The sequence below is a fragment of the Catharus ustulatus genome, chromosome 4 (assembly GCF_009819885.2).
Source record: "Catharus ustulatus isolate bCatUst1 chromosome 4, bCatUst1.pri.v2, whole genome shotgun sequence".
Taxonomy (NCBI): Eukaryota; Metazoa; Chordata; class Aves; order Passeriformes; family Turdidae; genus Catharus; species Catharus ustulatus.
Genome location: NC_046224.1, coordinates 57,662,962 through 57,735,050, shown reverse-complemented (window position 1 = coordinate 57,735,050; position 72,089 = coordinate 57,662,962). Strand labels below are relative to the sequence as shown.

Sequence of the window (72,089 nt, the reverse complement as noted above, 5' to 3'; positions counted from 1 at the left end):
TAGGAATACATCTAAAGCACTATATTAAGGGGTTTTTTTAACTTACTATAAAAATTTTATAGATTAAAATGAATATTCAATAGCATTTCTCTTAATTTTCTCCTTTTATCCTCATACACCTGAGCAAATGATGTTGGAATAATACCATTAAATACTGCATTTTTGAATACATTTTGCTTTTTGGTTATTTTTTGGTGCTTCTTAAGGAATGGTACATATGCAATAGCATTGTTACATTTCCAGTACTCCATTTATTAAAGTGAATCACATTTTTAAAGAGCCTAGTGTGTTCCAGTTACATAAAATAATCAGAAAATTCAATCAAGGAGAAATACTTGTCAGAGTTTTTCATAAGTGTCATTAGAAATTTTTTTGTGTGTTTCATTGCAAGATTACTTAGACATTAAAATATAAAAAAAAAATACAAAAAAACCCCACAACACAACAAATAAACAAGATGGTACATCCCTTATATTGTTTCAATTCTTAACCACATATTTCAGCTTACATGAGCAAATTTCTGTGCATTTTATCTTAGATAAATAGGAGCAACCATAACATAAGCAAAGCACTTTCTTTCAGCAGGGATAGAATTTATCAATAATTGTAGACAATGGGTAATTTCATTACAGAAGGCTTGTAAAGAACTGGTTTAGCAATTTGAAATAAATAAACTACAGTGGATCTTGCTTTTGAAAGTTGATTAATTGCTTTCATCCCCAGGCCATTTGCTGTTTCTGAATAGGCTGGTTGTGTTCAGGTTTTCTTGGTTTATAGAACAAACACTCCCCTGGACAGTAAGTTCAGTTTCTAATCTCGGTGGCTCTGTTCCATTAATTTCATCACTGGTGCACAGTAGGCACTGGACAATTTATTCTTAAACTAGAGAATTACATCTTAATAAAGTAATCATACTGTGCATTTTGTTTCTCAGCCAGGATGAGTGGGAAATGTGCAAGGGGGGAGAATGGAGCCTCCACTCTGAGCTTCGCTGGGCTGCTCTCAAGCAGCTCATCCAACATTTCCTTCATTCTTTTCCTTTCCACCACAGCAATTTTATCAAAACACATCTCCATCTGCTGGGATGTCCGTCTTGTTCTGCAGGTTGAGGTTGATGTGTTAATTAGGAGCCCTTTTTGCGATTTTTCAGAGCTTTTAATTTCTATTTATTGCCTTTGATTGTAAGAAAATTTCTAGTTTATTGAACTAGAAAAATCTATTTTTGTCTTTCAGATAAAGGGCTGAACCCGGTTCATTTTGGCAAGTCACATCTTATTTTTAAATCATTAAGTCTTCTAGTGAAATAGACATAAACAAACTGTTGCATTTGTACAAGCACACCATTTCCTTACATGAAATATAATGAACCCATCCCCACTGATTTCCATCTTCTTGCAATTGCTAAATGTCCTTTTTTTTAAACTGGACAGATATTTCTCCATTTGCCTAGCATAAGCCAGCGGCACACATATATATTCATAGAATAACTATTCTAATGCTATTCAGAGAAAGGGCAGTAACTTAACTAAGTATATGTTTCTAACACAGCAATCTCCTCAGCTGAAATTTCATCTTTCCATGGTAAAGTGGCAAATTATCTCACTCTTGACCAAAATGACTCTTGAAAGTCTCAGTAATCACACACAACATAAATAATTTCATTTTAGAAACTGCAAGAAGATGAGCATCCACGTATTAAAATCCAATACTGGGAAATCAGATGCAGCTGTAAAATTAGAACTTAAGTAAATAATCTGCTCAGTGTAGCAGATCTGACTGCAAGCATAATTATTCCTCTTGTAATTAATTTTAATTAGATGAGAAGAAAATAGGTAGATCAGTTTAGCAAACAAATCTTAATAAACATAATTAAGAATGGCATTGCATCAAAATCTCCTGATAGCACTTTCTTTTCTGCTACTAGGTACTTACATTCATTTATTTTTCTTAAAGTACATATATTTAATTGAGTTTCTGCAAGAATAAAAGTGTTTGCAAAATGTGATTTGTGTTACAGACCTAACTTTTTTAAATTATTATTGCAATATGAATTTTCCCATGCCTTAAACAGGTGGATCAGAAATTAAATTACAGACTGGTTACATCTAGAAATCAGACAATATTATTTCAATTACATTTTGGAGTTTGACCTGGACAGTCTCATGGAATAGTTGAGATGGAAAGAGATCTTGGGAGGCCATCTAGTCCAAGCCCTTGCTCAGATCAACGTTAGCCAAAGCAGGTTGTTCAGGGCTATGTCAAGCCAAGTTTTGTGTATCCCCAAGGATGGACACCCCTCAAGACCTCTGGGCAACTTGTTCCAGTGGATGATCACCTTTTCCCCTTAAATTAGCCCATGTTCCCTTTCCTTTTCCCTTTAAATTAGCCCATGTTTTATTCATGGAGCAGATGATTATTTGTGCTCAAACAATAGATCACTCTTGGAAAATACAATCCATAGTGAAATAAGGGACAGGAATAGCTCACAAATTTGATGAAAGACCATATTCCAATGGGTCGACAAAAATCAAAGGCAGGCTTGATACAATGGCAGGAAAATGTCTGTCCAGACTGCACTCATTTACTCACAAATGAATGCTAAGCCAATTTGGAAGTTGCATTTTTGAGCCCTAGGGAGCTCTGCTTTACTTACTCAGGTGAGAAACATTTGAGAAAATGTATCAATCCTGGTATCAGCTAATACTTCTAGGCAACGTGAAGCTGGGTTTATCTGATCGTTGAAATTTTGTGATATTCATTTTTCCAGTTTTTCATGGCAGTGAGAAGTTTGGTTCCAAAGAAAAAAATGTAAATAGAACTGCAACGGTTCATTGTATTTTCCATGTCTGCTGAGCATGAAAGCAAAGGTCACTTAAAATGATTTGTGAAAATCATTGTTAATTGAAAATTGGCCTCTTGGCCTCACCTTATCTCACACAAACAGCCCAATAGAGAGTGATAAATTCCAGACCCTGGGAGTCATCCAGCATTGGGATTTTAACAGGGGTTATAAATTCCTTAAATTTTTGGCCCTAGACAGCTTTGATTTCCCCCTTCTTTTGCCTCATGACAGTCACCACAGCTTGGAGGATACATGAAATATCTCCAACTCTTGACTCAGCATCTAGAACAGCAAAAATTAAAGTCCTTTCCTCAGCCTTGGCCATCTCCTTGCTTTACCTCAGATGTAAGATGGAACATCTGGGGTGTCCTTTTTGGAAAATCTGTGGTAGTAGAGCTGTGACTGACTTTTGAGCCTCAAAAGTATCTATATCATCTTTTTTTACTCTACCCTTGGACAGCAAATGACTATTATTTCACCGGTCTTAAAACTGCCATGGAGGAAAATAAATATTTAAAAGGGTTGCACAGAGGAATCTTGACAACCATTTACCCCTTCCTCCAGAGCACCTTTTGTGTCACGTTCACCATATAGACTGGTATTGACTAAAAAAGCCGTTCTCCTTTGCTCAGGACTACATTGCTTGTTGGAGGTTTTTTTTACTACAGTTTTGTTGACAACCACAGCATTACATGTGTCAACCAAACTCTGTGACAGCTAATTGAGATTTTTTTATTAGCATGTTTTTGGATTGTATGCCTCAGCTCTTTTTTACTTGAAATTTATGAAGTTAATTAAATAACTGAACACAATTAAAAATTCTAACTTGGCAACCTATTAATTGATACCAGTTTATACATCCCATGTAATATTTGTAAAATGCCAATTTATTTGTCAACTGCATGGAAGTTAGAGTAATTTGTTTGTCAGATGATGGTTTAATAAACTTTGAGCATGAGAAAAATTGCTGCTTAAATCAGTCATGTTTTGGTTTGGTTTTTTAATGCAGTGCCATTTATCTTTCTCAACAAATGTTTTCCTGTGTAGGTTTGAAACACAAATCAATTTTAAAAAATAGTACAAAGACGGCTTCAGAAAGATGTAATTTAACCTAGGACTTGGGATTTAACTACACACATCCACACAAATAATATATGGTAGGAAAAGCCTATTTTTATAAGATACCTGTTTTTTCTGCCTTCTCAAGTTTCCTTATGTTCATCACTCAGGTATGTGCTTCAGCTCTGGGACAAAAAGTATTCCTTGCTTTACATCATAAAAGCTTTGGCAGAGTACACACCACTGCTCACACTCAAGGCAGTTGAGGAAGAGGAAGAGGAAGAGGGAGAGGGAGAGGGAGAGGAAGAGGAAGAGGAGAAAAGAGAGAGAAAGAGAGAAAAGAAAGAGAAAAAGAAAGAGAGAAAAAGAGAGAAAGAAAAAGAAAGAGAAAAAGAGAGAGAGAGAAAGAAAGAAAGAAAGAGAAAGAGAAAAATAAAAAGGAAAGAAAAAGAGAAAAAAATAAAAAGAAAAATAAAAAGAGAAAAAATATATGGCTGCAGCAATCTCTTAATTTTATCATTCATTCCCACAATGATTCTTATCAAAATTAAACTGAAAGAGAGATAATATATTTCTTTTGCTGTCTTTAAAAGACTAAAGGATTCAACTATCCTTCAAAACTATAGTGCATACTATTGGAAGAAGGAGAAAACAATCATTCATCTGATGTCAAAAGAAAGCCCTAAGTCATCAATGTTTTAAACACTATGAATGTTCTGGAATTAAAAAAAAAAAACAAAAAAAAAAAAAAAAAAAAAAACAAAAAAAAAACCCTGCATGTTTTTCAGCTGCAAATCAGAATATAAAGGCAGAGCTGACAATGGAAGAGTGGTTGAAGATAAGAAGTCTTATTTCAGCTAATATCACTATCCAACCAGACAAAAAAATGAAAGAGTTGTACTAAGAATGCTGCTTGCACGTATTGAGAAAGAAAGAATGTAGGTAAATTACCTCCTTTTAGCACTGCTCCTAGTAAATGTTACATACAATATTGACATTTTTGTGCACACTCTATAGAAACAGCTTCTTTAAGATTTCACACATATGGGAATACAGAATTGTATCTCCATTTTATATTTAATTCCCAAAACAATGATGTGGGACCCATAGGAATAATTTTGTGTTTTATACTTTCTAGTTGATGGCCAGGGCAGATACTGAGAAAAGCCCCTTGGGCAGTCTGTTACCTCCAGATGACATGGAAAATACACACAGACTGTTCATTCTCAGCATTTTTTGGCAAAGTCATTTAATTCTCCAATTTCAATTTTTTCATATTATAGTTTATTTTCTTTCTTTCTAGTTTCATTTGGGGAATAAAAATATGCTTGCAAGATCAATATCACAGCATTAAAATCTTATTTCCAAAAGAAACTGGAGTTTATTGCTAAAATTGGCGAATCCTTTATTTGAGTCATTTTGAAAATTCAGTTTAATGCAGCCAGGTTCATATAAAGTTCCTTCAGTGTATTTAATGATCAAATTCTAAAGTTCTTATCATATCAAAAGGCATTTAAACAACAGATGACTCATTTCCCATTTGTTTACTCTGACCCTTTCCACTGCAAACTTTCCTGTACATTATTTCTTGCCAGATTTGTGCTGACCAGGCTGCAACTGTACATATTCTATGAGTGTCTTAATTCTCACATTTCCTGAACTCAAAATCCTTTTCTTCATAACCTTGGTGTTCTCATCTTGAAGTTATCTTAATTAAAGCTGCAAGTTTTAATTTATATTGAGTGTGTCAGTGGTTTCAGAACTTTTATGCCAGGTACTCATTTCCAGGGAAAGAACCTCTCAGTGATGGCAACTGTGTTGTGTGATTGGATACAGAGATTTCAGGTCCTCTCTCCCCTGAAAGATTCACAGAAAAGTAAAATCCACTCGGTGTGATTATTCTTTTGTTGCTTCTTTTCCTTCAGCAGATGGCAAGTGCATGGCTAATAAACACCAGCACATGTGCCCAACCAGCCATTCCTCACAGTCCCATCGCTCTGTTCCTTGCTCTGATGCTTCACATCCTTGCTGGTCTTCCTCCAACAAAATAAAGCCACTGAAATCACTGCATCCTGGCCTTGTGGTTTGATACAGACCTTCAAGGATAGAAGAGCTGCATGCAAGCTATGCAATATTATTTTGAAATGCGCTGAACACACAAAGGAGAAAATATTCAATAGCCTGTAAGAACTTGCTTTCCTGCATTGCTTTTCTGGGAAGTTCAGGGGAATGTTATCCTCTTGTTGATTTTGGACAGACTGGAGAGGGGTAAAATCTGACAAAAGATAGCTGGTCAACAACTCCCAGGGAAGAAATTTTGGTTTTCATAAAGATCCAAGAGAGTGGAGAAAATCACTCAGGCACTGTGCAGCAGCACAGGAAGAACGAAGTGCACCAGAGCAGGAAGTCCTGGGGGACATCTGTGTACACAACACTACTACTCCAGATTTAAAATATTTAGCCTGTTTCTTCTTAAATGTGCTTGACAATAATGCAGTAGTTCCTCTGGTTTCCAAGGCAGGACTCTGAGCAACCAGATCAAGGTGAAGATGTCCCTGTTCATTGCAGGGAGGCAGGGAGGTTGGACTAGGTGCTCTTTAAAGGTCATTTCCAGCACAAATTCTATGATTATTTTTCAGGATTCCTTCAATTATCTGAAATGGGGTCTTCCATATTTCCCATCAATATCTCACAAAAGGCAGTACCTTCCAATCTTGAAAGATATAATTAACTTAGCTTAATTTAGGTTGCCTCTGGCACAGAACAGGTTATTTATGTGAAATGAAGCATCTCTGACAGATGAATGACCAAAGAGATCCTTTCATTTTTCTCTGTAGGAGATTTTTTAACTGCCAGTGATTATCACATCTTGAACGCATCTCATAGAGGCTAAATTTAAAGCTAAAAGCTCTCCTGATGGTCATAGTTAAAGTTCACACCTTTCAATACACAATTTTGTTTGACATGCAAGAAATGTCTTTATTTCAGACATTACTTATCAATGCTATTTCAATGTAAAATTAAAAGAAAAGAAAAACCAAAAAAAACCCAAATGTGATACTGTTGCTCAAAATAAGTCTTTCCAACTTCAGTGGCCTCTGGCCAACTTCAGCCATCGTATTTTACCCTTGTTTCTCCTAAAGTGTTTTGCTTGTGCAAATATCACTTTCTAGAGCTCTAAGGTGCTGGATGGGTTATAATATCTTTGAGTGTAATTGTCTTTTTTTAATCTCCATGTCATTTCAAAAAGACACTGCATTCTATCTATTCTTCAGGCCTCAACCCATAGTGTATCAACAGGTAAACTTGCAATTCCTTATGTACATCATGTCAGTTTGGTCCCAGCAGGAGAGAATATCCCACGATGTAGCCTTCACTTTCTGCAGAATAGAATATGATGTGTATGAAACATGCAGACTCATTAGTACTTTATGAATCCTCATTTCAGATTACAGTGTGATAAATTCAACCCACTCTTCCTTCTCTCTTACATAAAAAAACTTTCTTAAAACTTTTACTGGTCTGTGTGACCAAACAGAAATAGTCATTTTTTCTTTATTACTTGTCTCAGTAAAAAGTTTAGAAGTATAAATTAGAAAATAAATTACCCACATTTTTAATGAGGCATTTTACGATATTCCAACATATTTTGCTTTCAGAAAATTATTTTACATTTTCAGATGTATGTTTATTACAACAATTTAGTATATTTATAGTCTCATTACTATGCTTTTTGTAACATGTAACTCTCCTATATTTCCAATCTTTTATTATTTTCCATTAAAAAGACACTAACAATACAGAGACACAATTCAAAGTTCATTAAAGTTTGGAGCAGATTGATTCAACCCCAAGTTCAAATGCTTTCTTGCTGTTATTACTCAATTCATGAAGGCTCTATTTTCAGTGTGAATACATCTAACACCATCTCTTTTTATTATTCTTTCTTCATCATTTCCTACTTCTTTTGTCTTGATGAAAACAGACAATGTTGCTATTTCCCCATTTCTGTGCTGGAAGCAGATTTCTCCTTGCTCAAGGTAAGCCATAGATCCTATCTTTACATCCCTGTCTTTGCTTCTGTCTGGCAAACACTTCCTGCAAAGACCTTAATTTACACATGAAGAAAGCAAAGAGTTCAGTGAGTCTCACAAAACTTAATTGCAATGTTTTATGTGACTTTGAAGTCAAGTATTATATAAGCACATTTTCTTATAACTCCATCAAAATTGTCTTTAGCTATATTTCAAGTAACTTTTTACTAAGTTTGAAAAAGAAAAATAAACAACAATTTGAGCAATTACAACTTTAATTGGAAATTTAATTCGAAGACTAATCTCTATTCTTTTTAATTTATTTATCAGTAGGCTACAAGATTATATAATTTCTGAAAAGGAATAACACTGTGTAGGAAAAGTGGCAGACAAGTGCAGTCACACTCTTCTTCTACATACAATAACCAAGAAATAATGTCAGTAATTAAAACCAGCTTTTGAAAAAGAACACAGACAAGACCTTCAGTTTGACAAATATAGTTAAGTTTAAGCAAAACAGCCTGTGTTTGATACACAGATTTTTTTCTTAATTGAATCCCATAATAACATATAGCTGTCCTTTGTAAAATGAAATACAAATATAAAATTTGTCTTTTTGAGCACTTCTCCTTCTGGAAGAGATAAAAACAGGGATAGAAGAGTCTTAACTACCTGAACAGCATTATTATCATCTGATGATTAATTCAAGAGAAATGGCTCAAAGAACCATTAAATTCATAATTAGAACAAACAAATTGTCAGCAGAAGGGTCAAAGTCCTGGACTGGATCTCAGGATTCAAGACCTGTGTGACTTTAGGCAAAGTGAAGTAGGAGATCTCCTGGGGTTTTGTATTGTCTCCATTTTCCAACTGGTAAGCTCAGATTTGTCGTGCAGCTTTTTGCTGCCCTGTTAGCCCACAGTAACCCCACCTTTTTACTCTGCCTTATCACACCTTGACTTTCAAAGGAAAGAAGTGTGGCTACACGAAGCCAAACATATAGTGCAGCCACATTATTTTATGGCTAAATTCCCGTGAATACGATCAGGACACAAGGCAGAGGCCCAAGGCACTTTTGTCTCCCACTTCTATTGCTGACAACAACCCATGAAAAGATACAATGAGCTCTCTACTGACACAGCTTGGGGAATATGCTGATGAAAAAGGGTCAAACTTCTACTCTGGTTTGGACGAAACGTGCATTCCTTAGTCCCACATATAACCACTGAATTCATAGACCTCTTCATGTTGTAAGTTATTTGTTCTTTGGTTTTTTGTCCATGTGGAATTACAACTGATTAAAACCTCAACATCCCTAGAAAACAATTTGCAGTCCTATTGCATAGCTATGAGTAGGTGAGGAATCCAGAGTTTCTTCCTCTCCAGTGAGCTCCCCTGGATATAAGAATGAGAGCATTAGTCTGTGCTTGTCTGTGCATTCCTCTGTGTGCTCATACACAAAAAATGAAGAACCACATCACCCGTTACTAATAGACTGCCAAACCTCAGAGCAGAACACAGCCCAGCACTGAATAGGAGTTCAAAAAGCTCAGAGCAGCTTTCACAATGGGGTAGGAGAGGGAGCTGAGGAAAAATACAGTCCTAGAAAGCTGATACAACACAAGGAGATCTCTATTAACAGTGTTCAATTTTCTTGATTATAAGTATTGCCAAGGTGTTGTTTCAGAGCTGTGGCAGCATAGAAGACAGAGCCTTTTTTCAACCATGTGCCTATGATGGAGAAAAAAGGAGCTGAATTGCTCAGACCAGGAGGGAATAAACAAACTGATACTGATGAATCCCGGTAGTGAGAGGAAAGCTAATGGAAAGTAGCTCATGCATGTTTTCCAACTGACTGTAATTTCTACAACACAAATTTTCATGTTCTTTTCCATCTAAAATGCATAAAATTGAATGTATGTATTTTACATGTATGTTTGCCTATATATCTTTGATGAAACAACTTAATTTCCTTTCCATACAGTGGATTTTTATAATTGGCCTCTTGCAAGAGAACAAGGTCTGTCTCATCTGGGCCACTGCACTCTGAATTATACTGAACTCTTTGGAGAGAGGTAGAAGGGAGAAAAAGGCATAAAGCAGTGACAGGGGAGACACTCAAGAGAAGTGAGGGGCAGCCTGCAAGAGAGAACAGATCTGTTCCACTTGAGTCACCTGCCAGCTGCTGCCAGAAGATTTGGTACTGCTCCTTCACCTGCCAGTCTCACAGAAAGCCAACCCAATAAAACAGAAATTTCTAGTTTTGCAGCAGCTGCAGCTAGGCAAGCCTGGAACCTTACCCTGTGACCAAGTTGCTGCTACACCCACCACAAAGGAAAGAACAAAAGCACTTAATTGAAAGTGCCAAGGAAGAAGTGGAACCTATCATTTTGGCAGCAAACTATGTGAAAGTTGGCACTGCACAATACCCTGAGACAGGCACTTCTCTAGCAAACCAGAAGAGGCTGTAGGGGTCTCTGCAATGCCCTCTTGATGAGCAAGGAGAAACCAACAGATCTGCAAGGATCAGGTGGTCAGAGAGGAGATTTATTATAGTTCATCCATTTTAACTGTAAAAATGTCTTTAAAAACTGTGATGCCCAAATTGACTAGTTTATATTCTAAATGAAACAGTGATTTAACAACTGAAAGCCTTTGGTGCTCCTTCCATGTTACAAAAACAGGTTTTGGGGAAGAAATTCCAGTCTTTCTCTGCACATAATTACAGGTCTAATGGGGAAAACTTTCAGCAGGGCTTTCAGAAAGGCTGGAAAGGAGTCTTTCAGTAACAGAAGATATCCACAGTGATTTTCCAGTTAAATTATTGGCCACTGCACATTGAGCAGTCCCTTCTTCCAAATAAGATCTAGACAAAACAGAAATGTCCTTGTCAGCTTAGACTGCTTTTGGGTTGAATATTCCATTTTAAATTGCTTGTTGAGATATGGGGTTTTTTTCAGGAAATCAATTAGAATCAACAGCATGTCTAGAGATCAATTAATTTTCATCAATGTCAAAAAAAGTACAACTTGAACAAGATCAGCCAGACTGGATTCAGATTGTGGAGACACTGACATATTAATCTAAAAAAAATCTCAAGTGTGTTGCCAAAACCAAATGAAACAGATTCAGTGGAGGCCAAGACAATATTAATCCATGCTGTATCTGCATTACTGACGGTGGCTTCACATCAGGGACATATTTGGAAGCATTACTTCAGATTTTCAGGAAGCACTTTGTCCTATTCTCCCATTTGGAATTATTGCCTGGAGTTGCTGAAGCAGAGTGAAATACAGTATCTGCTGGCACAGAGAAGGAAATTCCTAGTCACAGTCTTCATGAATCTAAAAGTGGAACAGGATACTACAGAGACCACAAGGGGTCTGCACACATTTCCATAATTTATCTAGAAGACTCCACAAACTGGCAAAAAAGCAGCAGCATCCAAATCTCCTGCTGACAATAAAATGATAGTTGACTTCAGGAGACACAGCAGATAGCAACGAACAACTGACTGGCACAGAGAACATCCACTGTCCAGATTTAACATCTGGATTAACAGATGGCAGGTGCTGTGAAATGGATAAGTACACATAAATTTATTATGCAACAAGGGAGCAAAGGGTAGGCATGAGAGTATTTGAGTATATTGATCAAGCCACAGCTAGAGAATGCTCGTAAGAGCCCCTCCAAGGCTTCATCTCATTTTGCAGATGGTTGGAGGGCCCTAGGTGTCAAACTGTCTGTTTGGGTGATGCTGACAAGTTTGGTTCATGAATACAAGAGAAACATTTTGCAGTCTTTGGAACAAATAAAGCAATTTAAACTTGAGTTTTGTCCATTGTTTACTCTCTACAAGTTAGAAACGTGTTTCTAACAAATATTTTGGTTGACTCCTTTAGACCTTCACAGTTTTAAACTGTTTACACACCTGACTTTCATCATTAAAGATAATGTGTATTCTGAAGCCCCCCAGACATCTTGCAGGACCACCAAAACTACAGCAGTGGTTTGGTGACCAACTGCAAATCTCAAATCTCATACAGATGTGTCAGGCAAAATATTTAAAAGCAACTCTCAAAGCAAAATCTACACATTAGCACTAATCCAGGTCAAGATCAGGACAGTTAACCACAGCGTCAAACCAGGGAAAAATCCCTTTCAGAGACTCTGCCAGGACTGGAAATACCACAATAATAGTAGAATTTAATTACTGCTATGTAGATTCAAATGTCACTGTGGTATTTTTAGACACTCTACAGGAATGTTTCATGGATAAGCTAGTCAGGCAACTCAACGGGGAGTGTCTGGTTTTGACTCTCTTCCCAGTGGCATTTTTGGCTCATGTCACAAGGTTACTATCAAGGACTACCTCTGTAAAACCACTAAAATGTGTTTATATTCAACATTCTTCAAGGAATGTGAAGGTCAAAAAAATTCCTCTGCATTAGTGTTTGACTTCTGATGTCAGTTTAGAAGCAGACAAAAAATGCTAACTGAACATAAAGGAATTATTAGGCACAGAATAGGCAAGAAAAGAAAGGAAATAACGTGTAAGTCCAAGGTGTCTCGGTACCTAAAATACTGTGTGCATTTTTGGCATCCCATCTTAAAAATTGTGGAGTTGAGCAAGCAAAATGAAGGCTAATAAAGGTGACCTACAGTCTGAACGAATTTGCACAGAAAGGGAGATGAAAAGATTAGGACTGGAAAACCAATTTCAGAGAAACATAATAGTGAACTGTATAATCTGTAGCACAGAGAGGATGAATAAGAAATTCTTTTCTTTTCTTTTCTTTTTCATAATACCAAAAATAGATTACATCAAATGAAATTATCACCCAGTATTTTGGAACAACACAAAAGGGAATGTATCTTCTCATACCCTGTAATTAAGTTGTATAACCTATGACAAGGGGCAATAGTCATGCAAAAAGGCATCATTCAAATGGGGGAAAATCATTAAGACAATTAAACACAAAGGTACTGCCTCTGGCTGGAGATATGCCTGAACTGCACATTGCTGTAAGCTGCAGAAGGATATTCAGGGATTACAGTTCCACCTTTGCACTGTTTTTATACCAGACATCCACTGGCCACCATGGCAGCATGGTAGGCTACCTTAGGGCAGCCATGTTTCTTGTGCACTCCCTAAACCATGCTGGAAATGCCTAGAATATTATTTTTTTCATTGTATTGTACCCACCACTCTTTGTGCTAACAGCAAAACCTAAAAAGAGTTATAAACCTTAACAATTTTAGGAAACCAGGCAGCTTTTTACACTGCAAACCTGTTTGAATTTATTTTGAGCCAGGATCAGATTGGACTGTACTTTTCCTGACCTCACTTACAAAAAACGTGCCCATAAAATGCGAATCAACCTGACTGACCCAAAAGAAACCCACCCCCAAAAAAACCTCCCTAAACTGTTGGGAAATCATAGTGTTCATGGAGCAGCCCTCAACAGCAGTCCTAGCTGGCCAGCTGGACCTGCTGGATTTACACACAGATTGCTCATAAACCCTTCTGGCAAGTGGAGTCTGACTGAGACTTTCCTTCCCCAAGGAAAGCAGCCAGCCAGCTTTGTGACTGCTTTGTGCAGTTAAGAACTCCAAAATGAACATGCATATACACTTCAGTTTCCTTCCAGCTTCATCTCCTGTAAGTTTTAGCACATTCTGTCATTTTCTTATGGTGATGGGTAGGATGCATCACCTGGCCTTATGCATATGAGTCTCTAAGAGATCTTTCATGTATGCATCCTCAGGTTGTAGATAAACAGATTGATACAGAAATAGTCTCCCATCATGCATTGAATATATTAAAAGCAGATTAGGGAGATATCTGTGTGATTTTAGATACAGTTAATCCTGTTTTAAAGCAGAAAATTAGTAGATATACTCCTCAAGCCCCCTTATCACTGATTTCCATAACTTCACTAAATATAATAGGAAAATAAATTAGGATTTTTAAATGAAAATACGAATTTTCATTTTGTCTGAAAGACAGGTGTTGACAGTTCTTATTTTTAAAAAATGTAGTTTTATCTCAAAGTTTTATCATCTTATTGAGAGGGGAAATATGACCAATAGAAACTCTTCTGCTAACCCTATGGAAAAAAAGTGTTTTAAAATGTATTTTCCTCAACAACCATATCTCATATACTTCAAAATTAGGATCCAAAAAATAAGAGATGTTTTTCAAATTCTGGTATACCACATTTCTCCATCCCTGACTTGTACATAAAGATGAGACACCAGTCATTTGGATGATATTGTTTCCTTGTAGCACAAGGTGAAGTCAAGAAATGTCACACTTGCAGCCCTCAATGAAAGAGGACCTTGATAAAATTCAGAGCCTCTAGGTGCTAGTGCATGCAATAACAGCTCAAATAAACACAAATAAACTCCAGTGTCCTCACTTTCAGAATACTAATACCTCCACCTACATATACAGCACATTCTTTTACTACAGTGACCGAAACGTTGATGCCTGGGAAAGTATCCAGACCTGAGACAACAGAATAAGTGTGTTACCCAAAGCAGTGATTGTAGCTTCCTGAAATTAGCTCCACTTCATTCCTTTCATTCCAAACCTTGCAGACGAGTCACGTTGCATTGCTGCTCTTTATAGCACTGTATCTAGTGAGACCATTTGAATATGTCTTCCTAGATCTTTCCTGGCTGTCTTCCCTGCACCCGGATGACTCAAGAACTGTCAAGATACAGGGCTTAACCTTTGTTCTAAAAACTGCTTATGTGCATCTCTGAGACTGGAAAAGGAGAAAGAAAAAAAAAAAACACACACTTTTAAAATATTACACTTGATTGTCAAAGTGAGAGTCTAAAAATTATAGGATAAAACAGAGCACAGGGATTTGGAAAGAAAAGAAATGAGGACAAGAAAAGAAGACTTAGGCACAGACAATTGCTTGAGCCAGCAGGAAAACAGTCCAACACATGGACAGGGCCATGCTGTTACTTTATTGATGCTTAAATGCAGCATTACCAGCTTTGCCCATATTTCCCTGCTGCTCAGTTTTGTCTGCTTTGCCAGCAAGCCTTGAGCCTGCTGTGATAAACTGGGTAGGAAGAGCGCAGTCAGGGGAATGTTATCCACAAGATATTGAGTGACTGGGACAGAAGGGGTTTGCCACCTTCCCCCAGAACTTGCTGACCACCCCATTTCCAGTTCACAATATGCAGGTGATCCTGCCAAACACTGGGAGATGGAAAATTTAGATTAATGCTGTCTCCTCCATTCTTAATCTCTGAAAAATATCTTCCCAATGGGGCTGTGCAATCAGACTGTTCCCTACCCACAGCATAGAGAAGCCTACTCTCAAGTAAAACATTCCAGGATCTATCTGAGGATTCTCCACAGAAATTATTCACGGTCTGGTGTATTTAAAAACTTTATCTCAGTTCCCTCTGTTCCTGCTGTCTCCTTCACTGTGACAAAACCCTTTTACAGCATCACAGAGGACAGATGTCATTGTACACAGGGCAGCCACATCAACACATCCCCCTTTCTCTTGGACACTGCTCTGTTGTAGCAGAGTACAATCTAACCCCACAGCTTGTGCTGGGCACAGCTTTCAAAACCATCCCTTGGCTGAATGCATCCCTGCAAAGATGTCACACAGATCTCTGGCAGGATTGCCCCATTCCCATCACCTCAAGCACTGTGTGGCAGTGACACCACGCAAAACTGCCCCTCAGACTGCGGCTCAGGCAGAGATTTTACCTGAGGGATACAGCACTGGCCAGCATCAGCTGCCACCCTGCTCTAGCTGGTTAGACACCAACACAGCCAGCTGCAGGGAGAAACAAACTGAGGCCTGACTGATGAACAGGGCTTTGTTAACAAGGTCAGGATGCAGGCGAGTCCTGTCCTACTACACAATAAAATAAAAAGCCTGAGGAGCCACTGTTATCTGCAGTCCTTGACTCTCTTGAGACATAAGGCCAAGCCCACGGCCATACAGTAGCTTTGGTATGACATTGCTCAAGTCATTTAGTCAGCTCTAGGCTATGGCTTGGATTTTCCAGCAGTTCCACACTCACCCCATCAAAGTGAGTGAAGGTTTGTGACGTCTCAATGAGAATAATTTTCATCATGTGTAAGTGTGTGTGTGTGACTGTGGTTTTCCTTTCCTCAGGCAATTTGCTGCTCCCTTGAGCTCTGTCTAGATAAGGGAGAGAGTCTCAATCACAGCCCTCACTTTATTTATTGCAGTATCTCTTTTTGGCAGAGAACTGCTATCACACTCATTTTACCAACATAAAAAAGCACTATTCCTTTAGGCGTCTTAAAAAAAAAGTATTTACTTTAAATTATCCTAGAGGACCAAATAGAGAATCTCCTGCTTCTCTGTTTCCAAAAATGATAATAGAGTGAAAACAAAAAAGCAAACAAACAAACAAAAACAAACAAAAAATCAACCAATGGCAGGGAAAAAAGAAAAAAAAAAAAAAAAAACACCACCGAGCCAAACCAAACCAAAAAAGGCTACAATCAAATATGGATCTCAGGTTTTAAAGCACACAGTTAATCCTTTAGTATTGTTATAAGTGCATAACGTATTGTTAGCTTTTTGCAACTATTGAGATAAATGCTATATGTATAATGTTAAAATAGCTTTTCTGCATGAATATAGGGTTTTTTTTCTTTTGTTCTAATAATAAAAGTTAGACATAATTTTTGTAGAAATAATATGCTTAAACTACCCGCCTAATTAAAATAACAGTCCTTAAATGTGTGATGGGGGCCCTGCAACTAACACAAAAATTATCCACACTCGCTAACTACAAAAAGCCAAAACCACCACCCAAATTAAAATAAATAATAAATAGGAAAAGAAATAAAAATAAAATTAAAACCACAAACCATGCTTTAAAAAAGCAAACCCAAAAAGTAGCCATGCTAAATAATTCCCCAAAAAAATTTTACAATACAAAAAAACACCTAAAAATATACAACAAATTAATGTATTGTAAAGTGTATTTTGAAAAACGTTCCCGAAGCAACCGTGCCGCTCCGGCGAGGGGACACGCGGTGGCACTGCCGCCTCTCGCTCCTCCAAGGGCTTGTCCTGCCGGGGAGGAGCCGCTTCCCTTCCCCTCCGAGGGATCAAATCCAGCCAGAGGGAAGAGGACACGTGCAGGAAAAAAGTCCTGCTCTTCCTGCCTAGCCTGCACTTAGGTGTAACACCTTCACCCAGGGGATCTGAAACAAAAAGGGAGGGAAACCAAACCCTGAGTGAATGACACTTGGCTTTCTGTGTGCTCCTAGAGATTCACACACGTTGTTTCTGGGTGTGTTTAAGATGCTGCTTCACATTGAAACTGAACACATCAGTGTTCACACTTACACCAGTTCTTCCTGCAGCTGAAAATCACCTGTTTCCAGGGTACAAACCCAGCTGGTTCCTTAAGTCCTGACAGAGAGGGAGGGGGACTGGGAAGGGAAAAAAGAGTGAAACAACGAATCACCACAACTTTCATATAAAAAGTTTTGTGGTTTAGGCCAAGCACATCTGGTAAGAATAAGAAATACATAGTATTAAAAAAAAAAAAAAAAAAATGGTTTCCTGGTCTGCTTGACTGCATCAGACACTGGGCTGAAAGCAAATGTTTTTATATGTGATTCTACATCTCTTAATGTGCATATGATTTGTAATTAATTGTCTTTTTCAAAAATCTAATGAGCAAACACGTATCACAAGTTGCAATATTTTACAGATAACCCCAGCTATGTTGCTTTCCCTCTGCAAATGACACTGCTAAAGTATTTCACTCTCAAAAGACTTGGGGCTTTTTTTTTTACTCAGTTGAGGTGGGATATTAATCCAAAATAAACCATCTTCAAGGAATTGCTGTTGATGGGGCAATCAGTTACATGATACTTGTTTATTTTCTTCAGCTAAGAAGAAAACTTAATTCATTTCTATTTCAGATCTTGGTTAAGCATTTTCTGAATTGCTGTGCAGGCAAAATTCTTTCTTTCTCCTCTCTCCCCCCACCCCCAACTTTCCAGTCACCACTCCTAGTTACAAGGAGAGAAATCCATCTCAGAAATCCAATTAAAATTTTAAAGCCCAGAGCAAACTGCTATTTTTTGCCACAGATCTCACAAGCAAAAATAAGTGTACATGCTTGCTAAACAAAGTTAATAACAATTCAATAGTTCTTCGAACAGAGGCAGTGCCAATGTGCCAAGAACTTGTAAATCTCTGTGTGGTGTCAGTGACATCCAAGGACACCCTGCACAAGAGTATTTTCTAATTATTAAATCCATTTCAGGCACATTTTTTTGTGTTAAACCAAATTGGTTTTGACTATAAAAACTATCCAGAATTCGTGTTTGTGCTGGAGTTAGAGAATGGAGAAGAGGGCAGGGAAAAGGAGGAGGGGAGGAAATGTTTCACATTTTTTAGACTATTTCTAATCTCCTCACTCGTACTGCCTGAGAATGAAGTATCTATTGTTTACTGGAAATGCTTTTGTGACTGTCTGCATGTCAGAAAAAGGGTCTAACATAGCTTCTGACATAGTTTACATTCCTTTCTAGCTGTGATGTGTCTTCCCCATTGTTTTTCCTACCCTATCCTGTCCATTCTTTTTTTTTACCCTTGTACTTTTCTGTTACAATTATTTCCTGCCCATCCCAATTCTGCCAATATTCATGTGATTGACTGATGAGATGAACACAGCTTTATTAACAGGTCAGGGTGCAAATTAATCCTGTCCTACTGCACAACAACAACAAAAAAGCTGTATGCCAGAGGAATCACTGTTATCTGCAGTTCTGCCACATACCTCCAATTTCTTCCTCTCCACAAATTCCTGCTCCTCTTTCCCAGCTGGTTCCCCCCTACACCCCACCATCTGCAAACTTTCTGCTCCAATATTTAACTTTCTCCCATTTATAAGGACAGAAGGAGTGTGTCACTCATTTTCCCTCAACCAGTGAAACTATTCTCATGCACCACTCTCTTGTGGGTGCCACATTAGAACAAAGGGGACAGACTTTAGTCCAAGTGATGAGAAGGGCCAGAGCTCCCTCCCCGTATTAGTGAACAACCAGGAGAGAGACAAAGAGTAAAAAAAAGAGGGGTAAAAGGATTCTGGACTCATGCGGAGCCAGTTCTTCCTCCCCATCCTGAGTTTTGTGAGAAGGTGCCCAGTTTCTTACGTTACGGTGCACCCTAAGTCAAAAGCACCACCCCAGTTCCTCCCCAGCCATCTGTACCCTCACAGCTGTCTGAAACTTGGTTTTAAAAAAGTTTCAATGGCTTGTTTTGAGTCCCAGCATGTTTCTGAAATAGCAATATGTGAAGTTGAAAGCCACATTAGTTTTCATTCACTTTTAAGAATCAGCGGATTTTCTGTTGAAATACCTACATGTAGGTTGGTGAAATTTGGATTGCTTTTTAATTGTGCAACCCTGGATCACCTAGTTCTTTTTCTAAAACCCCCAACACACTGTATGTTCCCTTGTTCCTCCTCCTTTCAACCGTGAGCCGAGTGTTTGAACACTGACTCCAGGTTGTGTCCTGAGATCCTGGGAGAACTTCAGCCTTCTCCCAGCTGTGCTTCAGGGGACAAAACCCGCTCACGACGGCAAGGGCAGAGTCAGTCGGGGTTTTTCCAAGCTGTAATTGCGCAATTCCCTCATCACCTCTTTACCATTAAACGGAGAGAAGGCTGCTGCAACTCATCTCTCTGCAATCCCTTAGGGCAGCCTGGAAAAAAACCAGACAGCAGGAAAAGCTCCTAAACCAGCAGCCCTATAACCATCCCGCCTGGAAGTTTGTTCTTCCAAGCACCGCACTTAGAACGCCTTCTATTTCCAGGCTGAAACTTCCGTACAAAATGTGTAAACGTGTAAGAATACGAATTATCTTACATATACCGAGATGCAAAGCATCTATGAGGGACGGCACGTGAGGCCAGCGCGTGTTTGTATGTTTAAAACGGGTCCGTGTGTTTGTTCACGAGGGAGGACGCGTGCCAGGGGAAGCCGGTGTCCCGGCGGGGGCGGCACGAACACAAACAAATACAAACAAACACACAAACACAGTAACACTAGCACACACAAACACAAACGCACGATCGCGGCCCCGGGAGCCCAGCCCCGGCCGCCCCGGGACTGCCCCGGCGGAGGATGGGCACGGGCGGCGCTCCCGGAGGCGGCGGCCGCTCCCCGCTGGGCTGGGCTGGGCTGAGCTAAGCTGAACTGAGCTGAGCTGGGCTGGGCTGGGCCGGGCAGCCCCGCCGGACCCTCGCCTGCGGCGGGCAGGGCAGGGGAGCGGAATAGGGCCGAGGGCCCGAGCAGGGGAGGGAGGGCAGTGCCGTGGGCCGGGCCGGTGCCGTGGGCCGGGCCTGGCACCTGTGCGGCGGGCGGGGCGCGGCTCGGCCCCGGCGCTGGGGAAGCGGCGGAGGCGCAACAGGTCTGCGGAGCCGAGGTGAGCCCGGCCGTGCCCATGGCCGGCCGCGGGCCCGAGCAGGGCTACATCCGCACCGTGCTGGGCCAGCAGATCCTGGGCGAGCTGGACAGCTCCAGCCTGGCGCTGCCCTCCGAGGAGCGGCTCAAGCTGTCGGGAGATCGCGCCGGGGAGGAGAAAGCGCTGCGGATCCACCGGCAGGTCCAGCAGACGCTGGCCAGGAAGAGCCGGGGCTCGCTGTACAATGGTGAGTGCCCGCCCCTCCCCTCCCCGTGTGCTCTCCAGGAGGGGACCCGGGACACGGCTCCGGGCTGGGACCCGGCTGGCCCCGTGTCCGCGGCTTCCCGGCCCCTGTCGCCTCTCCTTTTACTCTTTCCCACCGCTGCCAGTCAGAAGTTCCTCGCTTGCAGCCTCCGCCGTGTCTCGGTGCGTGGCCGCTCCAGGCTCTCCGCTGCCCGGGAGGGGAACCGAGCCGAAATTCTCCAAATCCAGCAACCGCTTCGTGTGCTTATTTTAATGCCTTTAGCTTTACACACTGCTCCTGTTTGCCAAGTGAAATGAGAAGAATCGTAGGAAAAATTTTGCGTTGTTTAATCGTGAGATTTAAAAAAAAAAAAGCAACAAAAAACAAACTAAAAGTTTGGAAAAGTAACTCTAGGGAAAGGCATGAATGGGAAGCACACAGTAATGCTATCACGCGTTATTACTCAGTTCTTTGACGTGCGTGATACAAATTGACGTCTGTCATCGCTCGCTTCCAAGATCTTGTAGCCAGGAGGGCAGAGCCGTCAGGAAATCTGCAGCCACACCTTGTGCCCCAGGAAGAGCCCGAACGCAAGGTGACTGTGCCACAAGGTGACTGCCAGGTGCTGAGGGTTAAAGGCAAGGTGCTCGAGGGGTTTGGTCTTAACTATTCATGAAAACTTTATATACCATGAGACTTTAGTTTTGTTTTTTAATGGGAAGATAGGACTGACTTTCAGGCTACATGCCCTGTTGCTCCTTTGTCCTTGAAGAAGCTGTCACCTTTCATTTGCTAAAAGCTGTGACACAAAAATCTTTATAATCATGCTTCACTTATCTGTCTTAACAGTTAGGCAGACAAATATTTTCTTGTTCTTTGTCTGGCCTCTATTTAAAAAAAAACAACTCATGGCAAAAATGGACATATTCTGCTTGTAGAAATCAGTTGTACAAATCATATAACGGGTGTACAATGTGCAGATAAACATGCAAGTCCTTAGTTTGGCTACTGCCATTAAAATACGGTTTCTAAACTCTTTTAGAGTAGCGTAATTTCTTCTCTCAGCAGACAGCCTGCAAAAAGCTTTTTAAGCAGTAGCTTATAAATGATACGGTGTTATGAAGCTGAGCTCACGTCTCTAAACCATGCGTAAAACACTATGAAAACACAGTTCCCGTGCTGTCAAGTCATCCTGGCTTTTCTGGAATACATTAACAGATCTGATGTATTTGGGGATAGTTATCTTGGTTTGCTTTGTTTTTCTAAAGGTCAGGTATTTGATGCCCTTGCATTTCTGAGACCCAAAACTTTTAAACTTCAGGACGAGGGGTGGAAAATGACATGTCTTGTTCATGCAAAAAATGAACTTTTCTTCTTTGAAACATATTTCTATGGGCAAGTTGCTGTACAATTTTTAGTCCCACTGCAAAACTCAGAAAAAATTAATTAAAACTGAAATGCATTCCATGAATTTATACATGTGTATAATACATGTGTATCTGTCAAGTATATATAATGTGAATCATAGCCAATCTTGCACTTATCATGTTCACTTTCCTGCAAAATATGCGCATATTTGCATGTGTGTCCCCCTGTGGTTTCTGTATAGACTTGCTCAAAACTGGACCATAGTTTGAGAAACATTTAAATTCTGATGTGTAGGGAACTTTTAAAAATTATGCCCTCTTTTACATGCAAAAGCATCCCTTTCTGTGTACTATAGCCCTTTTCTGGCTACATTCATCAAGGTTCCTATATTGTTTGCAGTTGCAGGAGAGGGTTACAAAGATTTAGAGGGGGCAGGAGCAGTCCCCTGTGATATAAGTGTCCTGTCTATAGGAGTGTGTCAGGCTCTGCTCAGCAAGGTACTTAGTGCATACCTAACCACAGTGTTCACATGCATGCCTAAAATTAGCTAAGCTCATAACCACTGGGTATGAAAAATCAGTGCTAGGAAAGGTCTTGCCCAGTGTCATCGGTGCACACCCATTTTCTACTGGCTGTGCTGGAAATTTTGAAGCCACAAGAAGCAGTTTGTCAGCCACCATAATTTCTCCTTAGAGTTTCAAATTAGAGGTGTCTGCTTAGCCTTCAGCACTACTTTTATATGGAAAAACTTAGGTTTTTCCTCCTACCCCCATACTGTTTCCTGCCCTTTTCTCCCTTTTGGAAGGCATGTTTCTTTCTGATAGAAATTCAGTAAAGCTCAGATTTGAGGATTCCACCTGCTACCAAAAGATTGAACTTACATATGTCCTCAGCTCTTTTCAAGATGTTGTCAAGCTTTGTTAATAGCTTTTCAAGCAGTTCAACAACAGCTGCAACTTGTCCATTTTATTCATTGCCAAGCCTTTATAAATTAAAGACTGGGCTGCCCTTAAAAGTTTTGAACGACCAGTCATATCAAATTTCTGTATGCTATTTAAGGATGGAAATACAATGCTAGGTAGTTCTACCTTATCAAAGTAAAAGTGGCCTTTGGAATCACAGACTTTAATGACTGGTGTTTTGTCACACATGCTGTTTTTATTTTATGTACATTTTAGGAATTTTTTAAACTTCATTCTGTGTATGAGTCCACTTGCCTCTGATCTTGTTCCTTTTTGGAGTTTGATTGGCTTTTCAAGGCATCCTCATCAGATCCTCACTGTAAAATCAGGGGCAGAATTGAGTAATGTATCATACAAAATCAAATGGCCTAGTGAACTGCTGGCTGTGTACTTATTCTTTTTCTAACAAGTTCTATAAACACAGTGTGTTTAACAAAAACAAACCAACCAAACAACAAAAGAATAAAAGCAGAATTCAATCTTACGTGATTTCCAAATAAACAGCATCAGATGTAAGATGGTAGAAATCAGAGACTTATTTATTCCTCATATTTATTAATTTCTAAAATTATTGGTATTTTGTTTTTACAATTGCTTTTAGGAACTCAGGGCACTTTTCTATCCTTAGCTTTCTATTTTGCAGAATGCTGGCATGTTACTGTTGCATAGTAATTTTCTGTTTCTGTCTTTCTGAAATAAGGAAGTAGAAAAAATATCCGTGTTGGCTTTCGATTTTTGTTGGTTTTGTTACATTCCTTGCCTTTGCTTCCTGAGCTAGAAGAAATCTTTTTCTTAAATTTGAACCCTTTGTAAATGTCCTAACCAATACAAAATGTTAGAAAAACTCCTCTGGGACCAGGCATGTGCTGGCAGAGTGATGAAGGAGCACAATCAAAAGAAAGGCTCTTTGATCTTGAGATGAAGGGATTCAGTGATGGTTTTGATATGCCATTATTGAATGTCATCATCTCAGTCCATCCCAAGTGCTGGAGTATAGAAAAGGATGAAAGGGTGCCAGTCCAGGAGCGCTGAGGAGTCCCCATGGGGAGGTGACCACCCAGGGGCTCTGAGCAGGAGTGGACAGTAAGCATTGGGCAGGGGGGCACTGTGGGTATGTGACAGTCCCTCAGTTCCTGTTACACTGGTGTGTGCAGGCACAGCTGCACTGATGACTGCCCTGAGAGGTTCAAAGCCAAAATTTGGCTTTCATGGTATCTATTCAAATGCAAAAGCGCTGGAGAAGACTCAGAACAGAGTTACAACTGTACATTATTTAAGAAAGATTTGATACACCCAGCTCTTTAGCAGAGGTAAGTCTTTTTCATCTACCAAGTATCTTGGAGATGCCTCTTGTCATTGTTATTTTTGAAAGCAAAGCAAACATTAGGTTGGTCTGTCTGCAGCCATAGGCAGTGATTGCTGGGGAGAAATTTCCAAGCCTTGGGAGGTATCGGGCTTGTCACATCCAGGGGAGCAAAGGGGCCTTGAGAAGAGCCTCTGTGGAGACAGATGGGATTTCTGCTCAGTCATCTGTACAGCCTGCTGCTTTCTGATACTGTAGTTATTTTTTATGGTCTCAGAATTTTCTTGTATCTGTTGCAATATCAGGTGACTTGAGCACAGCTTTTATTTTAGGCTTGGAGAAGAGCGGAGGGGTTCCTTTTGCCTCCTTTGCTGACCACATCCAAGCTGTTCCTCAACTGTTTTAGTTCATATTGACAAGGGAGAGGGCACTGATAAGCAGTTGCCCACACATGGATGTCTGTGCTGTCTGAGATGCCTGAGTTGTCCAAAATACCCTTATGGGATGACAGACATGATGCAGGGCCTGCAGCAAACCCATTTTTTCCTGACTGGCTGCTGGAAATCAAGTGTGGTGTCCTATGGCCTCTCAAATAGTGTTTGTCCTCTGTGCATGAGTAACTGAATCATGTGCTTATTTCCTGAGCAGAGAGTTCTTGTGAGACTTTAAACACTGAGAATCACAGTGTGATTCTCCTAACAGTATTAGTCCTAATAGTAAATATTAGTACTAACAGTATTAGTCCTAGCAGTAAATGAGAACACATTATAAATTTAAAAAATAATAATTCATGGCTTTTTAAAATCAAACAACAAAACAGTGCACTGGGTGTGTAAAGTTTTTGTGGTACATTGAAAATAAACTGAAGGCAGCCTCGCTGGCACAGGCATGTTCTGATCAGGTCACCAATTCTGCATCTCATAACTGTTGGAAAGGCACAGCATTTCAGTTCCTACTTCTTCCTTTACCACGCTGACTTTTGGCACAAGTAACCAGCACACAGTAAAAAGACATGCCTTTTATGTCTACCTAATAAATCTACAGGTAAAAGGCCAACAAAATAATTTAGTGATGTGATAAGAGCAAGCAAGAGATAACTGCAAAGTGAAATTCCACAGGTTGACATATTCTGTGTTAGTCTCTGAAAGGGAAATTTTTACTGATGGATAATTTCATAGGGAGACTGAAGGTGAAAAAAGGGGACTGGTTAAAAGACAACTGCACAGTACAATTTTTGATTGACTGTATTTTCTTTTTGCAAGGAGGGAACTGTTAGGGTGTGTATTTTATCCTCAACCAGTTCATGGATGGCCTTGTTGTTTTTAACTTATCCTCTTTTCTGTATTTTTATTTTTGATAAAGGCAACCTTAGAGTTGCCTAAAATACACAAAAATTACTTGCTGAAAGGGCCTTTATGGCCTAAGTAGATAACTGAGAATACTTTCTCACTAAGTAAACAGGGAAAAAAAATACTAACCGTAAAGAAACAGAAATTTATGGGTATTTATATTTCAAGATTTATTTATTAAAGTCCTTTAATATGCAGCAATGAAGAAGGTGAATCTTACTGGGCATCTGAAATAGTATGTTGCTATGTGAATTACATGACACAAATGAGACATCCATATAGATTTGTAGATTTGGAATGATGGTGCACATTTCTGGGAATTTTTTGCAGTATAAGAGAACAATTTCCTCTTGCCTCGTTCTCATATACTCAGGTAACCCTTGGGCTGTGGTAACCTTGTAATGTCAGGAAAGAATTACTACAATCCAAATCATGGGTTTGACCAAGCTGCACCATTCCACTCTCATGACATGAAGTTACTGTGAATGTGTCCTAACAAATCACCTCATACGTGTTTAGGTCTACCAAAATGAGAGAAATAGAAGTATGATTATGCAAGCAAAATAATTGCATTTTATTATTGAATTAGACCTCAAATTGTCACAGTCTGCCATTATACGGTTTGGTGTTTTACTGTATTATCAGATACACAAATCTGGTCTTCAGCAGTTTGGGCAAGTCAGTGATTGGTTCTTTAGATTTCTTTTCTGTAGTATCTCAGGTAATATTTGCTATTTTGAAAATTGATGGCTAGTTAACTTTTTTATTGACCACTCTTACCTCTTCAGCCCATTTATGACTGATTTGAGGTCTTACTTTCAACTTCTATTTCACCTCTTTAAAGCTGTGTTATTTATATTCCTATATGCAGATTCTCATAGTGACATGGGAGTCTCATGAATTATTATTTCATTAATATCTGTGCTTTTAAAAGTTTCATTAATAGAAGCACTCACTCTTTGAAAATGCATTCTGTAAGTGAAAAAAAGGAACAGCCTGAAGGTTTTGTTGGACTCTGGGGTTTTAATGGAAGAAAGAATCACAGTGCGCTGCTCTATTTTCAGAGCTGGGTCATGGACAAAAAGAATCAGAGCAGATAAACTGTGGATCTTTGACATTATTTGTAGGATTAGTGAACCTTTCAGGTGCAGATTTGAAGTGTCACTGGACAGCCCAACTTTGCAGCACCATGAGCACTAGAGTTTGTTCTCAGACTCTTTGGGCTGTTTGGGTGCAGCACTGAGATTAGTGAAGCATTATTTGTTCCCATACATTGTCATTAAATTAGCACCTGGGGGAGAAGAAACAGCAGCAGTTGAGATAGACAGCTGTGAAATAAACACTAAAGTCTACACTCAGTGTGTGCTGGTTGTTTACAATTATACATGGTGAAATCTGCATCTCTAGGGTGCACAGTAACAGATACAGACATCAACCCATGTTTCTCAGCTCCAATCTACAGCTGCAATATTTTCATCTCTTGTGTACTTTGCATGTCATAGTCAGCTAGAGTAAACCATGCATTTATATATTTGCATATACATCCAAAGTGGTTACAATGAAAAATAAGTGTTCTTAGTTCAGGGATGCTGTTTCTCAGCACTTAATCAGCTCGTTATCTGGGTTATTTATAATATCAACTTTCTTTGCTAAAACATTTTTCATAGCTACATGAATCACTAGACTCCTAAAAGCTAAAAATAACTTGTGAGTAAAGTATATTGGGAACTGAAAAAAATGGCTTGTATCCTCAGGAAAATGCAAATATCCCTCCATCATTTTCCTGTTCAATTTTCAGCTTGTAGAAATGTCAGTGCTGGCTGCTACCTTTCAGTAGTGCTGTGTATCATCCTCTATAACAATGCCATGTTTTGTTATGATCTTACTAATTTCAGTCTTTGGTTCCAGGCAGCCTGCACCGAGCATCCAGTGTACCAGAGCGTGTCTATAACATGGGAATCACCGAAAATGATTTTGCACCAAGGTCTCCCTACAGTTTCTCATATTACCAGGCAAACCAGGTGAGGGAAGGAAGACAATGAGTAGAAATAAATATAGTATCACACACATAGTTTGTTCATTTTGTTGCCACAAATAATAGCATTTAGATGGTGTTTGCTTGTTTGTTTTCTTCTTAAAACCTGATTTTTAGAAAAGGAGGGTTTTACAATGAAACCTCTTAATGTTCTCCCTTCCAGTGACTTCAGAGCCCAGTAGCCAAATTCTAGTCAGTCAAACAGATGGGCTGTTTCCAGTCCTGTTGGGTTTGTGAGAATTGGCATCAGGGAAGAAAATGAAAAATCATATTTACACTCCACTAATGCAAAGGGTGTGACAAATCAGATCTTCATCCCTCCCACCAGACAGCAGCTCAGTCAGCCTGTCCATACCTCAGGGTGGCCAGAGGCCATGTTGCCCAGGCAAACAGAATTAAACCCCCAAAACCAAAGGAAAACAGAGCTAGTTTCACAAATACTCTTGTTTACACAAGGTAGAATGGTTTCTTATCATTTAAATACTCCTGTTGTAACCTGTTTTATCATAACAAGAATTCCGGCAGTACAGTCCTTGCAGTACAATGATGTTTCTAAACCATATAATCATAAATTGTCTTGTTATTTTGACCAGCTTTTCTTGGGGTCATGGCTTGAATGCTGAGATTAATAATTGGTTTTCTGCAAGGTTTTTGACACAGCTCAAAACTGGTTTTGAACCTATTTGAAGGAGCAGCTGGGAAATCAACAGAGCTCAGTAGCAATGCTCCTGCACGATCAATTTGGTAAACCAAATACATTTTGGCTTGAGAACAGAAACATTTATTTACTAAATGACTGTGTATGAAGGGGGAATTCCTTTGTAATTTTAGCTTACTCGAGAATGGCTTTTTGTCGTTAAAAGTAATAGGCCACCTTTTGACCAGTGAGTGAAGCAGCTCTGACTCTGTATAGGGAGAGACAGATGCATTTACCGAAACACATTTCATTCTCTGTCTTCCCATCCTCTATTCTCACCTGTCCTGCAGTCCATAATATTTGACCTAAATCCATTCCTTCCATAGGAGAGCAACAAGAGGAAAACTGGAGGTGACATAGGAATCACAAGAAATTATTTAATACAGTTTACCAGGCAGGGGGTGGGGAGAAAAGAGAAAAAAGTGTAAAACCTGGGAAAAGCCACAAGGTCTAGTACTTCACAAAAACATTAATTATCCCCAAACAACAGGTAAAGATATCCTTGCATAACTTCTGTAGAGCAAAGAGATATATCCAATGATCTTTGCCGGAGCCTGCTAGTTTCTATAGCCTTTACTCCTTTTGTGAGTAGACTGTCACCCTCAGGATCTCCTCAACAGTGAAATTAAGGGAATTCAGTCTGGCATCTATCTGCTAAGCACTGTTTCTTCAATTAAAAGCTTGTGTAAACTTCTCAGTTTACCTTTAAAAATTGTCTTTAATATTTCTAAATTTTAACACAGTGTGGAAGTGGAAAATATGGAGCATTCTTTTATGGTTGTATGCCCCTATGCCTACTGCTTTTTTAAAAATTGGTCCATGACTCCTCTATTTCAAGGCCAGATAGTGTCCCAAGCTGATTTAGTTCTGGAAGGCTCTGAATTGAATATACAGTCCAATAGAGAGTACAAGAAAAAGGTATGAGAATCCAGAGACCTCAATGCTTGCTACCTAACAGTAAGAATCTTGAAGGTGGATTCTACAAAGAAAGGTTAACAGCAGTGGATTTGTTTGGTTTAGGAAAGAGAAAGTTTTAAAGCAAGATGGTGATCCAGTGCAGACTGTCACCATTATGTAAAGGAAGACAAAATAATCTTAAATTGCAACTGTGAAATTAGGGAAGTCATTGAGATGGTGAAATGGTCATTTTAATTTTCTTGGAATGTTATACAATCTCCTTAATTTTTAAGAGGCTAGAGAAACAGGCACTATCTCTTTTTACTAGCTCTTATCATAAATGAACATATGCTAAATATAATGTTAAATAACTTTATAGTAGAAAGGTTATTATCAACATGCATACACTTCAGTGTAATATTTTTTATATCTGAATGATTAATTTTCTTCTGTCTATTAGACAGCCTTGAGTTTAGTTTTAGTAGCAGATGTCGGTGTTAATCCCCAAGGAGTTTCAAATGAAAAATTTCCTTTAATAATCACTCTGTTCATTACCTGGCATAATTGACTTCTGCAACTATTCTGAGTTCAGAAGATTGGATGCTTAGACTTTGTCTCCTGATATTTAGACTGTAGTTCTTCCTGCCTTCATGAGGGAGGCCCAAAAAAGTATGGCAGAGTCTCATTTAATGCACAACTTTGGCGATGTTCATGGGGTTTTTTTGTGATTCTGAGAGCAGACTGTAGAATTTTTGTCTTTACTTTGTTTGGCTTGGTTTCTTTACTGTGGCTTCTGTTGTTCCATCCCCCCTGGAGCAGGTTGCCTCCCCATCCTCTTACACAAATGGCTGGGGGACAAGGATTGCCTACAGGACGATGGAAGAGAGAGCTCAAAGGCAGCCTCTGAAGAGACTGGAGGTTTCGCCCCAACGAAATCCGGAAAGATTGGCATACATTTCCAACGATTTTCACTATGGTGGAGGGATTTCAGCTGGCTTCTCCATGAGGCATGGCGACAGCCTGAGGTCCAGCGCGACTGTGCCGCCAAGATACGCTCGCTCCGAGATTGTTGGTTACAACCTTCACGACTCCGTGCACAGGGGACGATCCTTCAAGAGACAATCCCGCCTGGGCACTGTCAGTGATGCTGTCTTTGATGGTGCCTACCCCAGCCCTGCTGTCCCTCTGTACCACCAGCCTGGCGGCAGCCGCAGCATGACCAACCTTCTGGAGAAGGAAAACTACCTGGCCTCAGAGAGCGCGATGGGACAAGTGAGGTCCCCGACTGCGTCCCGTTTGTCTCAGAACAGGCAATCTGTGAGGTCCAGCTTCTACCAAACCGCCTTCAGAAACACACAGAGCAGGAGGGAAGTTTCCCAGGCAGCTTCCACAGCCAGTGTCACTGCAGAAACAGATGGGAAGAGGATGCCAGTGACAGCTGCTGTGGCCGCAGCAGGGAGAAATGGTTTCCTGCAGAGCGAGCAAGTGACTCTCAATGGATCTCAGCTCGGGTAAGCACAGTGCAGGACCTGCTTTGGCTCTGCTGAAAGGAACGTGTTTGTTAGAGGGTAAACTGATAGCTTGTGGTTCAGCAGCCAGCACCAAGTATGAAATATCAGTGCAGAGGAGGCAAAAAGTAGATTGGCCTTTAAAAATCCACATCCAGTGCAGCAGAGGAGAGGGGAGAAAAAACGTGTGTGTATGTACAGTGCAGGGTCTACACCTCCTGCTGAAATTTGGGACCCCCTTTTGCCAAGAATTAATTTTATCAGGAGACATGTAGCCACTGAGTAATTTACAACCTAAGTCACAATACTCAAAATTGTATTGGCAAATTTTGTGCTCAAGAGAGCCCATACGATATCAGCACAGGTTCTCACAAGAACTGGTCAGAAATGTACCAGTGGAACAGCTTTTGGCAGATTGACAATTTCCACTTAAAAATCATTCATGATTTCAAGGACATCTCTTAGGTTTTATAAACTTCAGGTAAAAGACAGGCAGAAATTTCTCTTAGCTCTGTAGCACCATGAATCCCTATTACAAATACAGACTGCTTTGAATCCCAAGACCCCAGAGCTTCTCACTACCATGAGATCCTACATGCTCTGAGGGAGTTATCTTAATTTGAAACTCTGTTAGCTCCATGCCAAAAACTCCCAAATCTGCCCCCCCCACTTAATGAAAATTGTTTAAAATACTGGAAAAGGTTGTTTGGGATTTTTCCAAAATTACTTCCCCCACCAAAAATTCCTTTCCAGAGAAGATTTCAGACTATTTAAAAATCTGTTCCATTTTCAAAAGATAAATTTTATTATTTCTGATTTCCCCCTCAGGAGTGAACATCTTTTCATTTTAGAACAGTTCTGAATCTTTCCAGAGCTGTTGTGTTTCAGTGGACAGAACAAGCCACTTTGTATACAGGAGATGGTTACATGCATGTTTATTCTGGTTTTTGTTGTTTCATAATTCAAAGAGGATCCTAAAATTTCTGTTTAAGTTAATCATAGTGTAATTTACAGCAGTGTTATTAAGAAATGGCTTTTTTTCCCGTAACTGTGTAGCTGTTAAGTTCATTTTTCCAAAGATGTATCTTTCTTCTTTTTCTGAGGTTCTTATTGTGTGAGAAAAGGCTTTACCTGATATCACTGCTATGTGCAGATCAAGTATTTTTTGTTGTCAACTACATGCTGTGTGTTATGATTGTATTTGCAAAGATATATAGTATTATGCTCACTTCTGGTCTGGATTGAAATTTTCATCTCTGGATGAGGCAGGACTTAAGAGATCTGACATTAACTATGTTAACTTTTAAGTATTCAGACTTTGCAGCTAGTAAGTCCAAAAAGACCAGCTGAGAACTCACAACAACTAAAGATTTTGGAGTAGTAATACTGAAAATTGGTACTTGGTTTTGTTTTTCAGTAGGGAGGACTTTGATTTTCAGTAAGACAATTTACAAACCTGTATTCCGTTGATTTAATAATCTGCTTAAATTTTGGCGCATTCTTGAATGCATTTCTGAGCCACAACCAGCAATTTTTATCTTGAATTACATGTAGGGGCAATTTTGGCTTTTCTTTTGCTGGTGCAGACACTGGAGTCTGGTTGTCTGTCTGTAAAGGCATCAGCTGCAGATATAAAAATCAGTCTTAAATTGTTCTGCAAGTGCCTTAATTGTGACCATGTTGACTCAGATGGAAGATTTTTGATCTATTGGAAATCTTTGTGATGGCATAATTTCTGAAGTGCCAGGTTTTAGGTTCAGTGTTTTCAGTGCCAGAAGTTTTCTCAGCTCAAGGAGTTTGTAGACACTCTCAGTTTTCCTGTTATTTCTCGTTCTCTTCTTTTAGAGTTGCATTTATCTGACATACTGCTACCTTACTTGTTGCTCCCTTAGTAATGTAAAGCGGGGAAAAAAATATAAACTTGGTTTTGGAGTAATTTAATTTTTCCAGAAATCTGTACCTTTTTTTTTAATTCAGGTCACAATTTGTCTTTTCAAGTGAATTAAGAGAATGTAAAATAGTTGTGTAAGGTCAAAGAGAAGAAGTGGACCAGCTGTGTACAGCATTTGAAACATATCTAAAAGCATTTTCAAACTTCCTGTAAAAGAATTAGCTCATGCTATGAAAGCAAAGTAGAAGAATGAGAGTACAGAGATGCATCTCTGTGTCTTCTGGTGCAGTTAAGAGCATCCTTATGATTAAGAGCTTAGAAAAGAGAGAGACAACCTGAAGCTGTCTGAGAAATGGCAGCTTGCAGAACCTGACCACTAAGTGTGCTGAGAGCTGCCACAAAATGATTATGTGTGTATTTGTCTCAAAACTGGTATATTTTGGCAGTCAAGATGAAGTCAGAATCTGTCAAGTCATGGTTCTGTTTAACAGCCTGTGCCTGGCTGGCCATTTGTTTGGTGTCACTTCATGGGCTAGTCAGCCACAGAGCCAATTAAGTTTGCCTGTAAATACTTCAAGGGTGGGAATGGCATCTTTGCATCAAATTCTATTTTGACAAGAGTTAGGGTGCTGCAGTTTTATTGAGGGTCAGAGATGGTATTTCATCCCTTATTGCTGCCAGATAAAACATTAGGGAATGTTGTTTTTACAACAGAAGGTGACTGAATTTGGTCAAAACACTCCAAAATTGTTGCTGTGTCCGATGGATAGACGTGGTCACCTGTGCATGTTTATTACATGGTCTCAAAACCTTTGCTAATTTAAGAAATTTAACTAAAACCAAAGTTTGGAAAGCCTTGTTTTCAGTTCCCCTACAGAGTAAAAAGAAGAAATATTATCTGGCTGATTTTCCATATTCCACTTTTCTGAGCATAGTTATTATTTAATATTTCTGCTTAGTTTAAAGAAAAAAATAAAGTTTTAACTTTAGTTAATATATTTACCAGGTGCTCATTTTAATTTGGGTTAAAATGTCTAATTGCAGATTCATTTACTGGGATAATTATCAAGTAAATCATTCAGATTCCAGTAGCTGGGCAGTAGGGAGTTACTGCCAATTACTGCTTGTTTCACTGTGGGTCACAGACTGCCCTCTCATCCCTTTCTGGCGGGTGGCACATCTGCTACTACAAAACTATCTGGATTTGAAAAAAAAAAAAAAAACAGAATGCTCACATTCTTGTCAGTTTTCCTCTCTCCATTTTATTTATCTGGATGCAGTGTAAATAAAACATCTGGGGAGCAGTACCACCTGTCCCAGAGCTAATGCACCTGATTGTGCCATTAAATGTTTTATGTTCCATTTATTGGGGGAAAAATGTGTTTGGTGACCTGTCTTTCCATTTTTTTATATGGCTGTCTAACACAATCATCATTTAAGCAAGCATGCTGGAAGTTGGAAAGGAAGTGGCAGCACATATTTCTGATACTCTCTACATTAGCTCTCTACCACAGCATCTCTACATACTCAGTTTAATTTTTATTTTTCCCACCTGAAAAAGGGCTTTGCCCATCTATTTCAAACAAGAACAACTTCCTTTTTTGAAAAAAAGGAGATTCTGAGTCCTGCATAGATGTAGTGTGGGAACTAAGACACTGATGAAAGGCATAAAATACAAAAAAAATCAATCATCACACTATTGAGGAAAACATCAAGGTATCTTCACAGCCAGTAATAGTCACTCTGACACAGTGATGGCCTTCTTTTGATCCTCATCCACTTCTTCATGCTTCCTTTCACATTCTTCGTTCATCCATTGGATGGAAACACTGATAGAAAAATCTACTGATATTTCCATTTTGTTGTTATAACTTACAGCATGACTTGCTTTCTCCATAACCACACTTACGATTTTCTCGTCTCCCCAAATATCAGTATCTCTTAAAGCCATTATGGTATTTTCTGCTATTGGAAAGGAAAAAAAAAGTATCTCTAAGAAAAGCTAGACTTACACGAAAAATACAAAAATCCTAGTTTTACAAGACTGATAATTTTCCTGCAGTCTCTCCTCACTAGATCTCTCTGTCTGTAATTTTAAGGAGCCCAGAAGTGGAGATGACACTGGAGCGTGCAGTGAACATACTGAAGAGTGAAAATACTCAGTCGACCCCCAGGATCCTTGCTGCAGTGACTTTCATACAGCATGAGTGCTTCCAAAAAGCAGATGCCAGGAGAAAAGTAAGCAATTATTTTTTTGCCACTTACAATCAGGTAGAGAAAATAAGGTTCTATACTTTATGGCACTGTATGCCAGCATGAAATAAAGAAGGCAGTCTGAGTAACCTTATAGGATACTGATGTTGGATATTTTCCCTGAAATGCATTTATGTGTTTTGCTGCAGATTCTTTTGAGCCCACTCAGTGTATACCCACTCAATTTGCTCTTTTTCTGACCAAACAAACTTAATTCTTTCAGCCCTTGTAAATCATGGAGTCTAAACATTTTATCAGTATAGTTGCTCCTGTCTCTCATTTTTTACTTGAATGCAGAAATATCCCAAAAAAGAAAATTCTGAGTACAATGCAAATTTATCCAAGCTTCAGGGTTTGTTAGGACTTCACAAATGTGTTTTAAAATGTACATGGATTAGCAAAAATATTAAGGGCTCGCTGGAACTATGCACATGCATTAGTACGTTGTTTAGATTAACCAAATTTTCAAGTCTCTTACAAGAAACTTCTAAAGTCTCTTACAAGTTTTTCATAAGGGTATATTAAAAATACTCTCTTTTTCCTTTTCTTTAAATGTCACCACTGAACACAAATATGTCTCTCCTGCTGAGCAGTTCTGTACATTAAAGTGTAAGATGATTGTTTATTTTAACCATTAAAAAACATTATTACACCTGCTTTGGTTTGTAATATGCTCAGTAATTCCAGCCTTACCTCCATAATCATGTGCATACAGGCCAGTTCAGTGACCACCAAACATGTCTCAGTCCTTTTGACTTGCTTTAGGGTATGTCAGAGTCAGTTTTGGGAGAAAATAACAGTACAGGTGGCAACCTTAACTTCAAACTGAGGACAGAGCTTCAGAATTGAATGTTTGAAAGTGGATTATTATCCACACCTCTCTCAGGCAGCTTCCCAGCAAAACAAGTGGCTGATTAGGGTTCAGATTGGAGCAGTCAGCCTGAAGTCACCTTCTCTTTTCCTGTCCATACCACATATCCTATAATGAGCTTTCCTGTTTGGTGCCTGTCAGACTTGTTCACATCAGCATGGTCTTGTGTCTCCTTTTTAGCCTTTCAGCCTACAGTTTGTCTATTGTTCCTTGGTATTTGAGAGTTTGTGGGTCTAGTGGTTTTTCTGTTTCTGTGAACTTCTCAGTATTCTGGTGAATTTTGTTTACTAATGAAAGTTTAGAAGGACCGGTTAATAGCTGTTGTAAATTCTCGGCAAATCATGTTGAAATAGCACCCCTTTTGCAAGAGCTATAAATGCCTTAAAATTACTGACAGAGAGTCTGCATAAATATTTTTAGAAAACCAGACAACTACAGGATTGGTGTCAGAAGGGCTGATCTAGTGCAGTAAAACAGATTGATGTGCCTTCAGCGTGCTCTATGCACCACTGCCTCATGTTACATGTTCCTGTATTCCATTCTGCTGGCATTCAGGTGATTGCTGAATGATTGCAGGGGGAATCAGGTCAGCAGAGCAGGCTAAAGAAACTGTGCCTTTTGTACAGGTGGATCAGAGGAGAGGCTGCCAGGCTGTGTAGTTTACTCCATGAAGGACAAAAGGCTTTGTTAACATTCCATTTCTTCGTGTTGCCAACACCTGCCAGATGTACAGAATTCTTTTTATCATTAAACTCAGGACTATTTAAGACACTTGTGTCAGATTTCTGAGTCATTCACGTGCTGTTGGTTCTGCACAAGGGTGAGTTTGTATGGCATTTTGAGGTGCTGGAGGAGACCACTGGCAATCGTACATTAATGTAAGGTACTTTCCATAGGAAATTAATTCCTGAGTCAGTTCAGGCTTGCTGTGTCATATCCCAGTTCATTATATGGGATTCCTCTTTCACCACAACAAACTATTTGTTTCCATACAGCTACTGTAAAATAACTTCTTTTATATCCTTCATTCGTTTTGGGCCAAAACTCATTTTCTGAAGGTTTAAACACTGAAAAGTTGTCTTTGCTAAATGTGAGTAGTTTGGAAGATAGCTGGCCAGCAATGGTTAATACTCTACATTATGATGCTCACTTTTACTATTTCCTCTGTGTGGCACAGTTTAAGAAGGATTGGTATAATATATTGGTTTTTAATACTCTGCATTGGGAAGAACACTGTCTTTTCATCAGGCTGGTTGCTGAGGGAAAACAAACAAATGTTTCCAGAATCAAATCTCAAATATTCATTTCACCAACATGGAAACTAAAAAGCAGAGTGATTAAATGTCTTGTCAGAGAGTACAAATCTGTGGCAAAGCAGGAAGAGATGTAGTATCATTCTCTAATATTAATTATGAAAACATGTTGCCTCTCCTAGTTGTGGATTTTAAGTATTAGTCATACAAAAGCCCAGAAGTTAATAGTCATGTCCAAGTGATTAATGATCTGTGCTTCAAGTCTCTCAAATAGCAGCCAATGGAAAGAGTTCATGTAACTATTTAAACATTTGCTGGGGCAGGGGGAGAATGGTATTTTTCATTTACAGCATCTGACTGTTCTCTGCTATGTTTTGTTTTCCTCACAGGTTTTCTCACTTAGTGGTATCCCCAGACTTTTACAGCTCCTTGAGGTTCAGAATGAAGACATTCAGCGGGCAGCGTGTGGTGCTCTGAGAAACTTGGTGTTTGAGGACAATGACAACAAACTGGAGGTGTCAGAGCAGAAAGGGATCCCACTCCTGCTCCGCCTGCTGCGGCACACCAGGGACATAGAGACTAAGAAGCAAATCACAGGTAGTGTTTTCTCTGCAGTCAAGCATGAAGTGCTTTAAGTAGTGCAAAAGCTTTCAGGGAGAGGTACATGATTGTTTGCTTAAGCCTGTGTTTAGTGACTAAATACAAAAACATTGTCACCAACTCCAAGCAATTCCAGTAGGGTAAAATTCCAAGGTCCTTACTCAAGACCAGTCTTTCAGTCAATAACAAGAGATTAGGAGCTGCAACCTCCCCTCTTAAAACTTCTTCAGAAGTTAAGTGAGTCTGCTTGCAGGAAGCTTAAAGTCCTTGATATTCCAGAAAAGAAAGTCAGACACCCTAGGGGTGCCTGGGACCATAATTAATGCCTGCTACTTACACAGAAGCTCAGCTTCTATTTTTTGACTCTGTGCTGAGAGTGCCTACTGGGAGTTCCTTGTTGAAGACTATCACCCAGAACTGTCATGTGCCATGGACAGAAAGTGGTTCTATTCCCCACCAACTCCACTGCCCCAGATTCCTATTTCATCCCTGCAGCCCCACGTGTCTATAGCATGTCACTTGGAATTCCATTGCTTGTGACCCACATTCTTTCTAATAAGCATGCAAAGGAAGAACAGGCTTATATTTTATAAATGGAAAACATGAAAAAATTAATGGGGATTTATTTCAAATTATCTTTAAGGACACCAGGAACAAAATCTAGGAAGACAACAGTGTGTGAAAAGATACTAAAGTTGTCAAGCAGCCCTGTCCTGAAGCAAAAACATGTCAGGACCTTCTGTAATTCTGCATTCTTTAAAGTATTTGAAATACTCTGCTCCCTAAGCTGGAGAACAAAGCTTTGTATTGTTGGCTCTTTTTAGCCAAGTTCTGCAACTCTACAACATTAAAATGTTTTAGAGTTTTCACACACATGGGTTGCAGAATTAGGTCACAAAGTAATTTACTGTATAGTGCCTTAACTCTCAGTGCTGTTACAGACCAGTGAGGGAAGCAGCGAAAATGGTGGTGGAGTGGCCAGAAAACCAATGCTCTTTCCTTGGTAGCAGTTTCATAATTTTGACAAAAATGTTGACTGTACCTGATAACTCGCATGTATATTGTGAATATCACTGTCTTCCTTGTAACCAATGTGGAAATGGATAAAGGGAGATCCTCTTTCAGCAATTGCTGCTGTCACTGAACATGAATATTTATTCACAAAACAAAGAAGAGACAAAAAAATATTTGTGCCAAGCAGGATGATGTCGTTTGTGTAAAGCAAAATATTGTTATGTGCTTTCATGCCTATCAGTTGCAAAGGATAGCTTTAATAATACACCAAGAGAGAAGTATTCCTTCCTTTGTTCAAGACCAAATGTGCAGCCAGGAGAAAATGCACTGGGTATCTTAGTGAAAATGCCACTGGGGCATACTTTTTGCCATCACTTCAACAATTCTTCCAGCTCCCTAGCAAGCTATAAGGAGCCTACAAGAGCAAAGGGCAGTCTGGATAAATGAAATTCACCTCTTTGATTGCCTTTGACTTCATACAGGACTAGTGGAATATCATATCCATGCAAGCAATCTCTGAAGTGCGCGCTTCCAGGAAAAGGTGAATGTGAGACATTTGGTCTTAGACCAGTCAGCGCCAGAAGTCCATTTGTCTTTCCACATCATGCATATTACTTGCCTATTTTGACTGTAAATTAGGGACTTCTAAATGTATGGCATCATATTCAGCTAAATGTCTTTCCCCATAAGAGATTAGTCGAATCATCTTGGTACCTGATAATACCTCATTGAACTGAAGTGAAAGACTCGTGGCCAAGGATTGAATTATGAAATATTAATTCATAAAGATGTCTAAGCTCAGCAGAGGGAAGTTTTTGTTTCTACTGCTGTTTGGGAAGCATGGTACCAAAGGACTCCACTTGACAAAACTATACAAAGATAAGGAAGTTTTAGGAGAGAAAGGAGTTAAAACTCTGAGTCAGAAGTCTTCTGATACTGTGCTTCATTACCTGTCTGAAATATAGTACTTGTGTGCATGAGATAAGTAAATCTCGGCCTTAGAAGCTTATCTTTAAAGGTCACTGGTTTATTAGGACCATCAGTGTTAATACAGACAAGCACTTGCTTAACATTAATCCATATTTTATCTTATGTTCTCAAAAAATACTTTGATGGCCTGTATCTTCTTCAAGACCCATGCTTAGAAATACAGACTGAGCCCAGTCATGCACTGTGCCTTGTGTTGTGCAGTGAAAGGACCGAGAGCAGCCAAAGTGTGTGGAGATAAATGCTGATTACAGAACATGCTATGACTGCCTCACAGTCTATGAACACACAAAAAACACCAAACCACTGCTCCCAACAAAGCAGCTTTGTGCTGATGCAGGGGTTTGAAAGCTGCTGGGGACCAGTGTGCCTAATGCCCCTGTGCAGAAAAGAGCTGCCCAGTTTCTTTGCAATTTCTGTGCTCGTACGATCTCTTCACAGGGGGAATCAGACTTGCCCAAGATCACTGAATTTCACTGAATTTGCTAGTTTCACAAAAGCATTGATGCAGATGAAGTAAACAGAAGCTTTGTCCTTTCTTTGTCATACAAGCTACTTAAAAATCTAAGGAAAGGAGTGAGGTTTCTCCTAAATTGTAGGAGAGGATGTCATTTGGAGACAGCGCAGGACCTAAGACAGGATTGGAGTTTTGTAGTATTTGGAGAGCATACCAAGAAACAGAAAGTAAAATGGCTGTGGCATGAAAGAACTAAAATATTTTTGCTTTTGAAGGTAAGCCAGATGGGCCTCCAGGGAGTAGCTAACCTCCTGATCTTGTTATCGTGCAGCATAAATATAAGAAATGAAAGACAGTTTTTCCTGCGGGGAAGATTACAGCACAAGCAGAACTGTCATTAAAAGAAATGTAAATTCAAAAGCAGACCCCACCCATTTTCCAAATAACCATCTAAGGGAAAACTATGCTCCTAAGAATATAGCATAGGTGCAAGGAAACAATCCACTCCTAAAGACATTTTCTATGTGCACAAATTCATCCACACCCAGAATACCACTGAGAGAATCCTTCTGAGCCCAGAGACAGTGCCTGGGGGTAAAGGTAGGTTTTTTGTCGGGAATTTACTGTGAGAGCAGTATCTCAAATTCTCTTCTGACAGTTCTAAGTGTCTGCCTGTAATTCCGAATGTATTTGTTCTTTTTAAAAGTATATTCTGTCCTTGTGCCATTTCTTGCATTTGTGCCCTTCTGTGTTAACCTGCTTCGCTTACCAATGCCCTTTGGACTGCTTGTCTGATTTCCTGTAAGCCTTACCTATCCTTCAGAAAAGTACATTCTTCTTTTATCCCCTGATTCAGAGGCTGAAGAGCTGATCCCAGAAGAAGCAATGGGCTGCTTCTGGCTGGCTTTTGTTTTGATTTTACTGTTGCTCACAATACCTGAAATTAAATTCAAAGTGTAAGGAGATACAAAAGAAACATTTTGCTGTTGTTGTTGTGAGCTGATGAAAGGAACATTCACTAATACTGTGCCAGTGTGTAGACGAGGAGGTCTGTGAAACTTAGAGCAGCAAACTGGAAGAACAATGAATGTCTTTGTAGTTAAAAGCAGAAATACGTGTCATTTTCCAGTGGAAGAGTACTTTAAAAAGAATTGTTGTCTGTTGGAATAGAACACAATGGAACCTGATAAGTTCTACAAGATTTTATTTGAAATTTGTTTCGAAGATTGCGAATAGATGAGGTTTGTAGCATTACTTTATGATTTGTTTAATGATTAATGTCTAGACAATAGCAGCCAACCAGTGTTAACAGCTTTTCCTCTTAGGAGAAATTTTGGTATCAGATGTTAGAGAAACTTGGTAGTGGGCATCTCCTGTCTTCCCACAGGTTTCCTAAACCCTCTGCACCTCCCACCTATCCCTTTTGTGAATTTGTTTTCCCCTAGCTTGTGCTGCTTTGGTAACAGAGAAGGTAATTGTGGCAGACGGCAATGCAGAGCCATGGAAAATGGCACTTCCTGGCTGGGCATTAGACTGACTATGTAAGAGATTTTACTTCATTCACATGGATAACTGTGCCCCCTTTTCTGCCCTGTTTCCATGTCCCTGAATCAGGGCTGGCAAACACTTAAAAATTCCTTCTGCTTCTCTTCAGATTATCAGCGCCAGGCAGGCTCTTCCCTCATTAACATCAAGGGCTATGAGATTAAGTCTTTCAAAGTCCTGAGGAATCTTTCTGCCTCTCTGAGTTTATTGTGGATATTACAGGTTTGTTGTGGAATCTGTCCTCCAATGACCAGCTGAAGCACCTGTTGGTTAGAGAAGCCCTGCAAACCCTGACTGAAGCTGTCCTCATCCCCTACTCAGGCTGGCCAGACAGAGATTACCCAAAATCAAGTGTTCTGCCCGACCCTGATATCTTCTACAATGCCACAGGATGCCTGAGGTGAGCACTCCATCTACAACTACCCAAAGCAATAGTGATGAAAAAACAGGTCTGCACAATTATTTCTGCATAAATACACAGAGTTCATCTCAAGCCACAATCACTTCTCTAAGACATCAATAGATGACTTAAAAAGGGGACAGTGGTACCTACAAGCACATAAAAGTGTTCTGTTTCCAGCTGCTACCAAAGATGCTTATTTGAATATACTGTAATCTGTGCCTAAACTGAATAGAAAGTGATTCAGATTAAACTAGGGAAAAGCTATTTTTTAAACCACAGTAAGCCCTGTCCAGCCTTTTGCACATGTTCAAGCAAGTTGCACCATGGGGCGGAGGAATAGATTTATAGTTGTGTATTTAGTGTACTGCAATCTGCTAATTGACTCATGGACACAGCAGCAGTTACTATAGATAAACACCAAAGGCCTCAGAGAGCACACCCCTAAGTGGCTGAAGTATAAGAATCACATCTTCAATAAAAACACCTTTAACAGTCTATAAAATGGGGGCCCTTTGAGAGTTCAAAGTCATTGCACATTAAGTAAGTTTACACATATAAAAAATGCACAAAAGGACATCGTTTGAACTGACTAAGGAGTAATGTATGACTGCAAAGGCATGCCCTGAGGTTTAAACTCCTCAAGGAATTGAGTCTGGAGTTTGGAGGCTGGGAAACTGCCTATTTTGCGTCACACATACCTGCTATGCTGACATCCTATAGCAGAGTAGTTGTATGTGTATGGCATTGATTTTTCCTGTGCTGACAGCTCTGTATCTGACTCATGTGGTTTCAGAAGACAAATTAATTGTAAGCTATACAAAATACTCAACAATAATCACCTTTTTCTGCAGGAACTCCTGTCAGCCCACTAGCTACTAATTAACTTCATCCCCAACTAATAATTAACTTTTATTTACTCTGATGACTCAAAAACAAATACAAAGAAACATTAACCACCCATAATAAAACCTATCTAGCTAATGCATGGTGCTGTTGTCTAGGAAATGAAGGAAGTTGTCTTTTTTCCTATTAATTAGCCCAAGCTGCATTTGTGCAGAAACCAGTCTGGCTGCTCCTCTCTTGGTGTTTGGACTCTGGAATTTTCTCTTCCCTATGAGGCAGCCAATGAGGGTACAGATCATTCTTGGGTTTAGCTTGTTGTTGCTCTTCCTGAGTTTGTTTCAGCAGATTGACACAACTTTTAATGTGACAAATAAGGTATAACAGTACCTGAGTTCTTTTAAATGGAAGTAGATTCCTGGGTTAACCTTACTCTGGACACAAAGGCAGTGCTTGGGGCTGTTCCAGCGTTGCTGTGAGCTCTCCAGCCTTAATTAAAAGTCTCTAAAACTGCCCTTATGTAGGTGCTTAAGGATACATTACCTATTTTAAAAATATTATTCCATATTTTCAGTCTATATTATAGTCCTCCTCATTTTTAAGAGCTTCAACACTAAAAATTAGAAATAGGAAAAGAAGGGCTTGAAAATTCCCAGCTAGAGATGATCTGCAGGATTGCTGCATACTTTCTAGTACAGAGTCATTTTTAATAAGGCTTACCCATTTGTACAGGCTAAACAGCTGAGATTTTTAAGACTAATCAGTTTGCATCTCTTCTCTGGAAACTGACTCCCCTCCCAGATTCGGTCACTAGAAGTATTCCTTCTAGTGTCATTCCTTAATGACAAAAGATCTCTGCATCAATAAAAAGAAGAGCACATCACGGAGCAATAAAAAGTGTGCACTGAGGGAATGATGTTACTTATGAATATGTTGAAAGAGTCTACTTGTTTGCCAGAATATAAACCTGTAATTAGTCCTCCCTTTTGTAATGCTAACATGTTTGTTGGGCATGTTGATAAAGTCTATAGCCTGCAGCTTCTATTAGAGGGTAAAAATAGTACTTTGAAGTGCAATACATTATGCATAGTACTGTACTTAGTTACAGGAGAATTCCAGAACTTCTTTTCAAAAATTTCCATACAACTGTTGACTGAAAGGGACAACCACAGCCCAAACCCAATACTAACATCTGGTGGGGGCATATGCACTGCACCACACCATTACCAAAATTACAAATTAAAGCTTCCTTCATCCTCTTTGAGAAAGAAGCAGCAGGAGAAGTGAATCCACATCTAGCAGATAATATTGCAGGTACTTCCAAGCACTGGAATGAGTGCATGACCAGACCAGTCCCTAGTTATTGCCAGAAGTATTGTGGGGTCCTGAATATCGGCGCCTGTGTATGCAGTGTATGCAGTCACTGATAAGGAAGTCTGACATTACAAGGATTTGTCAGTCCCATTCTCTAGGTCTGTGTTTTGTCTTAAAACCCTGTGAGAAGCAAGGCTTTACAGAAACCACAAACTTCATGTAACAAAAAAGAAGCTGTGTGCACCACGGAATTCTGCATTGGCAGCTAAGTAATAGTGTTGTTTAGTTGTGAATTATGATGAAAAGCACTCTGCCTTGAGCCACAGAGCAAGCCAAATCAACAGACTTCACTGGTTGCCTGACAGTAGCTGAAAAAGTAAAATTGATGTATTAAACTATCTAGAGGAGTGTTACAGATATTGTAGACAAGTCCTGTAGGATTTTAAAGGTAAAGTCACTTTTTCTTGGCCTGAAAGTCCTACACATAAAAGTTCTGCTTCCAGTTCCAATACAAAGGATAAAAATCTTCAAGATAATTTCCCCATACTCCTCTGAGTCTGAGAGGATAAGATCCCAGCAGCATATAGAATCCATGTTTTTGAATATTATTTATACACATGTGAACCTCTGGCATGACTTTTCCACTGAAAAGAAGGCTTAGTGGAAGGCTGTTTGTACCACACCTTGAAAGCTGATAATAAACTGGTTCAATTTTTATCTTTAAATACCTTTTCCCAGAACTTCTGCAATGCTGGACTTTCCCAAATTTATACACAATTACCACATTTTCCCCTGCAAACATTTAAGTGCTGAAACTGCTGTAGCTGACTACAGAGACTTCCTTTTTAACTGCCCTGTGACTGAAGCATCCTGTCCCGCTATGTGTTCTAGGTTTTCAAAACTTTCTAGACAACTATTTCTAGGATAGTCAGCTAACCTTCTTTTTTCAGTCAGTAAGTAAAAATCATCCTTCCTTTTTCATTATTATTTTTCACAGTTTGTCTGTCCCAGTTTCTGTCTGAGCTTCTTGTGAATTACACAGTGAGCCACAAGGACAGTGGAAAGCTGTATTTGGAGGAAATTCTATCATTGCACTTGAGCCCAGGAGGCTGCATAAACATCTGCTTCCATTTACTCTGGAGAGAAGAGAAGCCAAAGCTCTCCCCGTGTGTTGAAAAGCTTGGACTCATAATGGCAGCTTCTAAGAGAGAACGTAAAACAAATGACTGATGATAATAAGTCTTTGAACCAAGGCCTCTTGCATAGCATTGCCATTCCTTTAAGATTATTTCCATCCTTCTTATCTCCTCTTGCCTCCTCTTCAGTTTATCTGCTCCCCCAATTCCTGAAAGGAATTCTGTTACTTCCAAGACGCAGCTTGAAGCCTGGCACATCTGGTTACTAAGTACATCCCAGATACCTTTCCCCGCTTCGTGACTTTTTGAACTGTGCAAGGCATGAAGGGAAAAGAATTTTCCAAAATGTTGTCTGGTAATTGAATTAAATTCACATTACCAGTTCTTGCAGAATGAGTCCCAGGAGCAAAATCCTTCTTTTTATCAGTTACTGGACCATTCACAGCAGTTCAAGAACCTTTTCCAACAGTCAGTGCATGACTCAGTGTTGGCTTAGAGGGAGTATCCCTTTCATTTCGGTGCCATTTATCAGCTAATTGAACATTTATTATCATCGTTCTGTTTCTTTCAAAGTCACTGCTTGGTTTACTGTGTTGAATGTCTTTGTATTTACCTCAGAACTCTGGAATAAAATAGTATTTCCCAACAGGAAATTAGCTGTTCATCGCCACATGCCACAGGACTGTGGGCAAAGAGCTCTTTTGATTATAGATGTAGTTGCACCATGCATGGGTGCAGGAGGGGACAGAAGCAGCAAATGCAAGATGAGATAAATGAGGCGTGTAGACAGATAGAGTGCATCCACATCAGCAAATGGCACAGTTTGAGCCTGTCACCAGGACGACCACAGCTAAGAATGCCAGAAGTCAGGGATTTTTCATAGGGAGGAGCTGCCAGATTGTAAATTCTGAGTCATTTAGAGGACAGCATTCCCACCAGCAGCAATCTCCCTAAGGCAATGTTATCCTTATGTTGCAAGCACTGAGTATTTCAGGGCCTCCTGGAACTCCACTACAATAAAGTCCAGCTCCTGAGCTCAGAGGCATTTCAGTTGTCAGGAGCCTCAAATCTTAGGAAGGCAAGATGAAGTCAGTTCTGAAATTCTCGGAGCAAAATGTCTCCATTGTTTAAAAAAACACATTTAAATTTACATTTCTGTGATGCTTCTCAGAATATTTTTTTTTAAATCTATCTAATAACATTTTTATCTCCTGGAATTTCTTAAGCTTCATCAGCTAACAAATTTAAGCAGTCAGCTAACATTTTGCCTGAAATACTCTTCTCTGACCCTGTTTTGAGTGAGGTGGTTGCAGCAGTGTTTGGATGAGTGGGAGAGCAGGAGCTCTTCCCTTCCCAGTCCATGTTGCCATGCTGAGGAAGCAGGGAAAGGTGGAGAAAGGAGTAACCATGTGTATACAGGCGTGCACATGGACACACACTGATATCTGTCTGTGGATGAGCATCAACTTCTTGATGAAACAGAGCCCAGTAATTAATTTCCCTTGCAGACCAGGACACTGCCCCTAATTCAGGCTCTTCTCTGCCTCCTGAGCTATAAAAGCTCTTTACTTGACTCTGTTCATGATGACAGCAAGGCCAGGGCATGGCCTCTCCTTGCAAAAGCATTCAGCAGCATCAGTTGTAAAAAGTTGAGGAAATTTTAGAAAATGTACTGGGACAAAACAAAACACTGCATCAGCTGAAGTGCCTTTGGTGAGGGAAATTCCACACTTATCTTTGGCAGTATTTTTAGTCTGTGCACCCCAGAAGCTATTTTAGTTATGCACCAGGAGGGCTGTAACATGTAACACTTCTGTCAGCATAAGCATAGAAGAGGGTGACATGCCTTGAATGTGACATATATAGGTAAAATTAAATTCCAAAGGGATTTCTATAGTAGGCCATGTTGTGAGATCTGAATATTGATTCTGTGATATATAATTCCATTAGAGAATGAATGAGAGACATCATACATAAAGACATCATTAACATCATGACCTAAAGTAAAATTGTAATTTCAGTGCTTAGTATTTAATCTGAATATGTACTTCCCAGAGGAAAAAAATAGAGTAGAAGTGAAATGAGAGTGTATAAAATACTACCTCCGTTTTACAGTCATAAGCCACAAGAAAGTTTAAACCTTACTGGCTTTGTCATTAATAAAATTGTAAACATTGTAATTTTTGGTGGGCAAAGTAAGCTTGCAAATAAGCAACCTGAAACTATCTAAAGGAACATGTCCCTCTGTGTTTTCATGGATGCTAAGACTGGGTAATATTTAATGTCATTTCAAACAAAGAAGCTTGAATGTGCAGTCTTTTGTCCAGCAAAGCTGCAGGAGTAAAAAAAAGTAAGGCTTGGATTTAATTCCAGTATTCACAATTCAGACTTTATTAAGTTGTAAAAATAATGATACCCCAAAATCATAAGTGTTGTTTCTTCTGTGAAAATCAGTAGCTTGTTTAGAGCCAAGCAGCTTCAAGCAGCAAGTGTATGTTTGGTTTTTCAAGAGGTTTTAAATCAGTTTTATCATTCATTTGCAAGTTATACTTGGTTTACTACAAAGCACAGCAAATGTTGCATGAAAGAGTGGGTGTTTGCATGTGAATGTGGAGATGTTGCTGAAACTCTCAGATCATGTGCCTGCTGATAGGTCATCTTGGATCAAGAACCAGCTCAGTGTAAGTAAATTAACTCTAAAGGACATCTGTGTGCATGGAAATTTTTACAAGTATCTCTCTTCTGATATTTTCGCCACCCTAAATATTAAAATTATAACTGAAAATGGAATAGCGAAAAGAAGTCCAAGGGGGTTTTTTTGACTGCTTAAAAAGGATTAACTCAACTTCCAGATGAAAATTTGAGTCAGGTCTTACCTTATCTGTCCAAACACAGCAGTCTGTTTCCCTGGAGTATTTCTTTTTGTCTGGGAATGAAAGTTTTATCTGGAAGAGGCTCAGATTGTCTTACACCTCTGAAGAAAAGAAGCAGTCAAGCTGAACTTCAGTATCTTTAAGATTTAGCTGGAAAAGTTTGTCAGAGGAGTACAAGAAGATACCTTTGACTAAATCTCTTCTCCCCAACACTTTCTTTCCTGCACAGAAACATGAGCTCTGCTGGCCCAGAAGGAAGGAAGAAGATGAGAGAATGTGAGGGCTTAATTGATTCTCTTGTGTATTATATCCAAGGAGCTATTGCAGACCATGAGCCCAATGACAAGGTACTCTTTGAGATGAAAGTGTTTGCCTAGGGGAAATTGCCAAGTGAACATTTTTCTGTTTTTGTTTAGAAATCAGTGTTCAGAAACAGCTGTGATGTAACTGCAAAAATTTTTTCCAGGGCTTTTAAAACTGACACCAAAGGTGAAAGTCCAGTAAGAAGCTTTTTGAAGTGTTTTTATCCTGCAATCTAAAAGAATAGTATAATTTAGCACTGGGAAAACAATTTCAGAATCACTAGAGAGAAAGGTAGAAATTTCTGTCTTAGTTTTTTAAAAGTGAGATAAAACCACAGCTTTCAGAAATACTGAAACACAGAAGAGTCAGATGTTGCCTTTTGTTGTCTCAAGGTCCTAGCTAGCTAGAAGCCTAAAAAATTAATCTGGTTGTCTGCTGTATATTTAATGCTACATACCCCTTAGGAGATGAAGAACCTATATCTCTTTGGGTGGCAGTGTGATTAAGGAGCTCGCATCATTTAGAACTAATTTTCCTAGGTTTTTTAAGAAAAAAGAAAGCTCCACTTTTTTCCTTGCTGCCTAACCTAAGCCAGTAACTACAAGGACATGCTCACCTCCAGATGCCAGTTTCTCTCACTCTTTCTCCCACCACTGAGTGCAGGTGAACCCTGAACACAGACTCTTGGAGTAGAGGCTTTTCTTTCAGCTGGGTGAAGCTGGGTGAGAAGAGCAGCTGTCACTTAGGTTAGCTGCAGCCTGTGAGGCACTTCTGGTGGGCCTGCTATAACTCGTGCTGTATAGTGGTAATTACTGCACATTTATAGCTCTGTTCTAGGATTAGTTACTTGAGCTTCCCATCTCCCTGTATCCAGTGCCATTAGCTTCAGGGAGAATCCAGCACATTACACGTGTGCCAGTAGCTCCCTGCTGCATTTTGTCTTAAAACCACTCATTCCTTTTTGACTTCCAAAAAAGGAGGACTGGTAACAAAGCTATCTGTCACTAGACTCATCACACCAAATTGTAGATCTCATCTTAGCAATTTTCAGGAAGGAATGTCGTATTTTAAAAAGCATTCTACCACAGAAAAATGCTTCCTCCTTGGGGAAGATAAAAAGCTTTCCTCTTGCTGATGCTATAGTGAGGTGTGTACATGATCATCTTTACTCCTAAGCCCTTAACATTTCTTGGCACCCTTCTGGCCTGTGTCAAGTAGCACTCGCCCAAACAATTCCCAGGCACAGTTCAGGAATTATAATGTCCCAGAACCTTTTCCAGCAGGCACAAACCCCATTCTGAATGCAGTCCCCTGTGCCAGCTGGCCTCTGTGCTCGGGAACATCCCAGGACATGTTTCATTTATCAGTGTAAAGGCATGAAGCCTGGCTCTTCCATGAGGCGTTAGAAACACTACAGTCAATTACTGAGATCCAGAAATGAAATCTTCTCCCATGTCTATACAAGTCCCTTCAATACATGCCAAAGCTTTCAATTTCTGTTCTTTTTATTATTTTAGGCCACAGAGAACTGTGTGTGCATTCTTCACAATCTTTCTTACCAACTAGAGATAGAGCTCCCTGAGAGCTATGCACAGAGCATGTATATGCAAAGAAGAAATATTTCTAACAATGATAAAACACCAGGCTGTTTGGAACACGGAGCAGAAAAGTGAAAGAGGTAAAGTACATGATTAGTTACATCTCATTTGGTTAATAACCTGTAGCAACCTCTAGGGAATAAGGCTGATATCTCATTAAAAGTTTGATGTGTCTGGTAGGGTGACAATTCCTTGCCCCAAAAGTGCAAATTTATTGATAGTCCTTCTTGACACCAATTCTCTCATTCAGCTGCTGCTGATGACAGTGACATAGCAAATGTTTTGTTAGTTGAGGAATACCCTACTGGATGGACTGGCCACTATCTTTAAATACCGAATTTTGCACATGTTTATTTGAGCTCAGAACTTGACAGTCTCCAAATAACCTGGTCAGAGAGAGTTACAAAACTGCTAGTTCAGTTTGTGATGCATTTAGCTATAGAGGTCACTGTTTCTAAAGGGTTGATCTGTTTACATGTTTAGAAGCTGCAGGACACCCCTCTACCTGAGGAAAAGAGCAGTCCCAAAGGTGTTGAATCACTCTGGCATTCTACACTGATTAGGATATACCTCTCCTTAATAGCAAAGAGTACCAGAAACTACACCAGGAAGCATCCCTGGGAGCTCTTCAGAACCTCACAGCTGGCACTGGACCAGTAAGTCAGCTTTTTTTCCTTTTCTTCTCATTTAGTTCTTGATGTGAATGCATAGAGTTCAGGATTGCAGTGCAGCTGAGCCCAGATAACCACTGACAAGTCACTGGCTCAATGGCATGGTGAAGGAAAATGAAGAACATTGAAGGCAAAGACATAACCAGCAGTGCAGCTTTTCCTTGCTTGGCACATCATGGGGTCTGCTTCTTCTCCCTGTTTGTACATCTCCATGTGTGGAGTTTGCTAATTCATTGCACAATCAGGGATGAGCAGATGTGAAAAGCACTAAAAATGTCATTTTGTGTAAGATAGTCCTGTTGTGAGAGGAGGCTCTGGCACAACAGCAGATCAATTGTGTTGAAGAAACTAATGATACCTGTCTGAGGAACTAGCCAAAGAGCACCTGGGAGAAAGAGGGCTTGAAACTCCTTATATATCACCTTCCTGTTGCAACTCATGTAGCTCTGGCTTAAAACTATTGCCAATATGCTTGAACTGGTGCAGAGAACTGGCTGTGTGTGGCTTTTTCTGAGGCTGTGCATTCATGGTAATGACACAGAGCTGCCTCTCCACAGATGCCATTCGCAGTGGCCCGGACTGTTGTTCAAAAGGCAAATGGCCTCCCAGGCATCCGAGCTATGCTGCACGTCAGCCAGCCTGCAGTGAAGAAAACAGCGGTCTCACTGCTCAGGAACCTGTCTCGAAACACCTCCCTGCAAAATGACATAGGTGAGCAAAGACCTAAGAGAGCTTGCTCTGCTCTCTTCACGTTAAAGTTTCATGCTTTGAAAAAAAAAAATTGAAATGTGCAAAAAAAACCCTGATCTGTGAGTGTTTGTAGATTTTCCACCAGATAGTTGCAGTCACTGCGCAGGGCTTAAAACAGAGTTTCCCCTAAACAACATTTTTAATTGGGTATTCCTCTTCAGATACTTCCATTTGTGTTAGTTTCAAAAATACACAATTGAAGTAAAGTCTACACATATTTAGAGAGGGAGTTTTTCTTCTGCTTAAAATAGGGTAAAGGAAGGTGAGTGCTGAGTTCTGTGCTGTCACAGCTGCATAATGCTTTGCAACAAATCACAGAACATCTCTAATTCTTCTAGCAAAGATCAGACTCTCTTTTATTAGACACAAAGCTTTAGAAGTTTGCAGCCCACACCATTTTACTACAAAATTTTTTTGAGAATGGAAGCTATAAGATGCTATAGAAAAAATAGTTCATTCTTTTTAAATTATCTCATTTCTAAATTTAAAGCCACTTCTATTCTGAGTATTCTCATTTCAATTTATTGTGTATTTCAGACTTTTTCCTACAGACAGGATAAAATGTATGCATATAATTTGTTGTCCTTTTTTGTGTTCCCACCAAGGGGGAAAGGGGAAATTCCAGGTATACAGATGGCCCATGGAGCAGATTAACCCCCAGAATTCTGCAGAATAGTCTCCTGGGCCTAGATTAATCCTTAGAGATCATTCCATATTAATGACAATATTGTAACATATCGGTGGGCTGATTTCAAAGGGATAATCCATATGGTGTTAACAATTAGAGGTGGTGAATCCCCCTGAAAGAGAAAAATTAAATTGATAAGAAGTTGGGATTTTATCAGGAAAAAACAATTTATGAGAGTGTGGGAAAGACAGAATAGCACAACTTATCAAGCAAAATGAACCTCCATATCAAATGGAGATAAATTTAATATAAAACATCTCTTAAAAGGGAAGTGGCAGCCTGCAGCTGGCACATACCTGGTGAGTTCAGTCCAGCACATGAGCTATTAATGGAATGTGCATGAGGTAAGTTACAGGCTGTCCAGTGTAGTGAGGATGCAGCTTCACCTGAACTGTGGGGATGTAATGCAGGAAGGAAGCCACGAGTGTGTGGTGGGAGCACTCAGCTCCCTGATGAGGGAGAATGGGAGGAATAAGGTAAATCTGCACCTGTTGTGCTTGTCTCTCTTCTAACTTGCAGCCAGGGAAGTTCTGCCTGATCTGGTGTCAATCCTGCCCGAGTGTGTGCCAGGGTGTGACATTGCCTGTGAAACCACAGCGTCCATCTGCTACACCCTGTTCAACCTGACCCAGAGCAGCTCGCACAACGCCAGGCTGCTCCTCAGCGCCCACGGCCTGCCCAAGGTCATTGCCATCAGCATGAATGACAGGTAGGGAGCTCCACAAGTCTCACTCTTTCCCCAGGCAAAGAAGAAATTGCAGGCTCTGCCACCTGGGGAGAAAAAACGCTTTATCTCGAGGTACAGGACAGCCCAGACAAGTGATGTGAATAGAATTGCACTGATTGGGGAATACAGAAAGGTGTCTTACAACAGCTCTCCCATCCATAGCTAAATTCACCAGGTTCCAGCATTTTAAACAGCTCCTCTGAAGATAACTGCACAATATTATCTGTATTCTGATATATATGTAGTGACTGATCATCATATCTCATCTGTACCCAAAATGTCTGTCCATTGTAGCACAATGTTTATTGTAGCACAGCCCTGATAAACTTAGCAATAAAGTGCTGAAGTTTATGTGAAGGTTAACATTTTATAGAACTTACAGTTCTGTACTTAAGAATAATATATTGCCATTTTAGAGAACAGATTCAAAATTTAATAATTCTTTAATACTGCATGTGCAATCAGTATTTACTCAAAAGATAATTTATGCTTTGTAAATATGAATAATTATTCCGTTTGCCTTGCTCTCTCTTGGCAAAATGAAAGAGGAAATCAGTATCAGTAAAGGAGGCCTCATGAGGCCGTTAATAGTTTAAATCCTAACTAACCAGAGATTTTACCTGCTGGAAAGATTTTTTCAAATGTTTGTTGTGCTGAGGGTATTTTCCTCTGCTGAAAATGCACAATATGACAGCTGCTCTAAGATGTAGGCTACAGAGCACTTGAAGAATGAGTGAAGCAGGGAGGCATGTTTCATTTATTTCAGTAATAAGGACAGCCTGAAACATGCTACAGTACCTAAAGGGTGGCAAACCAGCACTTAGGATAAAGAGAGATAAAACAAATGCTATGAGGTTACCTTTTCTGAAGTCTGTACATGCACTGTGATTATGATGCGGGAATTTAAATATGTTTTACCATTCTTTTTGCAAAATGGCAGCAATATGTTCAGCAAAGCCAGCAGGGCTGCTTCAGTCCTCCTCTACTCCCTGTGGTCACACACTGATCTCCACAGTGCTTACAAAAAGGTAAGCACAAATCAAAATAATCTGTTCTTTCAGACCTAGAACCCTTTCATTTGTCCTCTGGGCCCTTAGCGTTCCTGTACATTTAAGAATTAACCTGTGATAGGATTCAAGTGGTCCCTGAATTTAGTTTTCTTATTTACTTGTATGTAAGCCTGCGTAAGTAATGCATGGCCTTAATTTTTGCTCATATGTTTTTATGTTCTCTCCCTCTGTGATTTTATATCTGCTGGCAAAGCTTATGAAAAGTGCTGCTGCCTGCCAGAAGTGTCAGGTGGTGAGGAGTGATGCAGAGTAGGTGACCATGCACACTGGCTGAACCAGCCTGGCACAGAGGAACTACAGTGCCAGCAAAAACAGAGGCAGGGCGAGGCAGCTTCCTGCTTTAAAACCAGAGCAGTTTTGTTCTCCTCGTTGTTTGCACGGCCTGGTAGCCCAGGTGTCAGACAAAACCTAGGGAAAGGTTTGGCAAACACTTAACTGCCACAGTCAGAGCAAACAAAAAATGACCAGCATGAGTCTGCCACAAACCAGTTTGGCTTTTTTGAAGCTCTGTGCCTGCTGTTTCAACACACAGCTGAGTTAATTTCCACCTCCCTACCTTCACCCTGCATTTAAAACTGTTTTCAATCCTTGTGTGTTTGCAGTTTAGAATTTGTCACTTCAAATTCCCTATAACCTGTTCCAAGTTCTCAAGGAAGCTGTTAGCATTTATTTTTCAGCTGTTTCTCTTTGTAGATTTTTTTGGTTGAAATTTGCTCCAGAAAGGTTTCTTAGCATAAACTTTAACAGTGTTGCATCACACTCAACAGGTACTGCCCCACAACCCAGAAATCTGTGTTCAAGAATAAGGCTATGTGCCATATAAATTCTTAACTAGCTTTTTGTTATCTCTCTTTTTTTACAACTGCATTCCTGACTTTCCCATACAGCAATATCTCTGATGGCATGAATTTTATTAATTTACTGGTAGTTTTGGAAAGCCTGTAAGACACGTTTGTCAGACCTGATTGTAAAAAATGCTGATAAGTTGCTTTTCCTATGCAAATCAGATCCCCTAGAGACACCAGGTATGGCACTGGAAACTTCAGAACCTTCTAATGCCTTGACACTTTTGAAACTTTAGTCTGATAAACCACAGAAATCACTTGATCAAATCAAACTGATAAAATCCTGAGTCATTTTGGCATTGCCCTCTGTTCTTTGTTCTGACAGGGTTAATCTCAGCTAGGTTAATATCAGCTATTAGTCACCTAAAAGTTAGGAGCCTGTAGAGCTGAGCTACAACAGGCTGCTGGTAGAGTCAGTGGAGAGAGTTCAGCAATTCCAGTTATCCTCTCATCTAGCTTGGACTGAATGAGAACTGCCTGTTCTGTCTCTGTGACTGCACAGGACTGCCTAGACCCCGACCTGGCTCCTCATTCAGCTTTTAGGCAGCTAGACCCACTCTTCCCTTGCAGAATCAGCCCTGAAGATAATGAATTGTTCTGTCTCTCCCATTCCAAAGGCTGACTTTAAGAAGGCGGATTTCATCAACAGCCGGACCACAAAAGCCTATAACTCACTAAGGACTGAATCAGAGCACCCACCATGGAACACAGAGATCATGCAGCAGCTGATGTAACCATCTCCACACAGTTGGTGTTGCCATCATGAACCATGAAGTATCTCAGAAAAAAAGGGGCTGATTTTCTATAAAGATTTAGGTGGCCAGAGAGTAGCTTTTTTTGAGTTTTTATCCTAATCACCTTGTTGTTACTGTATATATCAATAGAAGAATAACCAAAGACAGATTCTCCAGGATGTCTGAGGTGAAGTTTCATCCAGATTTACCACAAGTCAGAGCTCCAGATGGCTGCCTTTGTTCCAGACAGAGGAGTTTGAAACACTGGTTGGCAGCAAATTCTTTTCAGACTGTTTTATACCAAAAGTTTTCTACAGTGGATAAGCATCAAGTGCACTGCTCAGAATTTAGTAGTTTTTCACTCTTTTGTTTCTTCACACAGCTAAATAAGAATCTCCAGACTCTATGAGTATGCACAAGAAGCTGTTTCACTACCTGCATTATAAAAGCACAAATGAAGTTAAAATTCCTATTTTTGTATTGTTTGTTTTCATGGGCTCACTGGTTCTTAAGCCTCTTTCCTTTGAGATTTCATCAGCAACAGCAGCAAAATTGATTTTACATAGGTCTTATCATCCCTTGCTCCTCTCATCCTCCCTCATGTGGCTGTTGCATTTTACAGCTGTGTCCAGAAAGGATTTTAACTAGAACCATTAGGTTTAAGGCACTATGTTTTAGACACTTTGGTCTAAACTTAAGCTCATCATTCTTGGCTAGTTGATAGAGAAATTATTTGTGGGTAATTCAGTGATTATTTTAAGAAAATTGCAATTTCAAAACAATTCTGTTGATAATCTATATATAATAAAGAGAGTGGAGTCTTGCCTTTATTTTTGAAGTAACTGACACACACAAGAGGCTGGGCTCTGTGCTGATTAAGGAATTAATCTGATCCTGCTTCATATTCTCTTACTTGAAATGATCGTCCTCCCTGCAGCTATTACATGCAATGTGATAACTTTAGGACTGTGCCTGCACATGTTGGAATCAGTAACAGGAGGGGAAAAAAAATCCTGAGGACCTGAAGGCTCAGGTTTTCATGATACGATGCTTAAGATGGTAAAGAAGCACTTTAAAAAAACCCCATCTGCTACATTTTGTAAGTCAGATTTTTCTCAAAAAAAAAACAAACCAGGGGTTAGATTGTCCATTAAACCAGTAGGAAATTCTTATATAAATATTGGATTATCAGCAGACGTGATCTGGAATTACTCTTCTGAAATCAGGGGAGGTGAGCTACCTTTATGGCAATGGATGTTTTGTCATGTGTATTTACAACCCCTGCTGCTCCAACCGAGCCATCCTGTACCTCACTGCTGAACACTGTTCTTGTCCAGAAGGAGATCCAAAATCCTTGAAGTAGAGACCTCACAGGGGACGTCACCAGTCTCTGCATCTCAGCACTCCTGGCTAAAGGTCTGGCTCCTAACAGAAATTTAGAACCAGCAGGTTGTACCACTGCACGGTGTCCAAACAAATTTGTGGATATCTGGGAGCTAAATTCTGCTGGCAGAGGCACATAGTTCTCCAAGGAGTCCCAGAAAGTCCCACACGTGCACACAGAACAGAACAGAACAGAACGTGCCCGGGGAGGGAAGCAAACAACACTGCTTTCCTGTCACAGATTATTTTCAGAGGGCTGTTAGTCCTCCACATTTGCTTTGAATAACTCAAATCAAACGCACTCCAGTAGGAGGTTTTAAAAATACTATTATTTTTTGTAAGATGTCATACTCAAAATACTGCAGGTCCAAAAACAACACAGGGAAAGGGAACTTACAGCACCGCATGTTGAGGGAATTGTTTTTTAACTTTTTCCAATATGATAGAAAACAGACAATTAAAATCCAACTTCTCTTCTAACTTGTTAACCCAAGTCAGTCTGCTTGTGCCATGAAAGAATGAATACCAGGAAACCTGGACAGGTCTACTTTTACTGCCTAAAAGAACTGGTAAACAAAATACAGAAAGAGTAAAGCTGAATACAGAGTAGCATAGGAGTGAAGAATTGCAGTCTAAAAGATCAAGAAGGAAGCTTTTAGAAATACTCATGCTTTTAGTTTTATTAAACGCACATGCTGTTTAAGAAACAAACAACGGTGCTGGGTACTTTTAAATATATGTGTACCTCTCAGTAAGATGTCCTTATAAAGGAAATGCAGTTTTTGGGTTGTTTCCATTGATGCAGTGATTTTAAAGATCTGTTTCATCCAAAATGAATCTATGATAGTGCCCCTTTAAAATCAAAACAGTGTTCAAAAGTCACAAAGAAATATCTCAGACCTGGCAGCAACATGAGAAACATGAGATACGCCTTTTTACAATGATCTCCTATTTGTATGCAATCAAAAATTTTTCAGCAGGACTCCAAAGAAAACAAAGCAGAGAAATAATAAAGTGCTCTCTCTAATGCAAAAAATCTGTCTTTGGTCTTCTTGTTATTAGTGAACCTGCTTGGCTGGGATGCAGCAAATGTATTTTTAAGCCTTAGCCCTTCCTTCAAAAGAGAAAACTAATTTTTAAATTAAATCTGGGTATAGAGACTTGAACTTTCCTGTAACAGCACAGTGTTACTGAAGGCAAGCTGTGTAATGCTCCTGTTGGCATCACAGTCCTCCTGCAAGTAAGTTCTTTGTCTGGTTTTGCTGACCTGTCAAACCACCCAGAATCTGCTGTTTTCACCTCACTTTAATTGGTATTTGCTAGTAAACTTCACCATGGGCCACTGGAGGTCTCAAAAATAATTAGAATTATCTTCACCATAGTCTTGGACTAGGGAAATAGAATATTCCCACTTGATCTGTTCCTGAGAGGAGATAAGAAACCTTGAATTTAAGCATGCTGAGCAGTGCCCAAAGAATTTTTGGCTGAACAAGGAACTTACCCAGGTCCTGTTGTCTTGTGTCTTAACCACAATCCAGTACAACCATCTTTCATGGAATTGTTTCAGTAGAAACTCTTAAATAGTACAGATAATTTTCTAGTCGATTAAAGACATTGCCAGAGTAATTCCTTTCCTCATTTTATCTTCCTAACATATTTTCTACTGTCACTGCTCCTAAACATTAGTGCCTTTTCTTCTCCCTCCTTTCCTAAATAGAATTAAACTATGTAAAATATTGTATTATATTGTGCATGGGCATGGGGTTTGGGTTAATTGTCTGTTTTGTGGAGTTTTTCTTTTGAGAAAGAACATGCTCTCTATTAAGAGAGGTTCAACCTCCCCTTCTGGGCCCATAAAAGAGCTTCAGGTGAAATGAGCTGGCACCATCAAAGGCCACACACAAGAACCCCAGCCGTCCCCTGGCCCCTGTTTAGCCTGGCAGTCCATGCCCACGGAAGCTGAGAGCAGTCAGGCTGTTGTTTGGTTGGTTTTTTATATGCTACCATGCTTAGCCCTTAGGTTCCAGCCTGACAGAAGCATCAACATTTTCCTGTCTTTAGTTTTCAGGGCCGAAAAGCCCTACAGTGTCACTTCACAGCCCTCTTGGGGGATGCTTCATGAGCTAGCCTGATGAGCAGTCACACACTGAATCATGTACAAGTTATGCAAAGTGTTGAGAACTCTGTGCTTCCCAAGCTATTCCAACTCCAGCAGCTGTTCTTCCATTCCTTTACTTAAACTGCTGCTGATTAAAATCTCACTTTACATTCCTAACTCATACTCCAGACCCATCCCAGGGGGAAGATAACACAACCTTAAGGCATCATCTGAAACAAAACTAAGATCTGGAAAGAAATCAGACTGGAGGAAATGCATATTTGAGCTCAACATCACAGCACACTAAACAAGCCCTGAAACATCAGAATTGGTGCAAGCATGTGAGTTATGTCTGGCATATTGGTTTAGATGTTGCACAGCCCGCTGGAAACCCAGCAGGGAGATTTGCTAAAAATATAAATACAAAAGACAAAAAGGGCTTTAGTGCAGACATTGTACACAGATCAGGAGTTTGCCTTTCTCTATAGGCTTACTTTGAATATATTAATAGGTTTGCATATAAAGGGGAAATAAATTCATTTTCTTATTTTACCATGTTCAGAGCTAAAAACATGCTAAAATGCATTCTGTGCATTCTAGGTTTAGGATCAGAAATTGGAATTTGCCTGCATCCTTCCTTCACCTGCATCTTCCAGTGCCGTACGCGTGTGACTGTAAATAATTCAAGTTTAGGAACTTGACATTTCTTTAACAATTTTCCAGTTACTCAACCGAAGCTCCCTTCTCTTATTTGTATCTTGTTATTCTTAGTCCTCTCTCAGAACCTAAATATGCAGATACAGAAAAGAGAAAGCAGGCATGTCCTGAGAGCTGCAATTCAGAGACAATCCTGCAAATACCTCCACGATATCAGAGGTTTCTGAAGAAGCCCCTGGTCACAGAGCAACCCAGAAACAGAGACACACTGCAAATTCAGTGCTCATCATCAGGCTTTTTTTTTCCAGTGCTGACCACATATTCCCTCCAAATCTGCACAAGGCTCTCTCTTACGTACACCTGTGTTTTGAGCACTCTAATTTGTGATCAGCTGTAGGACTATGAGTCAAATTATCACCACTCACAACTTGAAAGGTGCTGGGTCCCTAAAATCCCCACCCTGCTCTTTTTTCTGGGGTTCAGGACACCACTACTACCTCGACTGTACTTAAATATCTGGGTCCTACTGCAACTTCAGTAAGAGACTTAAGGTCTTCCTTAGTTAGAGAAATTTAAAGGCATTTTTTGACCCTCGATAATACATCCTTGTTGTGTTTTCACCAGAGAAGGGAAATAGCCATGTCTGAGCCACAGAAAAATAATAGTGATAGGCCAAGGAGGGTAAAATATTTCAGAAAGTTCAGAAACTTTCTGAAGCCCATAAGAAAATGGGTTCCAGCCAGAATAGCTGTGTTTGGCTTGGAATAACAACAAAATAAATCAGTAATACTGTAGTATCAGTGTTGAACTCTGCCTGGAAAGCACACTGTGCCTTAGGATGCATGAGCATGCTTGAGTTTTGACTGAAAACTCTGGGCTTAGCCCCATTACAAACTATGTATGAGTTTAAACCCTGCACAATTCTTAAAGACTGGAGAACCTCAGCAACCTTTGCATTGCAATTACAACCCAGCAGCAGACAGGATGCTGCAGTGAGACCAATGGAGGTACTATGTCTTTCTGAAAATTAAAATAGGGATCCTTAAGGAGTTTTTTCTTTCCTGATGCTGAGAAAAAGAAGTGCTCTAAACATATGATACACATAGCCTTGAAATACTATTTTTATAACAGGATATTTGTTATATTGAAAGCATATGGACAAAAGGGAAGAGTTTTTAACATAAAGGGAGGCTGGGATGAGATACTTGGGTCTGATGGTATATATACATGGTGATAAAAAGGAGAATCTACAAATCAATATTTGTACCAGCATTGTATGGAGTTTTTGTGGTTTGGTTTGGTTTTAGTGGACTACTACTCAACCTGAAATTACTTAAAACCTGTAAGTCAAAAAGTGGTGCCTTGCATAGAAGTAATATTCCTGCAAAAGTGTTATTACAGAAGATTTGGCACAGTTTAAATGACACAAAGAAGATTGTCTTCTGGTGTGAAAGATTGGAGCAGAGGCCTTTGAAAGAATTCCTCCTGAGTACACAGTATGAATTACCCATCCTCCAAGGACAGGTTTCCTGAACACATCAGTTATTTTCTGCTCTTTTGAAGAGAGGTGGACAAATTCATCGTTACCTCAAGGTTGTAATTACCTTATTGGAGGGTTATTATGGTTAATAAATAGGCCACAATGAATTCTAGTCTATAATAAGCTTACCTTTAAAGAAGTGGTATTTAGTGCATCTGAAAGGCATGGACATCTGTTTTACAGAGCAACCTCATGTTCTTCAATCCACTGTAATGGCTACAGATATAGATTGGTTAAATAGGCGTTAAAAAAAAGAGAGAAAAAAGCCACTAAAGTCAGCAAACAGCAGTGAGCCGATTCCCAGGCAGGAAAGAAAACCAAGGTAATGAAGGTGTTGCCTTGGTCAGTGGTCCCTGATCTCTCATGTTCATACCAATCACCTATGGCAAATGCATATTTTGCTCTGTCACTGTTGCAACTCTGCAGTCAGGCAGTAGGACCTTGGCTAGAATTTTTTTTTCTCAGTACACAAACAAGCAAAATAAAATTAAAAACCAGTGTAACATCTCAAGCCTGAAAAATACCACAATCTAGTAAAACATGAAACTCTTGTTAAGTGCTCATGGCCCTGTGGTTTGGGCTGCTGGCAGCAGCATCACCAAAAGGACAGCAAATAGCCCATAGTTTACACTGGCTTATGCTGTTGTCCTTTAAGCAAGGCACCTTTCTGAAAGAGGACAATTTAATTTTAACATGCATGTTGCTGTGTTAGAAAGAGGAAAAGAGGAGAGTTTCTGTGAAGATCTTGCCAACATTCTTTCTCTTTCTGGGCTGTAACAATAACTCTTCTCCTAAACTAAGAAAAATATGATTCTTCCCCACCCTCTTCCAAGATAAATCAATTACTGTTTTTTTGGGATGTCCTGTGTACAATAGGCGTGCTGATATGTGCATGCATGCCGTTTTTGCTCTACTTAGGAGACAATCTCTGAAAGTGACAAAGTTGAGACCAGAAATAATCCAGCAGTCCCATCTCTGCCCCACATTAAAGTCAGTTCCAGCTCCTGTAAATTGAGCAGTGAAGTCATGGTAACACGTTGCTTACCTCCATAAAACCCAAAACCTCAGACTCAGGAAAGTCGACATGAGGTTGAGGGAAAGGAGGGTCTCAAAACAAAGGATGTTTCACGTGTGGCTTGATGATTCTCTTGCCAAAACCAAGTGATACATCTCTGTGTCCTTCTTCATTTCAACAGTAGCTGTGTTGATACTGTACTGGCTCCCAGGGCTACTTCAGCAGATTCAGCCTTGCTCTCTGAAACTTTGTTCACATGGAAGGTAAGTTCTGAAGGGCCAGGAGAGCCATGACTAAGGTCATGTACTTATTTATTATTCATTACTCCCTAAAGATTTTTGATGACAAGCATCTTCAGTAATATTATTCCAGTTGTTGGAGTCCTCTAATTACGCAAACATTCTTCTCAGAAACTGTACCCTAGTGGTTGGTGGAAAGAGCCTAGTTCCAGCATTTCTGAGTAAACTGCTATTTGACAGCCCTGCATGCTCCTATTCCCTCCTGACAACAGGTCACTCACCTGCCGCTGGCTTTCACCCATGGCTGAATTTAGCAGACTATTCCCATGCTGCATTATTTGCCATCTGCTCCTTCTTGCTATCACTTTTTCAAACCCGTGTGCCTCTGACTCTTGGAATTTCCAGAGAAGGAGGCAGATAAGCTTTCTCACACCTGTGCTGTGAAGTTCTTTGCATCTGTCTAGTTACTGCATGCACTATAAGTCTGTTTGGAGTATTTCTTTTAAAAGTCTGCTGATACGAGACATCTGTCCCCATAGATAGCTCTTTACTCTTAAGAGCTTTTAATGGTGAGGTGGATGATTTGATAATGAGGAAGATGGATATTTTCTGTGAAAGCTGAGCTTGAAGTTTTCTACAAACAATGACATGGCAAAATTTCAAGTTAAAAAAAAAAAAAAAGTTAAATCACCCCTCCTTGGATTTTCAAATTCTATTAAAGGACTTCCAGGACTGAAACTGTAACTCATATTCTTCCTCAGAAATAAAGTAGCATAGCTTTCAAAATTCTTCATGTTCATTGGGCTGTACTTTTTAAGTGCTTGGCAGGGATGTAAAGCAACCTACAAATACTTGCAACTAAGCCCCAGAGATCACTGAACCAAATTTGTTCCAGTAGAGAAAGGGGGTAAAGCAAGGGGCAACAGGCCAATAGCACCATGCTGAGGTGTGGGAGATTCAGGCTGGGCATCAGGAAAAAAGTTCTTACCAGCACAGTGATGTCATGCTAGAAACATCTATCCAGAGAGGTCAGAGATGCTCCATTCCTACCATTTTGGAAGACTTGGCAAAATAAAAGCAGCCTGGCAACTCAGTATTTCCTATTCTGTGCACAGTGCAAGTGGTTACAGCTCCCTTTTAGTACAAATTCTTTAGGATTTTAAAATTTCTTGTCATAAAGTGAAACCAATTTTGGCTTATGGGGACAGAAAAAAAAATCTTTGAGGTAACTTTAACTGGAGACTGGTAAATATTTTCCCCTTGAAGGCAAACTCATCCCCTGGTTGGGAATTCAAACTCCAAGTGGCCCTTTCTAGCTACATGAAGCAGACAGAGCAACATTAGCTCCAATTAACATTAGCATTAACTGAGTTTGGCCAATGACACCAGAACAAGATGTTTGCTTGGTCCCTTTCTCATTCCCCAGCACAAAGCTTAGTTTCATAGCAAAGCAGATAGATTTTTCACAAGTTTTGAATGCTTCTGTACTTCTATGTTGTTGTTGTTGTTCTAATCAAGCCAACAGTTCTGCTTCCAAAAAATTTCATATAACCCATACCTGAAAGGAAATACACAAGTCTGACAGAAAAAACAATTGCTTACAGACTTTGTTGAAGTGGGTCTCAAAATCACCACTCTAAAAAAGCTCCCCCATATCTGTTTTCATTATCTACTGTACTTTTACTTGAGCTTTGATTTTCCCTAATGGTGACAGTTTCCTTCACCATAGTTATTATCCTTTTATGCTCTCCTTTCAGTGGAGCTCTCACATTACAGCTGTAATAGTCACCATCAGCAAGACCAGGCCAGCTCTGAAAATTCCTTTAATCAGCTCCCTGATCAGTTGCTTATATGTGAGCCCCACATAAAGCAGCAGTCACATAGTCACACCTCCCTTAAGAGATAACTTAAAGGATGTTGGGTCTTGCCCAGCTGATGAGTGAGCAACCCAGTCAGCTGTGAAGAAGGTCTCAGACACAAGGAGGAAACTTGACCTTGTTTTTTAACTCTTTCCACCAGCTATAATCCATATGAATTCAAATCTTGGTCTCCAGTGCAAATATTTGCATAATGTGGAACTTATTTTTCTCATTAAAGTTATCATGTTAGTTTTAATTGAGCATTTTAAGAAGTAAATATTACAAGTTATCATTAAACTGTCCAATTACAGATTCATTTTCTTATATGGGTCTGCATTTTTTTTCTTTTTTTTCTCCTTAAAAAAAGACTAAAATTAAAGGTAAAGGGAAGAAGAATAAAAATGTAGTGTTTGAACTTTAGGAGCTTCTTTTGTAATGAATATGATAACTTAGAAATTGGTTTAATTCTGCTGACTTTTATTTTTTTAAACAGCCTGAGTTAGAGGTCCTAGTTCACCTGGGAACCTAGATAAAAACAAGCAATGTGTTAAAGTGCCATGGGAGACTGAGAACATATTTTTACACCTATTTAGAGTATATTTTTAAACCTTGTTCCTGCTTAAGTAAGGAGAATGGAGAAAGACCTGGGACACACCAGTGGATAGCAGTTAATGGATGAGTAAAGTATCTGTCATTTAGTAAATGCTGAACAAAGAGAAAGGAAAAGACATCATATAACTTAGGAAGGAAGAGCCCAAAATTGCAAAGAAAGAACTTCATACTGAAATAATTTACTTGTGATGCCTCCAAGGCAGAATGCTGCAGCAATCTGCTATTCTAACAGCAGCAATAAAGTTGGAGATGGTTTGTTCACAAGATAAATCCCGTGTTTCCTCTCTTAGTTTATGTAAAATTTAAGGAGTATCTGCTAAAAGCCCCAGGTCTCAGCAACTATGCTGTATTGACCAGCCTCAGTTGAAGTTCTTTGACAATACATAAACTAATCAGCAGTACTAATAGAGGAGTTAGTGCTGCCCTTACAAACCTGAGAGGTGAGCAGCCCTGAGAGCCCAGGCACTGAGTCCAGACACAAGGCTCTGAGTAAGCCAAATTAAGTGGTTTAGGAACCATCAAAAGCCTTGTCATAAGAGAAAACTTTAGCCTGGATTCTTCCTTTCAGGATGTTTGAAGCCTTAAGAATCCTAGTTGCCATCATGAGTTGCATATAAAAATTGGGATTTTTTTTTTCCTAAAACATACAAGCACTTTAAGAAAAAAGAATATAATGCCACTTGTCTACAGAACTCTCCTATAATATTGCACATCTAAGCCTCTGCTCACAAAGTACAAAAGTAAGAGGAAACAACCTGAACAGCGTGTTTAAACTTCATTCTCTGTATAAATGCTACGGTTCAGAATGTACTGCAGGAAGAGAACAACAAGTTTTACCTGTTCTTGAGAAGTTTACTGGATTCCCACACCCAAAGGTATTTTGTTTATTGTTGCTCACCTGTCAGATCAATGAAAGCATCGGGGCATCCATGAAATCTGTGAACAGGGTGACCTTCAAAACAAACAGTTTTCTCTGGTATCAGCAACCAGAGCTGAGTTAACCTCACCTTTTCCATCTCAAACACATAGGGACATAGCTCCATTCCTTCAAATACCCACCTGAGATCATTTCCCAGGGATGATCCAAGCCACTTCCTCAGCAAAGCATTGATGTGGTAATTTGTTGTTTGCTGTTGTTGTTGCTTTTTAATGCTTTGTGTTTTCCAGGAGCCCACAAGTATGTGAAATGATGATGTGCTGCCCTTCAAGGGTGGCAACCAGCAGATGCACTAGCCTGGCTTGTTTTTGGAAACAATGATTATATGTATATGTATATGTATATGTATATGTATATGTATATGTATATGTATATGTATATGTATATGTATATGTATATGTATATGTATATGTATATGTATATGTATGTGTAGTGACATGAATTGAAAGTACCTGTTTCAGATGAAGTGTTTTATTTTGTTGCTTCCTGGTAAATTGCTTTTGATAGCTGTTGAAAAAACCTGATATCAAAAAGCATGAATTCTCAGAGCAGAACTAGCAGCGTTCACAAGCATTCAGACTGCAATATGCACAGCAGGTTCAGGAGTTGGTTGGGTGTTATTTCATCTTCAAGATTAACTATCCATTTATCAAGATTTTTTTTCTTTTTTTTGAGATTTACTGCTCCTGACAGACAAATGTAGATTAAATATATTCAGCAACTCCCACACATATTTATTTTAAGAGCTTCCTCATTCAAATATGATACCTCAAGGGCATTCTTTTGCCCAGAGAGCTTTCATATCACCTAGGTTATTTCTGGAAAAGTGTGTAATCTATTCAAGCACACCAAATTCCAATGTCTCTCTCAATACACCTGTGTGTTTAAGTGTATCTATACCAATTTGTGTGCAAGGGTTATAATAAAAATGAGGAGGAAAAAAAAAAAAAGCTAAGTATTGAAAGTTAAGAAGGACCAATAGTAAAATCACATTTTTTAGTCTGTCCTCTCATGTTTCCAGAGATGCTGTGTATTGGAACACAGAGAAAGAGTCTGATCTTGAAATTAAGTTACAATCTCAATGACAGTCTAATGTCTGTGTTCAGAAGTCACATTACTTCAAAAGTAACTCAGCCTGCGTTGGCAACAGCAATTTTTGACCCAGCCTTACTGCTCACAAAGACTTCATCTGGGTGAAATGCTCAGATGCCCTCAGATGCCAGCTGCATGTTGGCAACAGAATGTAGCTCTAAAAATTAGTGTATCTTTTTTTTATTTTTTTTTTTTCTCAGAAGTATTAAAAACCACACAGTATAATTACAACAGTTCTGCAACCCAGGCAGAACACTGAACCTGCCTGAGCCATTCTCTTACTTGAAAGTGACACACCAATTACGAGTTTCATTTGGCTGGGGGCTTTAATTTACTACATTTAAACATTCTGCTGAAGATGTACTTTTGTTTCCCACTGCACAGACCATCTCATGCCAAGACAGGGCCAGATGCAGAGATAACACTGAGCAGAATTTATTTGGCAACTCACACCCACAATCCTGGAAGGAAGATTTAGGTGCCAAGTTTAGACAGAAGCTTTTGCTACATTCTGACTACTGCCATTAAAGCACGTCTGCAGTGCATGTAGGACCACAAAGTGAGGCCCCATGACAAAAGCTAACTGCAGAAATGTGAGAAAGCAGCATATTGACAATATTAATTTTAAATGCACTCTGCACGGACAGAAGCAAGTGATTTATCTGTCAACTGTCTCTGCAAATTCACCCTGCTGTTAATACATAAAATGCAGAAAAGCTACGGTTTCTCCCTCACATTGCAAAGGAGATTTAGAAGGGCAAATAGCTCAGGTAAACTAGAACAGCTGGTTTTTCTAGCCCAGTTTAGGCAATCCCTTTGTATTTCAGAGTACCCTTCTCATAATGCTAATAATAAAAGCACAGTCTTCCAAAACATTTCTGCCAGAATCAGAAAAAAAAAAAAAAAAATACAAGCACACATAGCCCAAGAAGATCTGCCTGCCAGGGAGGACAGGATCCAACAGCTCTTTTTAAGAACTGTTTGAAGATCCTGAGTGCAAAGTCTCAGTTTATACTCAGAATTTATTAAGGCTTGTGCAAACGTAGTTCCTTTAATGCCACTACTAAAACCATCTTCTAAGCATTGAAAAAATCTACATTTCTAGCTTGGTCGGAATGGAAGAAGACAGCTTAATTAGAACAACCAGATTTTCAGACAGAGCATAACATTTGGTATATCAGCTCTGTGGCTTTATAGCTCTGCAGAAATTACCTTGCAGAAGTTGAGATCTGCTCAGATTTCTCCTTAAGTTAATAAGCTTCCTTTCACAGGGAATGCTTACCTTGTGTTTATGTTAATAAAATCATTCCTCATTATTCCACCTGTGTTGCATTTTCTCTTCCATTTCTAAATTATGAAGACCAACAGAAAAAATTATTTCAGCAAGGCCAGCAGCATGTCCAGCCAAGAAACCAGCAAGAGAAGTCTGAACTGTGCTAATTGCAGTGGCTGAAATGCTTTCTTGTTAGTCTTGTACAGCATCAGAATTGGCCAAGTCAAAAGCATGAGACCATTTCCAACTTCTCCCATAGGCTCAGTGCTCTAAGAGGATGAAAAATCCTACATGAATCATCTCACGGGGTAAAGGGCATGGATGAAACAAGACAGACTGGATTGAAAATAAGTTAATCGCTAATCTAATAAAATATATTTTTCAGTTGTTGGCTTTGATAGAATACATTCTAGAACGTGTAAACTGCCATAATCTCTGGAAATAATCAGTTATCTCCAGCAGAAGTGGTGAGGTTCCAAAAGGCCACAGGATGGTAAGCACAGGACTTATCCTTAGAGAGGGTAAAAAGCTGGTCAGTAATTTAGAGATCAGTCAAACCAACTTGACCTCTGGGATGGTATATTAATCTCCATTCTGACAATAAATAAGGACTGAAAGTGCTTCATTCATTGCCTGCTAAGTGTAACCCAGATTTGAAAAATGCTTCTCCCATTGAAATTCAGCAATGGTACACAAGTAGATTTCCAGGTTCACCCTCACCACTGCATCTTCTCATAAACTCAACAAAAGACTGGCATCAAACAGAAAGATGGCTGTGATTTAAGCTGAGATTTAATTGACTGTGGACTGAAATTAAAGAGGAAAAAAAACGGATGAAACCAAAGAGTGATAGTCGCAAGGTATTACAAACCACCAGCTAATTGCACTTACAATGTCTTTGTGAAGAACACCTTCCAGTTTGATACCCTAAATGACTACTTTTCAACTTGTGGCTAATGGCCAGTACTTGCAATGCTTCCCTAGTGAGGTTAATCAACACATGGTCATTCAGCATGTGGAGCACTTAGAAGCTCAAATCTTGCTAAAAGATATTTACTGTGGAAAAAGTAAAGGCAGGTAGCCATCACAGCTGCCTGCATCACACAGGACACAGAAATCTTATTGCTCAATCTGGATGTCACCCAGAGTGTGGTTTTGTATTAGTTTAAACCAACTGAAATGGTTGCTTTTCCTCCCTCATGACTATACTTTCCTTCTGACTCCCTTTACATTAATTCTGGCATTTATCTGACGTCTCCTTCTGTATTTTCTCCTTTGCTGAGGTTTCTTTGAGCCTATAGCTCTACAGCCAGCTTGCCTGGGTCTCAGGCATGTGTGGCATTCACCAGGGCAGGCACACACAGCCAGGGACAGGCAGAGGCTCTGCCTGCAGACACCCCTGCCCATTTTGCTTGGGCATGTCACCAGACTTGACCATGACTAACACGTGTGACCTCATGGGCACCTTACTCTTCAGAGGAGGGAGACTCTTGCTGCCATCCGCAGGAGAAATCAAGACTACAATGACAGTAACTGGATCTCTTAGATATCTTCTTTCTTGCTATTATTTCCTGCAATTGATTGATATCAAGTAGTTTTCAGTGAGGTTGCCAAGTCCCGTCACAGGTCTCCAGGCAGTCAGATCACTGGCCAGACTGTGATGCCACACCTTCAGGTTAAGGCTTTCAAGGAATGATAGCGAGCCAGATTCCATAAAACCTGATGTTAGCTGATCAGAAGAGAAGCACTCCAGGAAAAAAGTCTCCAGTGTTTGCATGCATGCCTGCCATGCTAGGCCATTGTGCTGCATTCATGCAGTGAGCCAGGAGAGTCGGTCTCAACCTTTAATAGTACTCTGGAAAGGGCTTCTCCCTTCCTCTTTCCTTCAGAGGACAAGTCATCCTTTTCAAGTCTTCTCTTGCTCAAAGCCATTTGACTTAAGTCCCAGACCTGCACCTCCTGCCTAGGAGATGAGAAAAACCAGAAACTTTGTTGCTCACATTGCTTCATGATCATGGATGATGTTAATTGCCCCCAAAGCAATTAATTTCAGGAAGCATTCTCTTGCCCACTGAGTCAGGAAAACAACCACTAAACAAGACCTAAAGGTACTTATCATAGCCCATTATTTCACTAATCTCAGAAGAGCTGCAGTAGCATGTCTTACGTGTGAGTCACAAGCCCACATCGTTTGGATTCTACCCAGTAACTTAAAGCCTTCTGAAATACTGTCCAAGGATTCTCCTCTGCATTAGCTGAGGACTTGCATCCTAAATTTGCAGGCTCAGACCTCCAAGGGGGTTCAGGTGGACCATGCACTGATAGTCCCAAAACAGAGCAGTCAGCCTACAAGAGGCAGATTTAGGGAAGGCACTGACTGACTGTAGTGAGGCTTGAGCAAAGTGGAGGTGCCCAGGTAAAAGGCTGACCTTGTAAAGGAGAGACCTCATCAGCAACTGAGAGGACTTGGGTAGTTTCTGTGGAAAACATGGAACAATAAATTGATCTTTAACAAAAGGAAGTGGTCTGTGTCAGGTTGCTTTCCCCTCACCTCTACCTGCCAGTCAGGAGAAAAGCTGAATTCTGTTCCTCAGAATACCACTAACTAGTGCTGGCAGACCTCCCTGCTGCCTCCTCAGCCTTCCTGAACAAGAGAAAGGAAAAAGAAAAGAAAAGGCAGCCAAATGGGAGTGTGCCCCAGCTGTGCAGGTTGCAGCTGCTCCCGATGCGGGATGGGAATAGGGCTGCAGGTCTCTAAGTGCCACTCTCAGGAAGGTGCTCCCCTTGCTCCAAGGCTGCTGAGTGCAGAGGAGGTAAACGATCAGGGTGGGGTCATGTAGACGAGTTTGGTCTGTGCCGTATGTGCTCAGCCAGGAACTGACTGACGCAGTTTCCCTCCCCGTGGGTCCTTTGTCTATGGCTATGATTTAGCACTGCAAACCACAGCTGGACAACTGAACTCCAGACTGGAAAGGCACACCCATCCTCAGTTCTGGTTTAAATTTGTTATTCTGATTTTTCACAGGTAATTTCCACTGAAAGCCTCTCTGGTGCATCATGCAGCCACAGAGAAATCAGTGAATCCATGTGAATTCCCAGCTGTAGAGGAAACCACCCTGCAAACAGAGGAGAGTGCTGTCCCACTCCTGCCAGCCCAGCCCCACCTGGCACAGCCCTTCCCTGCTGCTGGGACCGACCATGAAGTTTGCTGGAAGCCAGTCCAGGACAGGAACAATGGGAAGGCGTTGGCCTCTGCCTGGGAAGTGCCAGCACAGCCCCTCTGGTGACTAACCTGGCACTGCCACACCGGGCAGCCTGAGGGTTTGTTAAGTGGGAAATTATTTCCAGTGAAGTCATTGATGCCAGGATCCAGCCTTGCTCCTGGGACCTTGCACTGCTGCCACCTCACCAACCGTGGCAGGACAGCAAAGCCAGGTGCAAGGGCTGAGTGTGAGGAACAGCAAAATGGAACAGACCAAAGCCTCCTGTTCTGCTGTGCCCTGTCTGCCCAGCAGACGGGCTGCAGAGGAGGTACAGCTTCAGAAACCTTGAAAAAGTTTCAATTAAGATTTATAAGAAAAGAGAAACCATCTTATTTTAAGGAGGAAAAGAAAAAAAGACATTTTGGACTGAGCATAGTATTTCCTACTTCTAGATTTTACTTTTTCTTTTTGTATTACCAAAAGCAAAGGGAAGTGGAGGACACAAAAAATAAAATTCACCAGTGACCTCAGAAATAACACAGCCCAGAGGTGGGAGATCCCCAGTTAACCCTGTGTCCCTTCCCACCCAAAGAACTCACAGAGCACACAAC

At 39.9% G+C, this 72,089-nt stretch overlaps 1 protein-coding gene across 1 annotated transcript; it reads left to right on the top strand.

Annotated features, from left to right (window-relative positions):
• Positions 1-20,418: 20,418 nt before the first annotated feature.
• LOC116995607 (plakophilin-2-like) lies at positions 20,419-55,570 on the top strand. Its single transcript, XM_033058461.1, is given in 15 exon segments — positions 20,419-20,631; positions 27,519-27,631; positions 30,059-30,750; positions 34,738-34,876; positions 37,405-37,612; positions 41,841-42,018; positions 48,414-48,531; positions 50,005-50,134; positions 50,137-50,165; positions 50,569-50,686; positions 50,689-50,741; positions 51,314-51,467; positions 52,714-52,903; positions 53,862-53,949; positions 55,454-55,570. Coding segments are annotated over 15 exon segments (2,535 nt in total). The 5' UTR covers positions 20,419-20,423.
• Positions 55,571-72,089: the final 16,519 nt, after the last annotated feature.